Source organism: Pelecanus crispus, chromosome 12 (genome assembly GCF_030463565.1).
Source record: "Pelecanus crispus isolate bPelCri1 chromosome 12, bPelCri1.pri, whole genome shotgun sequence".
Taxonomy (NCBI): domain Eukaryota; kingdom Metazoa; phylum Chordata; class Aves; order Pelecaniformes; family Pelecanidae; genus Pelecanus; species Pelecanus crispus.
In genome coordinates this window covers 84092-145039 of record NC_134654.1, presented here as the reverse complement: position 1 = coordinate 145039, position 60948 = coordinate 84092, and the positions used below count along the sequence as shown (strand labels likewise).

Genomic DNA, 60948 nt, shown 5'->3' with positions numbered 1-60948 from the left:
AACACGTCTGCCTGAAAAATTGCTCTGGAAAGAAAGAGCTGTAGCAGCTTCTGGTTTTTCCAAAGGTTTGGTTTCCTCCCACCAAGTTAAACTCGGAGCTGACAGGTAGAGACACCCCCATAGCTAAGACTTGGCTTAGAGCCATGGGGAAGCCAACCCAGTAACACTGCAGGATACCTCTTGAGTCCCACCACTGGCTTATAAAAGTACTTTCTGTAAGTTCCCAATTACAGTTTAAACGATTTACGGTTTTAAAAAAAGTTCCACATGATGGTGTTTATGCCCCTTTGTATTCACACACTATGATATGGGTGAGTGTTGCTCAATAAATATCCCTTATTAATAGACACCTTTCTATGTATTACAGCCCTATATGCTGTTCTGCTTTCCTCTGCCCCTTGGCTTTATGTGTTTCAGATAGTTGCAGATGTGTTGTTAGGCCTCTAACTGGGAAAGTTTCAGGCTCTTCCCACTAGCAGGCTGCAGCTTGAGCTACCATATTTTAAGACTTGGCTTGCATCTTTGTCCAGACAGGCAAAATGGGGTCGTTCATCTAAAGACCTTCTAAATGACTGACAGTTCTGCATGAAACAAAGAGCTCTTGGGAGGGATGGGGGGAGATGGGGGTACCAAATACAAGAGGTGGAGTCAGGTGGTAATCAGATCCACATGCTCAGTTTCTAAGGGTTATCTTGAGAGCTGGGAGGTTGGCTTGGCATTTGGGAAGGGAAGGGGGGGGGAGAGGAGGCATCTCTAAGAACAGACATGGTGCTAATTGAACAGACAGTGTACACAGGCAGAAAGATAATGTGTGACAGAAGAACTGTAGGCCAAAAGGGAAGCAGCAGGCTGAAGCTGAACTGGGCAGTCAGCCTGTCCTTTCAAATTTGTTTATAAAATTAAAATGGAAATATCTGAACCTTTGTAGTTGTAAAGAGACTCTCAGGGATCTGCATGTTTTCGTCATCATCTTATGGTGTGTCTGTTGTTTCCATCCATTTCAACTTTGTTACCCAACAGAACAGCACATGCAAAGGAGGAAAGGTATATTACCTGGAAATTGGCATCACCTACTTTTGAGTTGCATCTTCTTGTAGTCCTGTCAGCCAGTAAGCCCTGATTTCAGGGTAGACCATAAGAAAATATCACTAGTTGTTTTTCCAGTTTCATCCCCAAGAGCTAAGGAGTGGTTTACCAAGTGACCATGATGAGACACATGCACTATAGAGGTGGGAAGTAAACACATTCCGAATTTTTGCCTCTCTGCAGAGGTACTAACAAAACACTAGCTTTCCATGCCCTTTGGCTGTCTGCAGAGCCAACGAATAGCCTGATCTGTAAAAGGCCTCATGAAAACAAGCACCTAACAGGCCAGTGGGATGTAGTTTGCCTTTCACAGCTGAAGTTTGCAATTCATAGTTGAAAAGCTAGAGGATGCATCACTTCCTTTCTTGGCTGTTTATTGCTCAGCCACTGGATCCACTTATCTGGTCAGTGAAAAGTGACGAGACATACAGTCTGCACCTGGCTTGTAGATTGTGGCCTGTATTTCTCATTTCCTAACGGGCTACCAAACAAGTCTGCTTTTCCTTTTCACTGACTTCACCTTAGCCCAAATGACTGGGCTCAAGTTGGCTTTGTTCACTGTTTGCCCTTGCATAAATTCAGTTGTCATGACATCACAAAGGTTACCTCTTTGCTCCATGGCAATGGCTGAACTTTGCAGAGGGAGGGGTCAGAGGCAGAGGAAACAAATCTTGAACTTTACAGGGAGACTATGAGAGCTGGAGGAGTGTGCAGGGAGCTGAATACTTATGCAGTCCAGCCTTGAGAGTGGAACTGGTAACTTCTTGCATTGTGGTTGTTTACTTACGTGTTTTACCACTACGTAGCTGGTCTCCCGACTTGCCAGGCTTCTCCCTGTCCCTTGGAGCACAATGACTGAACATCCTGCTTGAAGCGAGTGATGGACCAGCTTATATTGCCTATTACTCTCAACAGGGAGTGTACCTTAATCTATGGCAGGATACTACCTCAGATCATTGTCATGGAACAATAGCCCAGAAGGATAAGAAAAGTCATTTGGACTAGTTTTGCACCGACAGTACTGTTCAAATGTGTACAGCCCAAAGCACTGGATACTTTTAGACACTAGCCATCAGGCCACAAACGATTATCAGTTAGAGATGATGCTAACCAAAGGTTTCTAGAGGCTGTGGCTGCTTTATCAGCAGTTGATACCATTTCGCTGTTTAGCTAGACGGAAGGCCAAAAAGTTAAAAGATGGGTCCTGTGCTTGTTCTTCACTCATTGTTTTTTTCTTTTGATGTAGGTTAGACTACAGTTTAGACCCAAGAGCTTGTTTGACCCTGACAGCTTCAATACAGAGGCAAAGAAAGGATTCTTGGTTTTGAATGTGAAGAGGCAAAATTTCATCCCATTTGCTTGGAAGCCAATTCTGTTGGGAATGGCAAGAAATCTACCCACAGCTTTCTTCATGTAGATTTGGCTCAACACCCAGAAGATAAGTGAAAAACTATCTCCTCAATGGAAGATGATGACAGTGAACCTGAGCAGAGCTCCTGGGCTCATCTACCTGATGTCTGTCTGAGGCATGTCTTCCATTGGTTAGATGACAGGGACAGATCTCGGGCTGCCTTGGTCTGTAAAAAATGGAGTTGGACCATGTACTCGGGATCCCTCTGGAGAAGCAGAACCATCACATTCTATGGCCGACCATCAAGGGCACACACATTGGAGTTTCAAAGTGCGCTATGGTATGTCAAGAAATTTGGCAAGTATTTGCAGCACCTTGAGATCAAGTTATCGAGTCCTTACAATACTGCCTTTACCCAAAAATTTCAAGTGACTATGAGAGGTCTTCTTTCACACCTGGGTAGGTGTAACAGTCGCCTCGTCTCCCTGAGCATTAAGTACCTGGAATTAGACCGCCTGATCTGGAAAAATGTGGTCAGGGCTCAGTTTCTAAAGAACTTAGCTGCCTTCCTGAAAAGAATGAGCAAACAGCTTGATTATCTCAACTTAAAAGGAGCAAGAGTAACCTTGGAAGAAGGCTGTGAGCTTCTGAATTCTCTGAGCTGCTTGGCAAATAAAAGCTTTATATCTGAAATCAATATTGAGGATTTCTTCAGTCTCCACCTTCATGTCTACAGGAGCACCTTGTTCCACCAAACTATGTCCAAGTTCCACAGCCTGGTCATCCTGACTTTCAATTACAACTGCATCTCTGATGAACTGCTGGACATCCTGCGGGAGCACAGCGCTCATTCCCTGTGCACCTTGAATATCAAATGTCATATCCATGACCCTCATGGGCAAGTGGTCTGGGGAATGTCATGGGCAAACTTGGCCAAGAACGCCCCAAAACTGAACGTGAACTTCTTCTTTGAAAGAGTCATGAAGCATGATAGCCTAGCCAGGATCCTGCTAGTGGAGATCCCAGTCAGGAGCATCAGTCTTCGGAGCTGCTATTTCAGTGACCCAGAGTGGACAATGAGACCTACCCTCACCAACCTCCTCCCAGCCTACTGGCATGTTCTGCAGGTAAGGGAAACAATGGTGACATCTTACTGCAGCATCATAAAGCTAAGCGAAGTAATCATATAGGCCTTCTGCATTAACAGCAGTCATCAATAGGAATTCCTGACCACTTCCGTTTTATGTTCAGAGGGTAATTTTCCTAAGTGAGCCATTCCAGTGTTCCAGCTATATTCTAGTTCTGGTAATTATCTTTGTCCAGTTACAATCCTCATTATGCTAGTCTTTGCTGTCAGGCTGATGTGAGGATGCCCTCATAAAAAGCTAAAACACCCAAAATACAGGTGGTTGTAATGTCAGCTGTGAGCAAAAAGAACCTTTCAGGCAGGAAAACATTTTTGTTAAGAAAGTTTTAGGCTTATTCTGGGTAGACGCCCTCATGTTTAGTAACTGATAACTTTCTTATAATTTCAGATTTTTCTGAACCCCACCCTTTTGCAGGGAAATCTGCATATGAGGAAAATAGCCTGTACACCTTGTTTGCTTACAGAGCTGTAGCCTTGCATCAACCTACACTGATGGTTTAGCTCCATTTTAGCAATGCACAAATGTCTTACAGCACATGTAAATTAGCTGCTGCCCATGTCAAAGCACTTTGGTGTCACCAAGGATGTGTCACCAAAGGCGTGCAACATCTGACCCATGGAAATGAGCATCAGGTCTTTGCATGCCTGAGGGAAGTACATGGCCTTATACCTGACAGTTGCTGACAGCTTTCTGTAAGTTGTTTTGCATTGCAGAGTTTCCAGTAAACACCGGAGATCTGTAAAGCTTTCTAGAAATTGTCTTTGAATCTACTCTCGTATCTGGGATAACTTCCAATATGTCAAATAAGATCATGGCATGAGATGTGGTGATACTATCTTAGGATAGTATGTAATGCACAAGGGTTACACCCCCGATCTTAACGGGAGAGTGGAGATTACTGTAGCATATACTATTGTCATAATACAAAACTGATTCTCTGCTAATGTCAAGGTACAAAATTGATCTGCTGACAGTCGCTTCTGTTGGTAAAATTGGGAAACTCTTGTTTATTGAATTGTAGTTAGTGCGCTCACAAGTTTTGTTCAGTAGTGCTAACAGTGTTCATTTTTTTTCAAGAAATTAACACTTGAATTAAACAATGACCATGAGCTGCTGGATGATGAGCTGCTACAGCTCATCTTATCATGCAAGAGGTTGTTATTTCTGAAAGTCTGGGCATTTCTAAATGTCACCTTTATGGAGAGGCTGCTACAAAACCGTGCAGAAAGGAAATGCATTTTGACTACCATAAAGGTAAGACTTTGTGCTTCAAAACTCCCATTCCCTTCCTCTCTCTGGTACCCAGAGAAAGGTGGGTTCCCCATGCCCATAGAAAGGTCACTTACAGAAATGTTAACATAACTACCTTCCCTATATTATGTTTTAGCATTTTAAGGAGCCTGAGAACCACTCACAGGAATGGGGCTTTCCAGCCTATTTAGCCATGTACAGAATACTATAGAAGTTTAATAACAAGCCCCAACAGTTCCACAAGTCCTTCCTAGGCTGGGGTTCCCTCTGTCACCTCTAGTTCAAGCTAAGCATTCTCAGTCACCTCCCAGGCCCAGTGTTTATGTCTACACTTAAATTGAGGGATGTGTGTAGCCCTTTGCATGCTAGATTCTGAATTCCGTGGATCCTCCCAGATCTGTGCAGATCCCAGGGATGCATCAGTTCTGGGGGTAAAAGGAACCTTGCTCTGCCCAAAAATTCTTCGGCAGGAGGTGCTGTTTTCAGTCAGTTTGGAGTGAAAACAGAGTAAACGCTCAAGATTTTACTCAAAACCAAGGAATTTGGCTTCTCTAGATTCCTCATTAGTCACAGAGGCTTCTTGTCATGAGCTTTAATGGGCTGAGCCTTGTTCCATGTACCTGAGAGACATGACTGTCATTGACGCATACAGGTCAGGATTTACACAGCCCGACAAGAGACCAGTGAGGAGGATCAGCTGTTGCACGATATTTACAGGAAATTCAAATACCTGATTGACTCAGAGCTTAATTATTTTGTCATCACCTACCCAATGGTGTAAACCACAGGGAGAAAGAAGAACACACAGTGACACCTGCAAGCAATGAATGGATCCTGGAGGGCATTAGTAACAGATTTGAATCTTGACAGCAGTGCCTCTGAAAGGGAGATACCATTACAGCAAGAGAGAGGCAAGGGACAATTCTACTCTCCATGCATTAAAATGTTGGACTTGGGAACCGGCCTCCTGTGTCTGAAGCATCGTTTATTCTTGCCCTTGCTTTGTTTTTCCTCGCCAGAACCAAAGGAACCAGTGAGCCCTTTTCCACCCTTACAGGCATCTCTAGTAAAAATAAGACGCTCCTCTTTTTTCAGCATTTCTCATTGTAGAGCTTCAAACACCTTACCAGTGAAGCCCATCTCATTGTTTCCATTTTACAAATAAGGGAACTGAGATATGGGGAAGTGATTAGCCCAAAGTCAGCCTTGGCTGGATCTTGACTCAGATGCAGTCACATGCACTATCCAGTGTTTCACCAGTCCTTGCCTCCTGTTAAGTTTGATATACACCCTGTACCTAGTTCTTAACAGCAGATGTTGAGAATAAAACATACCATGGCTAGTCTGGAGAGTCACCCCTCCCACTTGCCCATCTTTCCAAGAAGTGACTTCGGAGGAGACTCCTGCTCTAGCTTCCACAGCTTCTAGACCTTTCAGTGGCAAAGGCTATCATTGATTGCACAGGAGGTAAATAACATGCGAGAAGGGACATTTCTTCTTATTCTGGGATTTTATTGCCAAGTGGGAGATTTCATCAGGCGTTCTAGAGCATAGACAGCTGTGAAACACATAGCTGTAAGTACCAGGTCTGTTTTAATTACCTTGCACAACTAGAACCAGGACAGCATTGAGCCAAACCAATAAATCTGGAGGTCTTTCAATAAAATTTCAGCAGGAACTGGCTCTTCGGAGCACACGTAATCTCCCAGTGCAATGGCTTCAGAAGTTGTTAATGGAAACAGACTCTCTCATTTGCATGCAGAGCACTTCATCAATGTACAATGTATTCTCCTTGACCTGGATCTCCTCCTCCAAGGAAAGCTGTCGGCGGCTTAGACCTTTCAGCTCTGTCTCAGCCTGTGCCAGTGTGTCCTTTAATCTAACAGAGAAAATACAGACAGGTGTTAATTGAAAACACATGGATAGAGTTTTTTTCATATGGGATAAGAATTCTGGGGGAAAAAAAAAAAAAAAGATGGGATTCACAGGCAGACAATATCCATGCAGCTTCCCTTAAAGTGTCCTGTCCTTAAGAGAAAACCAATTCCCAACCTTTCAGGGAGAATAGCTGGGACCCAATGTTACTTTGACTCATTAAATTAACCCAGTAATCTATACCACAGATTTTCCCCTCTTTCATCATTTCCACTTGCCTTTGAATATTTGTTGTAATCTCTTGAACTTCACTAATCAGCCTGTATTGCACTGCGTCGTTACACAATTCCACATTGGGGCGATGGTTTCTTGCTTCCAGGCGGGTTTGAGCCACTTTAACAGGTCCTTCTTTATCAGCGATTGCTTTCTTTAGGGCTGCAATGTTCTTCTCCTGTGAGGCAGTCTCATCCATCACCTTAATAAATCCAACAGAAGGAAGTGCTGCACACTGTCTTTCACAATGGGTGAAATCATCAACATCATCTTTAATAGTTACAGTAATAACAATCTCATTATGTTAAGATGTTATTTCATCAAAGGATATTTTACAGTTTGGCCAGGATTATGATTCCTTCATTGGAAAACAGGTGACACTGTTCTGAGTGAAACTGGAGATTTATGCTCAGCAATTAATATTTAACATTAACACTCAGTTTTCTTGTATCAGATTTCAAGCACATTGACCCCAATTTTATGAGTTATTAAGCTCTTATATCACAATCATGAAAATTCTAAAGGAGCCCATGTAACTAAAAATCGCAAGGGAAATCCTGACGTCTACAGCGACACTTACATTGAGCCAGTGATTCCAGAAATTCACCTCTGTAGCGGTGCACACAGAGCTGAGAAAATAAAATCTAAGATGACTTTTAGGGGGTGGGAGGAAGGAAAATGTGGCAGGGTTGCCAATATTGCAAAGGTAAAATTCTTAAAGCAAAGTAGCTCAAGCCATTGGATTGAGAAAACTGGTAGGTAACCCATGCCTGCTGTTTCCACTTTCTCACTGACTGTCTCCTACCACTTACCGTTGCAAGGAGTGTCTCTAGCTTGTGCTTAGCATCCTTGACTTCCTTCACCCTATTTCTAAATGCAGCATTCACCATCTCACATTGCTTGCGCATGTCATTCGCTGTCTGTGAGAGGATGCCATCAATCAGCACCCTCAGTGCCAAAGAACTGTTTCTCTGCTTGTCAGCCTTTTCAACATTTATGTTTGAGAAATCTATCCAGTCTTCAGGGCTAACAAAACTGAAAGAGATTGAAAATAAAAGGTCGTCAACTGGCAGCATCAGGCCCTCTCTGACTTTATAAATCTGTAATTATGCCACAAAACCGACAACAAAGCAGTACTATTAACTGCACATCCCAGTGAGTGCCGGTTGTGCTGGGAGTTCTACAGACACAAAATAAAGACCCTCTCTGTTGCAAACATTTCAGAATAAAGTAGAGAAGGGTAGGATGGAAATTAATTTGCTGAAGTCACAGAGCAACTTTGTTATAACTTTCCTTTCCCTGATAAAGGATTATGTTGTTGTGGGGGAAACATAGATAATAACCAATATTTCTTAGAACACCTTTCATTAATTAAGCTGTTATTACTAATATAATTCAGCTGTTACTATTAATAGCAGGTCACTATTCACAAAAAACATTCACTTATTCCCTCTCACAGTTCACCACCAATAAGACAGTCACATAGAGTACCTGGTTGGAGCAATAGTTGGGAAACCACCCCCCAACTCTATGCCCAGAATTCGAGGGCCATACTTGTGCACCAGTGGCTTGCAGGCAGGTGTCGGGAAGGTTCCTCGTTTCATTGGGTGGATATATAAAGCTGTAATTGCCATTTGCATATAGCAGCCAACACCGTTCTGGGGGTGGTCTGAGTTATACAACCTGCTGTTGATGCACACTAATGTGTTAGCACCAAGAGCTATCAGGCTCTTGCTGTTCCAAGTTCGTCAGTTCTCGCGGAATGAATAGCGTCCCCGGGAGACTGTCTCACGCTCACACTGCTTTCTCAGTATGGGTCCTCTTTTCAGCCTGTTTTTCTGTGGTAGCTATTTCTCCAGCTAAAGTATTCACACTAACTCACTCACGCAGAAGGGCCACATTTGACAGGTTAATGGCTGAGTCAGAAACTGACTCCACACCTTATGTGTCCCAGTCCAGCGTTCTCCCCACTAGGACACCCTGGGAGAGGAAGTTAGATTAGTAAATCTAGTCTGGGTTTAAGCAATGTGTGAATTTTTTCCTTAGCTAACTGTGAGCCTCAAAAACTTCTAGTACACTGCAGTTCACTGGGAACATGATCAGTGTGGCTTATTTCACAGACATATTACACACATATTAAACTGGTGGACAGAAGTACAAAAACCAACCTACAACAGACAGATGATGGACAGATAAGAGTCTGTTTTACACAAAATTACTTTAATCATGCTACTACTGGAACAGCTAATATTAGCTGTATAATTATCATATGTTCATTGAACTAAATAACCACTTACTTTCCTTCTATTTTCACTGCATTATCAGCATATCTGATATCAGGAGTGTTGTTTGTCAAGCTAGCACAGTAATCATCAATCGTCAAAGCTGTGAACTTGTCCTTCAGATCCATTTCCAGGTTGTATTTTGCTGAACGGTTTAGTCTAGGAGGAGAAACAACTGGACTCTAAGCCAAAGTGTAGGCACTCACAGCTGTCCCTAACATACATGCATTAGATAATACAAATGCTGCTACGGAATTCTTCATGTACGAACTGTTAGTTGTAAAGTCCCAAAATCTAGAGCATGAAGCTGCCTCCATATGAACTGACGGTACAATTCCTGTTGGAACTAAAGGCACAGGACTGGATCATGAGAAGACCAGCGATCATGTGAAGTACTTTGAGTTCTATCAAACAGAACTTCTCACCATTAATGATCGAATGGTATGAATTAGAACTGACCTCCTGATACTGTTTAGCACAGAAGGTAACTTTGGGCCTGTGCTTAGCCCAACCCTACAACTTCTCAGCTAATCAGTGTTAGTTACACTCTTTGCCTCTGCACCTGATTTGCTCATTGGTTTGTTCCAATGTACGTCCAAGCAAAGCAATAACCCCCTGGAGGACTTCAGCTTCCTTCACCAGTTCCTGTTCCACTTCATCATGCACCAAGTCAATCCCAGCTCGCCTCTGCCTAAACAAAGAGAGGAAAAGCCATCAGCCACATTGTTCAAATGCCTGCAGCTAACAGAAGATGATGAAGCCCGGCTTTCCAAATTGAAGGCTTTTCCTTGCCACACAGGAAGTTTTTCCTTTACAGTGTTGGTTCCCCAGTGTTACAACACCTAAATCAGACTGCGACTCCACTGCAAAGAGATGCAGGCCTTTTTTTGCAGCCTTTTTTTGTTATTTGTTAAAGGTTCATTACCTAGATTTCTTTTTTTTTTCTCTCCCTGAATGCTTTTCTTCTTAATCATCTCACCTGTTCAGGAGACACTTTTGGGCAATGATGAGTGGCTCTTTGCAGCTCTCCAAAGATTTCTCCAGCCTAGTCTTGAAAGTCAACAGTACCTCTGTCTCATGAACAATTTGTTCAAGTTTGTTATCTAATTCTTCCTTCCAGAATTTTATTTCTTCCCGTCTCTGTTCTGCAGAATGAAAATTGCAAACAGGTATTAACACAAGCTCATCATGCACTGTGGGTCAGATCGTAGATATGGCTAAAAATAGATTTATTCCATAGTGGAGTGCATGTAGTGCTCTAGGCTGATGTGTGGAGACACTTCTGCAACTAACTCTGTGTCAGGAGTTTTTGGTTGGAATAGCTTTCTGTGTGTTTTGGAGAAGTAATTTGTTTGTTATAAAATAAAGAATCTGCCTCAAAATATTTTTTTAAATATTTTGAATTTTTCCATGAGATCAGAGAGCATGACATTGACATACATTTCTATTCATGATCAACTAATTTTCTAAGTCCATCTTAACCATGCAGCTCAAATAACACATCTCGCCACTTGTAGAACACATGGACTTACCTATTTTCTTGTTGACATCACTTTGGGTTTTCTGAGTTGTCTTTTCTATTTCATCCAGCAGCCTCCGACTCTCAGCTATCATGCGCTCTGACCTGGATTTCTGAGACTCTGTACTGGCACACTGCATCTTGTTTGCAATGTCCCATTCTGAGGGACGAAACTTGGGTGGAACTTGCAGTAGTCTGGCCATTGTTTTTTGGAAAGTTTCTGGATAAAACACGGGTCAGTTCTTGGAATGTGGAACCTGAGAACAGGAATAGCATTATATTTGGCTGCGAAGCAAGAAGGGGAGAAGACAAGTCCATGAGGGTGAGAAATATTCTTGCCCCTTTTACCTGCAAAATGACACAGGTATGAAAAGAAAAGATGTCTTGCTCAAGGTTCCCCAGGACTTTGCTAAGGTGTGGGGGAGAGAGTTTGGAGTGGGAGAAATGATGAAACAGAAGAATTTGGGAATGGAAGCTAGGAGGAGAGAGAGCAAGAGGCTTGAAAATGGAACTGCAAGGAAAAGATGGGCTGTCTGCGATAGGAGGGAGAAGGGAAAGGAGACCTGTGAGGAGGGATGGAATTACTAAATGACAATCACAGAAAACTGAGAAAAAGGGAACAAATAAAAAAGATAAGTCTCCCACAGGTTGGAGAAGTAAACACCTTTTTAGAATATGGCTGGAGGGGCGGATGAACTCTAGGTTGTAAAAAAGAAATGTAATGGTCATTAGAAAAAAAAAAGGAGAAAACAGGCCCTGAAAAGCTGAAGGAGGAAATACAGCAGGTAAATGAGGGAATGGAAAAGCCTAGGAAGGGTTAAAGCAGAACGAAGCATACTGGGAACGCTGGTTTAATGTAGGGCGAAACCAATAGCCAACATATATGCAAAGTCACAGCAGTTTGATTATCAATTTTCCTGTTCGTGCACTGTGCTCATCCAGTGTTCCTGAGACAACGCCGCACGCCCAGTGCACACGGCTGCTCCGCAGCAACACCCAGCTTTGCCCGCGCTCCAGCACGGGCACCCTTAACCCGATCCCCCTTCTCCCTCACCTCGTGGCTGACGCTGCCCCTCGCCCGCTCCCGGGGCCAGCCCTGGCCAAGCGCCGCCGCCGCAGTTCCCTTCACGGGGAGGGGGTTGCTCCCAGCTGCCCTCCAGCCTCACTCCACCGCAGCAGCCATAGTTCCTTTTTAAAGGTGCGACCAAGGAGGGCAGGAGCTGGCTCGGAACAGCGCGGAAGGTAAACAAACCGGTTGCTATGGGAAGAGCCGCACTGCCTGCGGCAACCGCCTGCCGCTGCACCCGGGGCAGCAGCACGGAACAGCCAAGCCAGTGGTGCTGCCTTTCACCCAGTCCCGGTTCAGATCTGTCTGGAAATACACGCGTCTTTGTACATTCATTGAGAGAGTTCCCGCAGCTTTGGACAGTAATTTTTGATTGATTTATTGCAAAAATGCATAAAGATTGTGAAAGCAAACAAAAGGCGTGTTAAGTACCTAGCTATCTAAAATATCAGGCATAAAATATCCTTAGCAGTATGCTCCATCTTTGCAGCAACTATATTCTTCCCTGGGACAGAAGAGATTGGGAAGCAGACAGAAGAAATAGAGACAAAAGAGCATTACATCAGATGGTACAGTTATGCCCCCTCCGTATAGCCCTGATGTAGTTTAGATCAGAGCAGGGTTTCTCAAGAGTTCCCAACGAGGTTCAAAGAGATTGCAAAGTGGTAAAGAAGCAAATGGCATTGGTCGAAAGAGGTTGAGCTGGTCCAAAAGACAGAAAAGTGGGAAGCAACTGCAATTGTTGGCTGCAAATACAGTGTAGTGACAGCTAGAAAGCTGCTAATGATCTTTAATTTTAAACAGTAGCTAAATTCTCTCAGTGATCATTAAAACTGGTAACTACAGTGCCTCTCTTGCCAGCTGCTGTGTAAACAGAAATCCGCACATACCCCAGAGGAGCTAAAAATGGGGTTTCAGCTGAAGAAACACTGTCTTACAGAAAAATGCAGGTGTTTCAGAGTTAGCCAAAGAAAAATACAGGCTTCAGAAGACAGGGTTGACATTAGAACTGAAGCCATTAGCCTGAGAGAAGGACCTAGAGATTCAAGAAGCAGCAGAGAATGGGGTGCAAAGCAAGCAAGGAAAATGAACAATATATGCTAAGTGATGCAGTAGGATGGAAAGCTGCGGTCACACACTCAGAATGCTCCTGGTTCATGAGGCAAAGCAAAGCTATGACTACGCTCAACACTGATCAGGATCAGTTACATAGATGACTCATGGTACTGCACTGTACTACAGTCTGTAACTATTTGTACAAGAGAGCAATGCTGCTGTGGGCTGTCCCTTGTACATTCTGGCCCCGCTTGGTCTGGATATAGCAGGGGGGAGGTGTCTCCCTAATGAGTATTTTTTAACAGATTCTTAACATGCTAAAATGAGTTAGTTGAAAGCAGTAATTTTTGTCACATGGACAGCTGGAGCAGAAACTGGAGCCATTTCCATAATAACGGAAAGATTTTCAATGACTTAAGTAAATCTGAATGCAAAGCTAGTTTGAACAGAGGTTTACTTTGGCCAGCGTGAGTCACAGAATATGTATCAGGCACCGTATTAGTTGTCTTCCACAAAATTTTATTATCTGTCCTCTCATTCCAAGGCTTCTAGAAATATGAGCAAATTCAAGAGGGATGACAAAATGATTCATAATAAACTGAAATGCTGAGATAGCTGAACAGTGGTTGAGAACAATGAATGTCTTGTTTCTAAAAACATGCTCAGCCACTTTGAAAGCTGAGGAATCCCCAAGTGATGGTCCTCCAAGACATTATTGTGAAACCCATGGGACTTCATGCAGTTTTGTTCTGAAAACCCAGTATCTGATGCTGTTCTGATCCAACTTGTGAGTGACACCATCATAAAGTGATTAATTTGTAGTTACCAACCCTAAATCTATTCTTCATTGTTAGCGTACCATAAAAGATTTTTTCCTTTTAAATTGTTAATACAAAATTTACAACCGATTCTTTGATAGGAATTATACAACGTAAGAAAGTTTTCTTTTTACCTCAGATGGTTTTCAGGGGTTAAATCCTTGTAGACTTCGTGAGGATGACAACAGAGCACTGTTCCCCAAATAACAGAGGTAAAATCAACTCAGCAATTAGGACAATTTAGAAAGGAATGAAAATGAAAAGGCTTGTTCATTCCTGAAAACCTTTATGCTGCTGAAATGCTGTTCATATACCACGTCCCATACTAATGCCTTTATAAAGGATTTTACAAAGGAGCAGTTCCTCACCGTGGTGAAGTGCGTCTGAATGTAGAAACTGGGTTCATTATTTATGAAGAAGCGGCCAAAGTCCTCAGAGTATGGAATAAAATCTTACGTTTTCTGTGGAGGAGTCTAAATAATCAGCATTAATGAGACTAGATCTAAATTGAATGTGTTGCCATGTTCCTTATTAGATACATTAAAAATACCATAGATAGATAGTCTCATTCTTCAGAGGATTAAACTATCTGAACTGCTGTGACAGTGAGTTTAAGTGGAAGAAATCTCTAGGTTGACCTGATACTGCAGCATCATTAACTGCTTGCTTTCAATGCTGCTGAGATTGCAAAGTAGACTAACATAAAAGGTCTGAATTCTGGTGCTCCACTAGTGTCCGGAATAATCTCCTATGACGAAAGGCTGAGAGAGTTGGGGTTACTCAGCCTGGAGAAGAGAAGGCTGTGGGGAGACCTTACTGCAGCCTTTCAGTGCTTAAAGGGGGCTTGTAAGAAAGAAGGGGACAAACTCTTTAGCAGGGCCTGTAGCGATAGGACAAGGGGCAATGGTTTTAAACTAAAACAGGCTAGATGGAGACTAAATATAAGGAAGAAATTTTTTATGAGGCTGGTGAAGCACTGGAACAGGTTGCCCAGAGAGGTGGGAGATGCCTCATCCCTGGAAACATCCAAGGCCAGGTTGGACGGGGCTCTGAGCACCCTGGTCTGGTTAAAGCTGTCCCTGCTTGCTGCAGGGGTTGGGCTGGGTGGGCTCTGAAGGGCCCTTCAACCCAAACTGTTCTATGAGGCGATGTTAACTCCTCTGAGGCTTTATCTAGACATAGAGCTATTTTAGCATAACCAAAAGTGGCTTTTAAATGCACCTTACCTAAACCAATGCCAACTTTTATTTTGGACACTTCAAAACTATCTCTGTAAATTAATTAATGACACAGGTTGAACTATGTGGGCTAGTTTTATACCTAATTATACATATCCTAGAGTTTGCACTGGTTTGAGCATATGTTTAGATTGAACACTTCATTGGAAATGTCACACAAAGGGAGAAGTGATGAAAGGCATCCATCGAATCATTGTTCTTTCAACAAGGAGCACTTCCCTGCTGTGGGAAGCTATATGCACACATAATTTTTAAAAGCAGATGATGTCTCTGCTGAGATTATTTTTAAATCTTGCACAGAACAAATTGATTTAGCCTTTAAAAGTAGGATCAAGTTGTCAATAAACCACCTTAAATAGTACTGAATTTTAGCTACAGTGCAGAAACATTAGAAAAGCCAGGAAACGGTCCATCTGTGTAAAACATAGACTATGCCAACTTAATATATTGTTTGTTCTCTTTATCACTCATGCTAAACACATTTACTGTCATATACACACACACTCTCTCTGTTTTTTCAAACTAAAAATACTGAAAAATCCAGCAGGGGGCATACATTGCATACTTTAATTTCAATTTAATCATACAATCTAATAGTCCAGGTTATTCATATAGATCAGACTTCTTAATGCACAAAGATGTAGGTTTTTCTAAAATAATGTCATAGCACCATCTCCCTCATCTTCTTACACACGAACCACCAACAATTAAAATCCGCTTACAGCCTTCCACTCCCCAGCAATCACTTTGCTGGCAAGTACCAGGTATCTTCAGCATCACCTCTCTGATGTGGGAAGACTTTAGAAAACCTTTACAAATAGCTTCCGGGAAGCTGTGAAAACAAGCTAAATTATAGAAAGGACGTAAACTTCTCCCTGGTGAAGTGGCAATAATTTTACTGTCTAAAACTTCCTTTATATAACTATTTGCTAACTAGGCCTAAATTGGCCAAGCACTCACCTGTGTCTTTAGCACTCACATCGCACAGGAAAAATCATCCATAACCTGGGACTGTGAAGGAATGTGATGCATAAAGCCAGTATTGCCCCTCTTGTAGGTATGATGGAACTTGGCTCTGCTGGTCAATGAAAAGTATTCTGCTGTAAGAATGTAAACACGTGCATCGCATGTAGCAGTTGTGGACAGATTTCTCATCACGCTTACTCTAATCACTTCTCCAAAACACAAGTACGGTGTGTTTATCCTTACAGTGCATTTGGTGGAGCAACAGGTGCTCCAACTTAGTCCAAGGATCCTGCTAGTTTCAGATACTTACATTAAGATGTGCATTTAAAAGTCTTTCAAACTGTTTCCGTAGCCTCACCGCAACAGCCCAGCGACACTTCAAACAGAACTTGATGATCCAGACCTTCAGCAGTTAACTTAAACTTTACCTTTGTACACTTTGGCGTTTGGGTTTTTTGGGTTTTCTTCCTGAGACTGCTAACAAAGTGGTTGCTTCATTCATAGTTTCTTAAGAAAACTTCACTAGAAAGGGAGGCTGAACTAAAACCCTATTCCAAATGCCACTGAACTTTTTTACTTTTTTATTCAAAGCATGCAGCATCATGACTAGAATAAAAATCTTCTAAGCAAAAGCTCTGGATTCTTTTCACTGATTTTGTCACGTCATTCTAAAGAGAAGCAGTAAATCTGAAGAGCGTTTGACATATTTTATTATAAACGGTCATCAATACAGAACCAAAGTCATCTTTATAAATATCTACAAAGAGCACAAATGCAGGTTAAATAACATTCTCTAGCATGAGCACAGGGCTTGCGGCTTTCAGTGTTTACTCTCTATGAACCTGTTGTTAGGGAAGAAATAATTTTAAAAGGCTTCTTTTTTTTAAATGCTGCTTTTTTAGTGGTTTTGTTTTTATCATTCACTGTGAAAACAAAACTGTGTTCATTTATCAAAGAGAAAACCAGAAAGGGTGACACATGACCTTTTTGTCCGGTAAATCTGGAATAATCCCACTGTATTGTGGTTTTAATGCTAATTTAACCAAAAATGGAAAGAAACTAGCGCAAGGTATTTCAAAACTCCCACATCTTTCATATGGTTTTGGCATATTGCCGGTCTACCTCAGAGTCAGCATGAGGACTGAGCAAGTTGTGAAGACTTCATTCCTGTCCACACTGGCGAGCTGCCCTCCCCCGGAGTCCAGGTCAAAGCAAACTACAGTCTGTCTTCTATTACAACTGTTCCTTGCTAGCTCCCCCCCTTTCCTGTAATTCCAAATCATGCAAACACACAATCTCATACACCGAACAGCCCCAGCTGTTGCTATTCTTCATGAGCAAGAAATTAATCCAGGGCTGCCAGCGGAGGCTTTAGCAAGCCTCTAAGCAAATCACTTTAGATTTGACCATTACAGACAAACACTGTTGTGTAATTACTTGTAGTAGTTACTTGTCGCCCCAGTCAGCAGGTAAGAGGTGATGTTCTCTTTCTGCTTTAAGAGAACAAACAATGCCTGTCTGATGTGTGTGTGCGTGTGCACGCGCATGTATACTAGAGTGGCGGGGGGGTAGGGTTGGAGGAGAGGCAATTTTGCCCTAGTGGTTGAGTAGTCTAGGTTTTTGCTAAATGGAATTTTCCTTGTCCATCTGCTATTTCTTTTGTGCTGTGCTCAACAGAGAAATGGAATTGAAGGTGCTATCGTCTGGAGTTTTACCTGCATTTTAAGAGGGAACACCTTTGTAGCAGAGTTATCTGTCACTGCGTAAAACTGGGTACCCAGCCTAACAGAGATAGGAGCAGCAAATTAGCTTCCTGTGATCTTTAGACACAAGAATACTAAAAATCCAACCTACTACTAGCACCAAAATGACAGCATTTTCTTTTCCGTGTTTTTTTTGTCTTTTTCAAACATATTTCTGTATTACTGACATGCTGATGTGATCAACACTTTGGGGCGCTGCTCAGCAACACTTCAGTCAGCCAGCCACGCAGTTCCATGTAAGCAAAGGGACAGTAAAAAGCAAGAAATAACACTGTGTTCCATTTGCAAAATGTCACTCTTCCCATTAGCATACTGTACTTGACCCTTCTGGCTGCAGAGGTGTCGATGGTTTTATTCAAAGCATCGTAGATGATTGTACAGAGACTGGACATAGGTGAAGACACACATGGGATCTGGCTTGCGACCCATCACCATCATGTCATCCACTTCTATCAGACGATCACAGTGAGCCATTTTCCTGTAGTAGTAATAAAACAGATACAGCAAATCAAGAGTTAAATACTTCCAAGATTCATTTGCTGCTCTGATTTGAGCATCACTGAGGCATTTAAGAAATCCTGAGGTTTATCAGCAACATTTCATTTCACAATGAAATGGTCAGGCTCAGGTTGGAGGTTGTTATTTTTGTGACTGTGGAATATTCCTGTTCTTTCCCTCTCTTCCGGTGTACTGGGATCTGACCAAAAGCCCTGTAGGGTTTTTTTTTTTCCCCCCACTGACTGCCATTCACATCCCTGACATCTGTAGCATGTAGCCCAATCTCGCATTCCTCTGCCCAAGTCTTCGTCAGCAGGGTCATGCGAGTTTGCAAATCATGAGTTTTTCTGGTTATTACATAGGAAGCTCCAAAATAGTGGGAAAACATGAGAAGAGATGAGATGTGCCAATGAAGGCCCACGTGGCTGTGGATTGTTTGTTCTCCACCACCCCCATATCTTCAAGGTGTGCGTGACTTGGACAACAATCTCAGATGATCAGGTTGGAGAGCAGAAGCCTGACTGAGATCTGGACCAGCAGAAAGGAACAGATCTGCTGAGGCCTAGGATGAAAAATCACAAGGGCAGGAAGCAGAGCTCGTACTGGGGTGAACAGCAATAACTGAAAGAAAAGCCTTTTCTGGCACTAGAAGAGAACAGTTAGTTTAAAGGCAATCACAGCTATGAAGTCTTTTCTGTAGATAACTCTTACCTAACGCTTCCTACTGTTGTGTGCATACTGTTCTCCCCTATACTTACTGTCATACATAAACTGAGATAGAAAAACACTGCAACTTTCCTTTGAGAGTTGTAGATAGTTTTACTTTAAAGATCAGCCACCTAAAAGTGTCGTAGAATCTCTTTCAACTCACTGACAAGCAGCAAAATTTTTAATGTGTGTATATATATACACACACACGTGTGACCTTGTAATTCCCAAATGAATTCCTTTGCTAGGGGCTGTAATAAGGACAGCCAACATTATGCTAAGAATTTTCAAAGCTTTTCTCTGGAAGGGCAAATGGAAAATCCAGTTCTGTAAGTTATTGGTTTAATTAAAAAAAAAAAAAAAAGCCCTCTGAAAGAACCCCAGAGCTTCAGTGTGGTGGTATCAGTGTTTGAAGCTGTATCAGAAGCTGCAGGAAACTTTAGCCATGTATTCCCACATCCTGTTAGTATTCAGAAAGAGTGTACCAAACCCAGCTGCATACCTCATGGAGTATTCTCACTGTTACACAAGTCAAACAAAACAGCAAGAATCATGTTGATACTGGGCCAAAAGAGTTACTATTTCCAGCTGACAAGTTCACACTCAATGAGTTTAACAAGTTATCATTTAATGGCCTGGTATACTGCATCAAAAAGGATCAGGACAGCGTAACTGAGGGTATTAGCTCTGTCCATTTTACAAAAATGCAGTTACCAAGTTGAGATACGGAGAAGCTCTCAGCCTTGATCTAACACTACTTACAGAGAATTCAACCTTCATTCTTGTTCAATCAAAGCAACGTCCAGACAGCTCCCACAAAACTCAATTCCAAAAGTTAACCTACTTGCTACCTGCCATTCAGGGGTCACGGTTTTTCCAGAGAGGCTGCATGGATATATTAACATGCCTCAAATTCAAATCAGGTATCAAGCAGGTGGGATTGGCTAAGAAACTAAAAGTTTTATGTCCAGTTCCTATGGACTGTCAGTAAACATTGGATACCTTAATATGAACTCAAATGTCTTTTTTATGATTGATATCAGCAATTCATTAAGAATCATTCATTACTTCAAGAACAAAATAAGAAGTTAAAAAAAAAAAAACCAAAAAACAACACAGAAGTAGGGTTTTTTTAACTCTTCTGTCCAAGCATAAGTCATGAGGCTGATTTCTCAAGTTTAGTGTGTCAGTGCTAAGGCTGGTGAGAATCACAGAGGTGAGAAGGCAGAATTCAAGTACTGCCTGAAGACCTGAACACAGGACTCGAGTGAATTATCCTCTGCCTGGTAAAACCACCTCTGATTTTAGACTGCTGAGTCTCCTAGTCTATGCATTCTCTATGCAGAGCTTTATTATCTTTTCTGGCATGACACATGTAAGCAAATGGTACGGGATCTACAAGAATAATGATTAACCTCTTCACTGCTGCCCAGCCGCATTAGACTTGAACTGGAAGCACTTCACAGAGATCTAATGTGATACTCACTCAGCCGTGGTGAAGGCCAGCTCAAAGTTCTGCTTGCGATTAGCTGGGTCAAGCTTATTATAATCAAAAGCTTCAGGAAAGAAAGAATGCACAAGAGCACAGAATGCCATCCCATCATTCCAGCTTGAGGAGAAGTTCTGGAGATCAATGTGCTGTCATGATGAAAAAACCATGCATGTTAATGCAGCACAGGGGAACAGGGAAGAGCAGCTGCTTTTGCTCACTGCAGTTTTCTGTCCTTCTCTCCTACTAACCAAAGCAACAGAGCACAGGCTTTATGTTTTTGTTCCCCTCTTTGTATATCCATTACCTTATTTGTATTCTAAGAAAAAAAGGCACGCTCAGCAATGAAAGCCTTTTGCCTGAAACGCCCAGATGCAAAGCACACAGTCAAGGTCCCTGATCCAAAGCCCACTGAAAATACTGGGAAGAATCTTGTCAATGTCCGTGAGCTCTGGAGCAGGCCCAATGCACCAGCTCAGTATCTGCAGAAACTAAGGACACTGCTTATCCCTGTGAAATATTTATAATTGAAGAATGGTTCATTTAGTGGCTGTAACACTAGATAAAGACTATGCTTGCTTGCTTGGCTTTTCAGTAAGGCCCAATTCAATGCCCATTTACACACAGATAGGTAGAAATATAGGAATATAAGAAGAATTAAGCTTACTACAAAACATCATTCTTAGAACAAATGCTTCTTGTCACTTTCAGCTGCCACAGTGAAAAGAAACATAGCTGGGCTCTTGTCTCATGCTGCTTTCCCATCATATAAAATTGAAGCCCCAGCTTTTCTGGTAAGCAACTAACAGTAATTTTCACTAGTAGAGTTCATCAATAATAATGCACATTTTGCAATAACGTTGAAAAACATATTACACAAAAAAACCTAGAAAAATATTTTCTCTTTCGGCTAGAAATTGCTCTGGCAATTGCAGTTTAAGGCCAGGTAAAATTACTAAAATCTCAACTGCTGAATTCTTTTAGCTACACTGATGTTACCTCATAGAAATTAGCTCACTAACACTGTGCGATTCAACCTCAACCATTTACTACAAATTCACCTGTCCAATACCAGTAGAGAGTACTTTGGTCTGCTGTGTAGCAAAAGGGACATAGCCTCCACATACTGCCAAAATATTATTCAGATCTTGCCATATATAATGAGAATGCAAAAATAACAGCTGCAACTAAGAAAAAAATGTGTGAGCGTATACTGAAGTCTATACCCATAAGGACAAAAAGGTAGGCTTTCAGACAACCACTAATGCATTGCTTTGACAGACATACAGAATCTCACTCATGCAATCAGTGATTGTCTTGAAGTGCTGCCCATGCAAACTATGATGTGCGCATTACCCGCACAAAACTTGATGACCTTGAGGAAGTTAACTCATTGTCTAGCATGTTTTACATTCGCTTTATGAGAACACTTTTTTGGCAAATTCTCCTGAAAAAGAGAGAGATGAAAGTGCTAGCATGTCTTCACCTTGTATCCTATGGTTTTTGAGCGACACCAGTCTAACAGAATTTGTTTAATGCTGCTAGCGCTGGCAACCCCAAAACTCTGCGACCTCTTCAGCTTAGGTCTGGATTCTCCTTTTCCTCTGGAAAATTAACAGAGACCAGATTAAATTACATTCTAGAAAAACTTAAACCTACTTGTCAGCAACACCTATGCAACCTTGCCCAGGTCAGCCCCTGTCCAGGTGATATTTGAGAAACATGTTGCTGAAACTTCAACTTGTTGGTCCTCCAAGAAAAACTCATTTTCATTTCACTAAAGCCAGGATTCCAAGCCCTCTTCTATTTAAATCATACCCCCATCACGGTGCATGAAGAACAGTCCATGCTTTTGGTCCTTAATGAATGGCAACAGAAAGTCACTATATTCCCAGCCTTTTATAATGACAGACAAGGCAGCTTTCACAGCACTCTTTCCTGATAAAAGGCACCTGCTTCTTCAGCTGAACAACTCCAAAGCCAGAGGAATCTGTAGCTGGGCATTTCCAGGGGTCAGTCTGTGAAGTCAGCAAAGCTATACATGAGCTCATATTGTCCCTTAGCTCAGAATCCAACATTGAGAGAATCCTCCCACCCAGCTGTCCTCTGCTGGTAATAATTACGTGACAAATTAGTTTCCCATTAACAAACCCATTCTGGAGACAAGGGGTGTGACATACTTTCCACCATCATGTTCAAATTTCTCAAAAAGCGCTTTCCTGGCCTGTGTTCCTGTAATCCGTGGGAGCGTCTGAGACCGCACCAGTTCCCGCCTCCTTTCAACTTGGCGATGTACAGTGGGAGGAGAGGAGTGAGAGCTGGGGGTCACATCACAGTAACTGTCAGTGGCACTGGGGAAACACAACATGAAAAGTATGTGGTTAAACAAAAAAGTAACTCTCTGCAGTGCTATGAGTCAGCATAAAGGTCCAACTGTTGCCTACGCTAAACCTCCCAAACCAGCCATTTCAAGAGGACCTGCACGAGTCAAAAGCAATTTAAGTAAAAGTCAAAGTTTTATTGACAGACAGCAGCACCTCGCTGCAGAAGAGTCTAAGGGACTTTTACAAATGAGACATAGCTGGACAAGGCACAAATGCTTTACAGCACTGAGCAGAACAACAATTAAACACCGTTAAGAAAAAAGAAAAAAAGAAAAGGAAAAAAAAAAAAAAAAAGTTGTGGCCACACAGGAGCACTAAATCCCTTTAATTTCCAACTTTGGGGTTCCTGGAGGGTAAGTCACATTTTAAGAATGGAACCTGAAGCGTAAATCAGGAACTACTTTTGAAATTTTTATTTTTAGTACACAGAATCCTGAGTTCATGTCAGTCTTGCTTCATTGACCACAAGCTGGTAATCGAGAAATATAGGATTATATTCCAATTTGTGTTTATTTGAGCCATAAACCACTTCATCAGCATTACTGAAGAAAGACACACATTGCATTTGGACATGTTCCCCATGACACAGATGGGGAAACTGAGGCAAAGAGCAGCAGCATCAGCGTCACACATTCATTTCTGGTACAGATGGAGGTCAGATCTGACAGCAAGTTCTCTAGGGTGCTCAGTATATCATGACTCAAATATCGAAGTGCTGATGTTGGAACTAACTCAGAACAAATGTAATGCCAAATCTGGGATAATTTTCAAGGCAGATGCAAGCCCAATTTAAGAGATTTAAATTGGCTGCCCTCCCATTTTTCTTGATGGATATTTTGCATGCTGAGGATGCCTGGATATGCCAGTAGTAATTGTGATACTGTGTAATCCTATACTAAGCAACTGCGACTCCGAGTTAATCAAGAATGTGTAGTAGGCCTCAGTCCTCAGCAAGGCATTTATCTACAAACTAAACTCTAGGCTAGCCAAACTAAGGATGTTTGTTGGCAGTCATATGTTGGTTTCCAAAAATAAGCCCAAAGTACAAATTTCAACACAGCTGAGTATTTTTAAAAGTGTTTTCAAAGGGCCTGACAATTTGCTCCTCCTAACAAAAATCCACCACTGGCACCAAGCATTTTACTGACTAACACTGTAACAATGTTGAAATCCACAATTAGGTCTGCTTTAAACTGCTCTACAAAAGATTGTTATCCCTTCCCATCTCTGTTCCACTGTTTCCTCAGGAAAGCTCACAACCTTAAACAGGCTTAAAATACAGCATCTGGGACTCACCTGTTCTCCAAGCCAGCAGAAAACCTGTCCCTTGAGACCATACTGACCACAATGGCCTAACAAAATGTCAAGAAAAATGCGTACCGTTCACCAGTTTTGGCTCCACTACTCGTCCCATAGCTCACAGTTGAGACAGACTTAGTGACAGAAGTGGTATTCTCTGTATAAAAGCAGGAAAAAACAAGATGCATCAGGGCGGAAACTTCTTTTTGCTCTTTTCCTCATACATCTTCAAACCATTTCCTGATAGATAGCCATGCATTGATTCTTACTCACCATAGTGAAAAGCTGCACGCTTCTCTCTAACTTCCAGTATGAGCTAACAAGCTGGGGAGGGATTTTCCCCAGTGGTTCAATCCCTCTGCAAAATTGTTGCACTGCAGCAAGGATGGTGTAAACATACCAGAAAGGGCTGTGAGAGGATGCCTTTGATAAAACTGCATTGGGAAGGTTGGATCATTTCAGGCCCTTGTGCAAACCTCAGAGGAGGGCATATTGCCATGGGCATTTCAGTGAAAGGCAGAAATGGTGCTACAGCTCAGCTTGCAACAGTCATTCTGCAGAATAAGGAGTCCTGGGAAGTCTGCCATGATTGAGAGCATAATTTAAATTACCTAATTTCCACCAAGAAACATTTTAGTTTGTAAAGTAGAACAGACTCCGAAGGTTGTAAAGGTGGCTTAAAACCAACTTTGCATCTTCTTCCCCACACTCCTGAGGTTCTACCTTTTGTGCTTTGCCTCTTAGAGCCCAGCTCTGGACTCCAGCTATGCTCTGTAAATGCAGATCAAGAGAGTGGCTTGCCCAGTTTTAACACACTAAAGCCAAAACTTGTTGCATAAGCCAGCAACTCATTTATTGAAGGCTCCTTCTATACATGAAGAAGAACGACTGGCATCTTAGAAGCAATCCAACCTGTTAACTGTCCAAATCACACTCTGAAAATGCTGAACTCTCCCCACCGCTCACAGAGGGGAACCAGATCAACTAGACTTCTCACGTAAAACTCCCTCTTAAATGCCAGCATACAGATGTGACAAGTTTGGAACCGCAAGCAATTGCCAGATATTTGCACAAATCTCAGAGGTTTTAAGCTGTGGAGAAGTGTGATGCCTACTCTGGAGGAGCTACATCTTTGCTAAACTGACACTTGAGACCACTGTGAAATGCCAGTACACTGTGTAGACAGTAACAGCTCGATGACATCAATCAGAAGTACTTTTGGATAAAGCTCAGCTCATCTATTTCGACTGAAATTGAAAATCCTTAAGGCATTTTGTCCTTTGACACGTTCATATATGAAGGAGACTACTGACTGCTACTCTGCTCAAAGGAATTTGCTTCAACATCCCATAGGGTGGGCCCACCACTTTCTGACTGCTGTTACCTTGTGTTCAGTCACAGTTTTCACTTGGTCAGCTGAAATCTTCACTGCTCAAACCGTCTGTTTCGCCACGCTTTTCTGGCACCTATAGTTTCCACTGCAGAGATTGCCTAGCAGTACACATGTACACCACAGTGCAAGTAAGGATGAGTACCCTTTGCTTTGAACTGATTGAGAATCTGATGCAATGGAACAAGTTTCCATGACATCTGGGAAACTGAATCTGCATGCAGTCTTGTTAGCAATTTTAATATTACCATGCACCCACTAACTGGAACTACGCGCTCACATCTGAATCCCCCAGACATGGAGCATGGAATCCCTCTCAATTTGTGTTACATAAGGACACACTGATAGAACACTCACCTCCAGTGACAGATGAACCCGTTGTTTTCACCACACTTGAATTCCAGGCCTTCACTGAAACAGCAGAAAAAAAAGACAAAGGAAGGCTTTGCTACATTCTTAGCTTTAATAAGAAAAAGGTTGAAAGAATAATCTGCAAATAATTCCTATCTCTTGCTGGCAATTCCATCGGGTCTCTCTCTGTAATTTCTAACACATATATAGAGTCTGATCTGTAAGTGTCACTATCACTGATGTACATGAAATACAGCTCAAAGATTAATGACTTCACTATGAATGAAATTAGATTTCTTTTTTTTTTTTACACTCAATTTAGACATAAATAAGATCCTGCAATCACTCTGACTTGTGTATATGTGTCAGTCTGCTGTCGGTCATTCCTCCCTCCAAATGACTGTTGAACCCATTAGCCAAATATCTGCCTAATTTCTCAAGGGGCCTCAGGTCTCAAAGCACTAAAAACTCCTATGAATTTCATTAAAAGAGCTGGCCATGCTGAAGAGGTACTTATTCAGAAATGCTAGAAGATAGGCTGTAGTATGAACACATCTGTATTAGGCAGCAAAAATTCTCAGCAGATTATAGCTCCACCTAGGACCCACAATATTCTAAATCAGTGTCCCACCATGGGATATGTAGCCATAGAAGTGAGGTTTCATAATTATCACTAGGTCACAGGACAATCCCCGCAGCACCAGTTTCTTGAAGTAAAGAAACGGGACACAGCTTCAGCAAACAAATTATTTTTGTCTTTTACCTGACTGATTCGAAGTTTTCACTGCCATCGCATTTTTGCTCTTGCTCTGTCCCACCAGGCCAGCAGACGCATTAGTTGTTCCTGTTGAACAGATGGTCTCTCCTGAAAACTTCTCTGATATCCTGGTTACTGCAGTAACAGGAAGGTGGGGCATCTGCAAGGTGACTGCCGGGGCATGGGCTTCAGGGGAAGAGTCTGACATGTGAAAAGAGGTCAGTTCATGGGAGACTTTTGCCTGACCTAGTGAATAAAAAGAAAAGGAGAGAGGAAGTAAATTTATTTACAGATTTGTTACAAAGTTACAAACCAATTTCCATGCAACAACTTTATTTTGCAAGTCAATGGAATTATTCCACCTAGTTCTCCCTGTGGGACATTATACCATTTACAGCTGTGCTGCAGAAACAACCCTAGAGGAAGTGATCCTTGCAGTGATCGTATCTTGTCCTACATGAATCTCAGCAAGAACAACTTCTTCAGATCATAAAACCACTAGCATCTGCATTTGGTAAGCTCCTCCTCTCCCTCTGTGCAGCCCCCGCCCTTTAATCTCCTGCCATGGGTTAGGAGTCAGCAGTCTTACTCTTTTCACGGTTTTATGAAAAGCTGTGTGCCTCCGTTTTCTCTAAAATGGAGATAAGAAGTCCTTCCTCCACTGAATAAGGATTATGGAAGCGAACAGATAATTTGCAAAATATGTTGGGATGCCAGGCTACAATGGCACCCAGAATAGCTGGCCACTAGTGCCTCAAGATAATGGGACGGTAATAGTCTCTAATTTATGAAATACCATAGTGCATGCTTAACAATACAGTTAAAGTTTAAAAGTTAAACTTCTAATCAGGAAATAAAGTTAAACTGTATCAGTGCCACAGTACAATATCCATGCTGAAACCACAGCACATTCTAATGCTTCCAGCATGTGAGAGCTGCTCCGAGACTGCCAGGATCAGGTATTTGACAAGTAGTGCTACTTCATTTCATGCCCTGTTCCTACCTGATGAAGACTGATGCCCATTTTCAATGATGGAAGAACTAAAAACTCTTCTAAACTCAGGTTTGTGGTGGTCAGCCAGGTCTACGCTCTGTCAGAACAGACAACAGACACAACAGCTAAATTTCAAACAGCAGCAAAAGTTAGAATATCCAGAAACACCTGCCAAGAACAGGTCTTCCTTGGGCTAGCGACCACAATACAAGAAGGGAACAATTACCTAGCCCCAAGAGCTAAACCTGCAAACTGAGCACTGGCAGCGCATGACTTGTGTCAGTCTTCACATATGTGTCCATACAGACCCCATGCACCTAGGAGGGGTCTTCCACTTTTATTAGATAAAGGTATCACCACCCACTGTGAAGGTGATAAACAGAAGACTCCACACAACAGTGAAGAGATTGATTGAGATTGCATAAAATGCTTAATGCTCTGCAATTTATTTTCTGTTTGCTGCAGAAAAAATGGCATTCTGATAACATATTGCAAAAGCATTACATAAAGTAAGTATGATCCTAGAACTTTACAGCTGCATTATAATCTGCAACTTCTGTAAGGATAGTTTTTTTCTGGGGAAAGCGCCAGTTTTTCCCATAATGTTTGCCAATATAATTCCAGAAAAATCAGCCAAGAGCTTTTTTTTTGGTGGTTTGCTTTTTTGGTTGGGGGGGTGGTGGTGGTGCAAAAAGTCACGAGGAACTATGTTGATTTTTGGCTGCAGGAACTAAAGAAAGAAGAAACTGCTTCACAGGCATGATTACCTCAATTAAAAAAATGTAGCTTCCAAGAAGCAGCATATACAAGCAGTAGAGTGAAATTCCCCCACACAAAGTCCATGAAAAAGTTTTAATTGATTCTAGACAGATATCTTACTACCAGATTGGCCAAAAATGTTACGAATAAATAAAAAAAAAATCTGTAATGTGCCCTTATGAACATAATCCAGAATTCTTATAAACTCAATCCAAACAAGTTTTATATTTTTTTTTAGAGACAGACAGAAAGACTGAAGATAAGATACTGAAGAAGATTTTATACTGCAGGTAAGTATAAAAACAACAGAACATAACAGAAAAGGAAAGAGGCAGGGTGTATACATGTAATAACTTGTCTCTGCTTTTTGTACAGAGGAAATACGAGCAAACTGGTGGTTTGATTTTACTTATTTATTCCATAGCTTTATCACAAATTATTAGACTAATTTATTTATAGGGTAGAAAAATATATCTCATGTAAAATACAGAAACCATATGATCAATTCAGGATAAATCAACAAAAATAGTTTCTTGGAGCTTGTCTGCTGTTTACCATGCATCTGAGAACACCACACAACAATGTTAACGCACCTTGGAGATTTTTTAAAAGCGTTTAATCTTGTAAGATGCAGCAGAGTGCACAGACTGTTTTAATATCCATTACTTGAGATACTAGAACTTTCATTACCTCAAGGACAAATCCCAGTCAACTCCTGATAACTGTGGTCTGAGATCTCGCTAAGAATTTGTTAACTAGTATTAGATTACAGTAAGGCAGCCTAAACATAATTTTGTCATAAGAGTATACAGTTGAGGGCTTAGATTCTGATCCTCCTGGATATTTCAGTGTCAACCTCCAACTGATTTCAATAGAACACAGGTGTACGTAACAGGATTTAAGCTACATGCCTACACTACTAAAGTTGAGGAAAATCCTTCTCTTGACTTTAAGGTTGGACCCTACATTCTCTGGTCACAATCGGTATCCAGGCTTTTCAAGACTACAGCATAATGAGGAGAAACCATTAAAGTGTGGTAAAACTCCATTAACCTGACTTCAAGATGAGGACCTACTGCCTTGTAAGCAAGTGTCTTACAAAGATTTATTACAATAAAACACAGAAAGGAATGGCAGCGAGAAATTGAGATACTGTGAACTGTCTTTAAGGCTCACCTGGGATAGTGTATTTTATTATTTTGTGTTGTACGCTATTTTTTAACCTAGGGTCAAATTCTCACATCAATTCTTTCTACGCTAGGTGAGGAAAAGAGATAGAATCACCTGGATATGATTTTCAAACAAAACAATACACAGTTCAGAAGAGGACTGGCGACTTTCTAAGTCAATTATCTTCCTGGGGTTATATATGCACTTAGGTGCTCTGCTAGATAAGAACACAGAGGTCACATGATGAGCCAAGACATTTCTTAGTCTGTTTACCACTAAAATGTATGAGAGGCTGCTTTTTTTTTTTTTTTTTTTTTTAAATTGTCACTCAAACAAACACTCACACACAACGCCATGTTTTAGCACAATGTTGCTTATGGCCTCATTAACAAGACTGACAGATTTCCACTGATGCCCAATGAAGGCTTCAGGTGCACCTAAGATAGCTGGGAGTTAGAATGTCCATTCCACAACTATTCCAAACAATCAATCTGAACAAGGAGAACTTTTGCTTCGTTTTAATTTTCCTCTACCTTTCTTACTTAAAAAGAAACTAGATTGAAGTTGGAACATTCAGAACTTCTGTCTCCCAGCATCTAAAACTTTCTTACAAGCAAAAGCACCACAATTCAGTTATCTAGGCTCCACTGATCTTTGTGGGATCTCTCCCATTTCGTCGCTTCATTACGGACAGGTTTTCAGAAGAGCTCACATCCAACAAAGCTGCAGTCTTTAGAAAGTTACTCAGCTTACGCCCAAAAGGAGTGATGAGTTCTTTTGCAAAGCTAGTCTGCAAACTTTTTTCACAACACATCACCAGAAGAACAACTTCTTTAAAATAACATTTGTCTCTCCTGATAATCAAAAATATTTTTCATTTTGATACCATTTGCCATCCCCACAGAGAAAGCTCCCATACGCACACACAGTCTGACTTACTGCTGCTAAACTGGATCTGCGTCATTGTATCCACATCTTTTAACTTGTGAAAATAAAATTGTTTTGAAACTTTTATATTTGTCAAGAAGAAGGTACTATGCATGAGTCAATTCAGTTATCACTAGCTGCCAGGATTAACTTGAGAAAAGTACACCAAATATTAATTGTACAAACCACGCAGAATCAGGGGTTCAGAACTTCTATTGCTGTATTTAGTGTAACTGAGATCCTAGTCAACGATTATTGCCCGTATCCACAACTGAAATGTAAAGCACAGCTAACGCAGCCCCCTAGAATGTGCCTGTGGCATATAGTTAGAACTGTTTAGCCATTCGTGTCAGTCATTATGACCTGAATGTGTCGAATGCCTGTGTAGACTGTAAACATGAATCTACTTTATAAGCCAGGCAGGTGGGGATGAACAAAACAGTCAAATCATGTGGTCATTACAAAGATCATGTAGCATCCTACACACTGAACTGGCTTCTTAATGCAGTGACAGGCACTGCATTAATTTATTTTATGCAAACCTGATTACCACATTTTGGCTAACAGCACTGGGGAAGAAACTGCTACCAGGCTGGAGGACGGGGAAGGCTGATGTGCTGATAAAACACTGGGAAGATCTGGGATCAGATTCTACCATGCATTTAGTAGTGTCAGGCTAAAGTACTTTAAAATCGTGAAAAAACCCCAAACACTTTAAAAAACCCTTTGTTGGGAGATGCCAAGCTTCTGACAAACCATGTGTGTAACAATACTTGCTCTGTCAATGCTGGCTACATAGATTGTAAATAGCAGAGGGACAAGTACCTGTATCTGTGCTTAATAACGAGAAGTACTCAATCGTACAGCTCATGTAACAACAACACGATGAGGAACTGGTGAAGTTGAACAAAAGAAAGTTAACACTAATATTTTCAATGTTTACTCAGGCTTGCTCTTAGAAGTCTCCATGTAATGTGGGGAGATAATACTTTCCATAGCTGTAGCGCTGCTGGAATTCCTCCTTCACTGCAAAGAAGTTGGACCTTGGAGATCCATAACTGGAAGCTGCGATAAAACAGGCATATCATAGAATCACAGAATCATTTAGGATAAAAAAGACCTTTAAGATCATCAAGTCTAACTGTTAACCTAACACTGCTAAGTCCACCACTAAACCATATCCCTAAGCACCACATCTACACGTCTTTTAAATACCTCCAGGGTTGGTGACTCAACCACTTCCCTGGGCAACCTGTTCCAGTGTTTGACAACCCTTTCAGTGAAGAAATTTTTCCTAATATCCAATCTAAACTTCCCCTGGCACAACTTGAGGCCATTTACTCTTGTCCTATCTTGTTACTTGGGAGAAGAGACTGACACCAACCTCACCACAACCTCTTTTCAGGTAGTTGTAGAGGGCGATAAGGTCTCTCCCCTGAGACTCCTTCTCTCCAGGCTAAACAACCCCAGTTCCCTCAGCCGCACCTCATAGGACTTGTGCTCTAGACCCTTCACCAGCTTCGTTGCCTTTCTCTGCACCTGTTCCAGCACCTCAGTGTCTTTCTTGTAGTGACGGGCTGCGCTAGTTTTGGCGGGGATAGAGTTAATTTTCTTCACGGTAGCTAGTATGGGGCTATGTTTTGGATTTTGTGCTGAAAACAATGTTGATAATATAGAGATGTTTTCATTATTGCTGAGCAGTGGTTACACAGAGTCAAGGCCTTTTCTGCTTCTCACGCCACCAGCGAGTAGGCTGGGGGTGCGCAAGAAGTTGGGAGGGGACACAGCTGGGACAGCTGACCCCAGCTGACCAAAAGGATATTCCATACCATATGATGTCATGCTCAACTTATAAAGCTGGGGGAGGAAGGAAGGGGAGACATTCGGAGTGATGGCATTTGTCTTCCCGACTAACTCTTATGCGTGATGGTGCCCTGCCTTCCTGGAGATGGCTGAACACATGCCTGCCAATGGGAAGTCGTGAATGAATTCCTTGTTTTGCTTTGCTTGCGTGGCTTTTGCTTTACCTATTAAACTGTCTTTATCTCAACCCGTGAGTTTTCACACAGTATTTGAGGTGCGGCCTCACCAGTGCCAAGTACCAGGGGACAATCACTTCCCTAGTCCTGCTGGCCACAGAATTCCTGGTACAAGCCAGGATGCTCTCAGCCTTCTTGGCCACCTGGCTCATGTTCAGCCGGCTGTCGACCAACACCCCCAGGTCCTTTTCCCCCAGGCAGCTTTCCAGTCACCCTTCCCCAAGCCTGTAGCGTTGCATGGGGTTGTTGTGACCCAAGTGCAGGACCCAGCACTTGGCCTTGTTGAACCTCATACAGTTGGCCTCGGCCCATCAATCCAGCCTGTTCAGATCCCTCTGTAAAGCCTTCCTACCCTCAAGCAAATCAACACTCCCACCCAACGTAGTGTCATCTGCAAACTTACTGAGGGTGCATTCTATCCCCTCATCCAGATCACTGATAAAGATATTAAATAGAATTGGCCCCAATACTGAGCCTTGGGGAACACCACTTGTGACCAGCCACCAACTGGATTTAACCCCATTCACCACAACTCTTCGGGCCCGCCCATCCAGCCAGTTTTTTCACCCAGTGAAGAGTACACCTGTCCAAGCCACGAGCAGCCAGTAACCCAGTAGTGAAAATCCCATGCATTCAGAAAAAGTAGGCACCAGATCATGAAATTAGAAAGAAAAGAGAAACAATTTTTATTTCCTCTCTGAGCCTCTACGCATATGTTATGTTTTCAAGCTTTTGCCTGCAACAAGGTCAAATTGTAGAAGAATGACAGCCAAATGAGATTCCCCTCTCTCAAATGAGAAATCTCAGTCATCCAAAGTCTTTCATAAAAGCACCAATTATCAAATAGGTCATGATAGAAATCACTGGATCTAGAAATGCTGTTTATCTGTGAGAGGTACCTCCCTCTCTTGTTACCCATACTGGATGAAACTGATGCTTCACTTTGGTGAATAGCAAAACCACCACTGACTTCCACAAGGCAAGATTTGACACTCTGTTCCTTGCATATAAAGAGACCATTGATACATCAAAAATGGGGAATGATGAAATGTGTGAGGAAATGCAAACAAGGCTGCTAGATGCCAGCAAGAACTGCACCACGTTTACCCCTTAATTCTTCTACTAGAAAGCCACTGTCCGTCAGATAACCCAAGTATTCTCTATCTGTAACTGACCCTGCAGCTTGAAGAAAAAGCCTTGAATGCCGTGAGCATATTAGGAAAGCTTTTGCACATGGAATAATCACTAAAGAAAAACAGTAGAAGCACTTTCCACAGAACCTTTTTTGAAGCAAGGCTGAATGAAAATGGACAGCAGGGAACAATTCTACCTTGGCAGCTTCAGCAGGTGCCCACGGCTATGTCACAGTGAATTAAAACCAAACAAACCAAACAACAACAACAACAACAACAATCTAGATAAGGATCAAGGCAACCTCGGAATGCCACCATTCCAAAAGGACACTTGCAGGAAGTCTAAGAGAATAGTAAGAAGGAAATGGAACTACCAGACTTCCTTTATCAAATATAGGAGTTGAGATGGTTTAGAATCACAGTATGTAATGCCAGGTGACTGCTGGATCACTTAATCTCCCTGCCTGTATACCCCAGGTCATTATATCTCATGCAGTTACTCCCAGGCTGACTAACTGTTGGGTGCCATCAGGTCACCACACAGAGATACCAGTGGGTAATATTTGGTTAGATATTCCCAGGTGGTCATAGCCAGCTATTCGTGTCTCTGCTACTTTGACTACTGCAGGCAGATTCTCTGCAGCAGTCTGTCCACATTGTGCAGAAACTCTTCTGACAGTATAAAAACAGAACACCCTTTCGTTTAGTCCTCCCTGTTCACAAAGGCATCATGCTCAACCACAAAAACTATGGAAAGCTCCTAAGTGACAAAGCTCCTGCCAAAATGTAAGATCTGATCAAGAAAAAGGGTCAAAACTGCTCCTTCCTAACAATCACAGGCAGGTAGGAGAGACCTCCGTGACTGCAATGGATGACGAACAGCCACAAACTGCTCAGTGAGTGATAAATCCTCAGTAGTGCAGCTATGGCTCCAGGATTCTACTTTAAAATTAATTCTTCAAACATACCCCATTTTCCACCTTTGCAAAAGCAGCTCTCAGATTCTGGCCTGGTTAGAAAGCCAAATTAAAGTTTGGCATCAAAATACCAGAAAGACTCACCTCCAAATCACAGTGGCTAATAGCTGCTTAAAAGTCCACGTAAATCAGCGCTTAGACTGTTGTATACCAGATTTCAAGTACAGCATAGCAGAGATTGCCTGAAGATTAGAATTAAAAGGAGATTTGTGTCCTTACTTCTGAACGATGCTTGGAACTCCCTGGCTTCACCTTTTACCTTGGAAATCTAATCTAGCAATATTAGAATACAATGGTTCAGACACTGACCATGCTCAGAATATCCAGTATCCAATCTGCAAAAGATAGTCTTGTCTTAACTCTTATCCCAAGTGTTTGCTAGAAATGCTGAAGGCAACAGAACCCAGCCTTTTGTTGGGATAAATGCTACATGGACCACCCAGTAAAAGGGAATTCAACCAATGAATCTTTTCAGGAGAAAAAGAGCACATCTTGATTTGCTACTATTTCCATGTCAGTATTATTTGCTCCTTGTATCTCATACTATAGAAGTATTTACAAAGGCTAGAAGTGTCACCAATTTTATCACAGGTACTCGTTTATCTGAAAACATAGAGACTATCATTTATGGTACTTTGTTTTAAGTACTTTGGTCATATAACCAGAAATTGCAAGCAACCAAAGGAACATTTTCTTCATTACAGAGAATCTGGATGACCAGCACAGCGACCGAGGCTTGCTCTTTAGCCATTTGAGCACAGCCACATCAGAGCCTTACCCACAAAACTGTGTTCTCACTGCATGCATTTGGTGTGTGTAGCTCTAGCTGCATCTCCTGCGGTTCTCGGTACTGAAATTCCATTTCGGTCAGCTATGCGAACTCGGGAAGTTGTCCAGCCTTCCGGGAAAAATTGCTGGGAGGGCACTGAAGAACTATCAGTACTTCAGCAATCTCTGAGCCCTCAAAGCAAAGCAGGAAGGTTCCAATCCAAACAAAAGCTCATTCTGTGCCTTAACACAGACCGATACCTAAAGCTGGATATTGCCATAACCTCAATGCAAGACTTTTCACAGGGCGTAAAGTACACACTACAATGTAAGCAGTGGTGATGGGGCAGGTGAGATGGTGTAAGGGACCACACCCCTTTGTCCCTTCCATGTTGCTCAGCTCACCTCTGTTCCTTGCAATACAAACAAGCGTGGATGGCTCCATGGAACAAAAAGGAACGGATCTGAAAGTTGCGCGTATGCTGCTTACCTTTGTCACGTGGGGGAAAAGGCAGCAGTTGCCATGACTATGTTGGAACAATGCATCAAGCAGCAGCTTTACCTTTTGACTTGCGCACCTATGGGAAGCCCTATGCCCCCATTCTTGAGTCAGCAGGAATGAAAAGGGCTGGAATGCAACACAGACTCTCTGCTCACTCCCACCAATTTAACTTTGAGTGAATTTCATTTCTGAGTTTTTATTTTCCATCCCCAAAGCCTGGATAGACCACAGACCACCTTTTCATGCTCTGACAGTCTTAAAGAGCCCTTAAGACATGGCTTAATCAAGATTACACAAAATAGGCTGTCATCTGTGAAAGCCAAGTCTCTAGAATTGCATAGTTTTATGTGACTGAATCACAGTATACCGTCTGGCTGCCACGTCCTGGTGTCAAGGATTGTACAGGAGCTCTTGACTCTTTCCATAGAGCCGGACACATAGAAAAAGTATTACACAAAACGTCTCAGTGTCAGATGAGCTTCCCACTAACTGGGGTTTCCACGCACCAAGTTACAAGGCTCCACTACACTGCAGAAAGAGTTTTATCACTGGGAGAAACGTGTGCGTTTGCGCTAGTTTAGGTCACGGAGACCATGACAGCTTGCATGAGGCCCACCTCTCAGGCATGGGCTGCAGCAGCGTGGGACTGTGGCTGTGCAGCTAAATTGTCGCACTGCAAGATGCTAAGTCACCATCTTAGGAAAACAGGTTACTGCCTGCTATATGCTGAGCTGTTCTCCTTTCTGAGCTTGCCAACTGGCAAACAGCATTGCTGGCACACAAATCCCCCTGAATCGAGTCCAGAAGGGATACACAGATATTCATGTACATATGTATACTGATAGCTGAGACTGCCGCAGCTTCTCTTCTTACTTCTAACCACACTGAACTGACAGGTTGCTTCCACTCTAACCAAGACCCCAGTCTGACAAAGCAGTGCCATGATCAGGAACACCTCCAGGCAGTGTTGGGACCAAGACCATTTCTCAGAGCACCTCCCAAAAGCCCATTGACCCTGCACTGCAAAAGAGGAGCCCCGTGTCCCTAAATGCTCCCCCATGCCAGCACAGAGCCTGGAAACACCTGTGAAGCACCCCCTCATGCACCCTCTCGGCCCTCCCTCCCACCACCTCCCTGGCCGCAGCCAGCACTTACTTGGCTCCGGCCAGCGACCGCTAGCTTGGCATGGCTGGAGAACCTGCCACCGGCCGAACCCTGCCCTGGAGAGCCGGGCCCCGCGGCCGAGGGGCTCCCCGCCGCCTCGTCTGCCCACTCCTGCGGCAGCCCTGCCGACCGGCCGAGGGCCTCCACCTGCCGAGACAGGCGCTCCAGCTGCGCCCGCAGGTGCCGGTTCTCCTGTTGCAGCTCAGAGACGCTGTGTGCCAGGGGGCTGGTGAGGCGCAGCACCTCTTCCACCTGCCGGCCTACCCCTTGCTTGAACACCTGGATGTCCACGTGGATCTCGCGGACGGCGTCCCGCAGCATGTCCTCGTAGCGGCCCAGGGCCTCGCAGACGGTCTGCGCCTCCCGGCTGTTCAGATCCTCGATCTCGCTGGCCATGCTGCCGGCGGACGGCAGCCGCCCGGCCGTCTCCCCCTCCTCGGAGGGCGCCCTGTGCCTGCCGACGGCCCTAAGCCCGGTGCCCGCGCCGGCCGTCCCCCGTTGCCGCCGGGCCGCGGCCCGCTCTCATGGTGCGAAGGAAGCGGCTCGGCGGAGCCCGCGCCGCGCCCGGCGGGGGGCGCCTGGGGGGGGCGCGGAGGGGGCGCGCGGGAGCGGGGCGGCTGCCCGGGCTGCCCGCTCAGCGTATGCTCCTTCGGCGGGGGAGATGTAATTTCAGCAGGCAGCTGTGGAAGAGGGAGGGAGAAGGGGCGGGGGCACCGGCTCGTTCACAGCTGCCCAGGGCTGTGAAGGCCCGAGAGGGCCGGGCGTGGTGGGCTGCGGGCGGGGCCGCGGCAGCAAGAGGGCCCGAGGCAGCGAGAGGGCCCGAAGCGGGGCGCGGCGGGGAAGGGAGGGGAGAGAGTGGGAGATGGGGGTCGGGGACGAATGGGGGAGAGACGGAGCGAGGAGAGGAGGGGTGACTCTCTGGTCTTTCCCGGGCCGCCTGGAAGGTGATGCCAAAGTAAGCACGACTTATCTCTTCCGGGGGAAGCACTGAGGCGAAGGGAGAGGAGAATTGTCTCTGGGAGCGCAGAGACAGAGGTGCGCACGCATGCACCTTTAGACATGCCTGCTGAAGGCTCACATGTCCCTTCATGCACACAAACTTGTACACGCACCCACTGTACTCGCCCTCATGCTCAAGAGCTTCCCACTGTGGGCTGGGATTCGGTGGGCACTAATCCTGAACTGCCAAATCATCCAGCAGATCCAGGGTGTGTGCACGCGGGATGAGACGCGCATTTCTGTCAAACTAGCCAGAGCCACGACGGGGAATGCTCTTGGGTTTATTCTTTATTGCCTACTACAGCACAAGACAATACCTCATGCGTAAAGCCTCAGAGGAAAAGTTAATCTGGGAGATATTTTAAGCAAATTTACACCATCAGAGTTAGCCTATATGTGTTGAGCACTTTATGCCAGGTAGCTACAACTTTTTCGGTACCATACGAGATTTACCATATTACTGAATCATTGCCTCTTTCTCTCAGGAACACTGCATTCACATGCAAAACTAATTCACTTACACACACACACACTCGCGAGCATGCCCAGACTCCCAGATGTCTGCAGAACGCTACCGAGCTAATCCCCGCAGGTCTGTGTCAGAACCCTCCAGGAGTGAAGCGGGACAAAGATGCACACTGTAATTTAAAGCTTTTTGCATGTGATAATTTTTGTATGTACAAACTTACGCTCCTCTGTGGACATGTGTTATGTAGTATTTACCCATTTGTCTAAGCTACTGATAACTTCAACTATCAACTTATCTTTTCCTTTTTTCTGCTACCGCTGTATGCATTCCTTTTCCCTGCCCTCCCCTTCTCTTACCCCAAGCTCTTTTGTGGGACCTATTTTACAGCACTGAAACACTGCTGTAGAAAAATGCCAACGTCTTACAAGATGACTGCTTCTGTAAAAACAGAAAGGAGTCATCGTTTAACAGTTGTCAACAGTTGTTCTCTTAACATGCAGCAGCAAATAGCTGAGCCTGTAAATCTAGAATGAGAGCAGGGAAAGTCGGAGAAATTCTGCCTCGACTTTTAACCCTACCTCCAAGTTGCCAAGGGTTTAAGTCAGTATGTGTAGAACCCTAGAGCAGTAATAACAGAATTCAATTGCCACTTGCTCATAGATAATTTCTTAACATATACAGCCTTATCTAACAATAATATATGTGTGTATGTGTGAATATTAAAGTTGACAGCTCACAGCTATCAGCTATTAGCTAATGGTATTAATACCGTAGTTCTCTGGAAAATATTCCTCCCTCCATGGTAAAGATTTCAATTTTTACAATATTTTTTAATTACTAAGGAAAGTTTATACTTTTTCACAGAATATTAATCTAGTTGAAATTCAGTTTTCTGACAAAAGGCGTTTTGAAAGAAAATTTTCAACCCACTCTCAGTAGGGTGTAGCAGAGCCATGAAAATAAAGTTGTTTCCAGACTCAGCAACCATAGTAAAATCATAAAAACCTAGTATTTTTAAAACTGCCTCTCATTCATGCCTTTAGAACAATTTACAGTACAGGTTAGGATACCAACAATTCAGACACTTCCTAATCTCACAGCAAATTTAGGTACAACTTTCACTCTGTTTGTCTCTCTGCCCTGCCACAAATGACAAATTGGCTTCATACTTCAAAGTCTAAAACCACACCCACCTTTCTGTTCCCGTTTGAAATCTCCTCCTTTTGAGCTCTTGCAGCTGGACACAGCACGGCAACGTATTACTCTCCAAAAGCCTCTCAAAACAGACAGTATTGTAAGCCCAAACCAAACTATATGATGCAAAGATGGAACGATGACACTCAGATTCTCAGAGCTTATATTTACCTAAGAGATTTTGATGCCCAACTCACACTAGGAATTTGATGTTCAGTTCTCCTTCCCTCTCTCTGTCTCAGTATCTGATGCTCTTTTTCAATAAAATCCTATCAGGAAATAAGATTTCTTTTGAAGTACAAGCAATTAAGGACCTCTTTTCAGGTCTGAGCCACAGCCCAAAGACCAAGATCAATGGGTGCTTTTCTGTTCATGGGATCTCAATAGTTCCCTGAGTGCTCATGTTTACCACTTTTTAGAATCAATCTGGAGTACTAGAAAGAAAGAAAAACTGTCCTAGAACAGCAGCAGCATGCCATTTCATGAAAACCAACTGTGTTTGCTTTCCTCCATTTCTCCAAACAAGAAGCTTCTTGACGTTTGTCTACTATGATGAAATAAATTCCCTTCTGCCAGCAAGAAAGAGTTACCATGTCTTCAGACATGATTTATAACGTTGAAGAACATACAGTTCCAGCTAAATTAACTGGTAACACGGCTTGGCTGGACGTCATGGGGAAGATGAACAAATAATATTAAAAATGTGCTGTGGTTACATCCAGGATTTCTAAAGGAAGTATAGCCTGACTGAAGATACTTGGCAGCAGGAAACCTAGACAAGGACTCTAAAATCCTCAAAATCTCATTTGGCAAAATCTCCCGGCAGGAGAAGAGGAAACACCCTAGAAAACCTGACTTGTGATAACCCTGTCAATATTCTGTTAGCAATGGTCCAAATACTACAGCCTACAGTAATACAACAGTTTGAACAATTTCTGTAGCAGTATCACATGGTTTTTGTAAGGGCCTTATGGCATTTCTAGAGTATCTAATCTACCCTGCAAGCAAATCACCATCCATGGAACATATTACATTCCACAGCCCATCTCAAATAGCCAGTTTAGCTGTCTTAAGATAAGGTTCTGCTAGGAAAACTGTCATTGAAAAATGGTACGGCCAGGCACCAAACTAAGGAAAAAACAAAAATGTTTCAGTCCGGAACAAAATATGCTCAATTTACATATAGAGGAGTTTACAGTTCGTCTTTAAATAAATGCCAGTCCAACATGCTCACCGTGGGCTTTGATAAAGAAGTTTGAGTTCTTTCCATCTGGTACCACACCAGGGGTGATAATGTACAACAGGCTACAAGATGCCTATTTTGTCTTCTGTGTAAATCCACTGCCTTCAGTGGTCCTGCTCAAGAACTACGGACTAGAGCAGTATGAGTCACTGATTCTCGTGCAAGTATGAATAATCCTTTTGAAAGCTGATCTGAGCCCAGTAGAACAGCTAGCGTATGCAACAGTTGCACGATCATGTTCCCAGCATTGCCCAGGGAAGTTCATCATATTTGCATTTCTAAGCAGAGAATAGAAACACTTTCACAAGTCTATTAAGATTCCTGCAAAGATGGGAAAGGGGAAAGGGAAGAAAGAACAGAAAGAAGTCTGTCTCATTTGACTGGGGGGCAGGAAATAACACTGTATTACATAATCTATTAAATGTTCCAAGCTTTATTTCACATTAAAGCTCAATGCCAATGGTTTTATGTGTGTGTGTTTTTGTAAAAACCTGTGTAGCTGTTCTGGCAGATCTGCACTGATCCATTGCCATAATTTTTTTTTCCCAGTGGTTCAAATCTCTGACATCAACACAGTGCTCTAGTACAACAATACTCGACTAAAATAGTTCAATTTGCAGTGCTAAGCTCTAAATTGTTTTCCCTGTGGCTTGGGAGCGAAGATTTGGCACATCAAACAGGCCACAAGAGCATCCAAATTAAACTTCATCCAAACAATTGAACCCATTCCTGTAAACACAGTAAGCAAATTTATATCCAAGCATTTGGATTTACATCATCTTGGATTATCTGCTAGCATATATAGAACATGATAAAACAGGTGATTACTCAATCACTAGCATAAAATGGACCTAAATTAAATGTAAGTCAATATTGGTTGGCAAGTTCTGTGTGATCCAGAGTTCCCTTTAACGTGTACATCCGAGCTTCAGATTTGTGAAAGAAAAAGTTGTTTTCTTTTAGTCTTGGGCATTCACAGATTACTTCCACTGCATAGTAAAGTGCTTTTCATAATATTCTAATAGCACTGTGGTGTTACAAATACATATTTAACTATAGTATCATTTTGCCAGAAGGCATTTAAGGAGTATGCTGAAATAAGTATTTCAATGGCAAATGGTGACAAGAATATAATGGCCATCACATTGGGGGTGCTTTCTTTGGAGATTTAATGGGTCACTTCATAAATATGCATGAAGCAGTAAAGCTCCAGTAGTAAAGCTCCACTGAATTCAGTGGAAGGAGGATGAGCTACTTTGGATGAAGGTCTCAGTACATCTCTATAAATCACTGAGGGAATTTTTTAACACTTTGGATCTGATCTAGACATTCACTTGGTGTAAACAGCTGGAAGATACTTCTGTTTTATGTTGGTGTGAGCAGATTATCCAGCCATCTCTTTCAAGGTTTTTGAAAGTTTTAAGGCTTTTAAAATCTGACATCCTTCCCATCTTGTTAGCCTCCATCTCCTGCCCACCTCTCTGTCACAGTTTTCAGGAACCGGGAAGCTCAATGGGATGGGGTGGAACTTCCTTTCAGTTCTCCCCTGCGAGGCACAGGGCCGGGAACGGAATAAAAGCTCAGACTCAGCAGCTGCTGCCTTTGTTTTCATTGTGAGCAGAGCAGGATGATGAAGAGTTCAAATTGAGGCTTTCAGCTCATCACAGATCTTCTCAGGCCGTGGGTCTGTTTTCTCTCACAAGATTTACATCGGTGTGAGCACTGACATCATATTACTTATCTCCCTTGGAACAGGCTAGGGTTCCACACGGAGCCTTCCTCCACTCCTTGCTTTTAACCTCCAGAATCAGCATTCGCTGAAGTCCTTCCCAGTTCTGTTCTGTGGCACCCTCAGTGGCTGTCAGTGTAAGCCACAGTCTTTAATCCGCACTTTGCAGACAATGTCTGCCTTATGAGATTACTCCTTCCACACGACATTCTACAGTTAAAGCCCAGGCCAGCTGAGGACAGAAGAGCAGTGGCCTGCAGTGAGTTACACGCTCTGCATCATTGCCCGAAGGCCAGCATAGTTGAAGGGACACAGGCGTAACTGCATCTGTGCTGAGCAGTAGCCAGAGAGAGCAAGCCTTTTAATCAGGTCTTTAATTCGAAGGAGCCCAACTGAAATGCATCCTGTCTCTGGGTGCAGCCATTGCCTGTTCCCTGCTGCAAGACGTTGGCATACATACTCATGGTCCTGTTGCACAATCTGATGCATGGCATCTCATAGGATAGGACCCAGAAATGCTTGAGCTGTCTGCCTTTTCTCCAAGGGGCTCTGTGCACACAGATGCTACCATACCTCCATGGAGCTCTCCCTAAGAAGTCTTGTGGCAATACTGCACACAGCAACCACCTGTAATTTTCTCTTGGTTCTCCCCTCTAGTGCAGATTTGCACAAAGCTAGTTTGTTCTTCCAGCATGGGCCATGTTCTCTGTGCAGGTGCACCACTGTGATTACAACTGGAGTAACTCCAATGACTCCCATTTACTCAGGTTACTGCAAGCTGGCCCTGAGATGAAGCATGGCTCTTGCTACCTCCTGCTCCTAACATAATCTTTAAGGATGTAAATTACAACTGTGTCCACTGCGACTACGGAACTAGAGGGTAATCAGGTTTAGCACAGTAATAAGGATGATTTAGTCATGGGTTCTTACACCTGCTATCTAGTCTAGTTCTAAAGGTCTGACCCAGGTTCTGTTTACCTCTGGTGTAAATCTAGACTAATTCTATATGCTCACTGGAATTAAGGTTGTATAAAGCTGAATGAGAAGGGAATCAGCATGTAGGTATCAAAGGCGGTGGACAGATGGTCCCCTTCAGGATTCTGCTATTTCACTGGTAGTGGATATCACCTGCAGCTTTTCATCAATCATCTGCAACAATCTGGCAAACTCGAGTACTGAAAAAGAAGTCTTCCTGCTACCTAGGAGAGATATTCTGCCATTATACTTCAACCCTATGTGAAGAAGGGAGGTCTGTTCATAGCTTGTAAATAGGACTTGGAGGCAGAACTAGTCCTCTCTGGCACATTTTCTTTGCATGGCTTTGAGGAAATCATTTTACCTCGTGCTTCATTTTCCCCTTCTGTTAACTTAGATTATTGACACCATTTCGGCATCTATTGATACTTGCGAGTGTTCCTTAATTAATGGGGCAAATGAGGAATCGTAAAATCACAGAATCGTTTAGGTTGGAAAAGACCTTTAAGATCATCAAGTCCAACCATTAACCCAACACTGCCAAGTCCACCACTAAACCATGTCCCTAAGCACCACATCTACATGTCTTTAAAATACCTCCAGGGTTGGTGACTCAACCACTTCCCTGGGCAACCTGTTCCAGTGCTTGACAACCCTTTCAGTGAAGAAATTTTTCCTAATATCCAATCTAAACCTCCACTGGCACAACTTGAGGCCATTTCCTCTTGTCCTATCACTTGTTACGTGGGAGAAGTGACTGACACCCACCTCTCTACAACCTCCTTTCAGGAAATATCTATTTACACCAGCAGATTAACCAGTGGCATATACAGAGTTAATATGTTTTTGTGCATTTTGCCATGTATTACACCACAGCGAGGATTTATTCCACTCTGTAGATAATTAATTCTCTTTGACATAGGCTCCATAACTTAATTCTGTAGCACAGTAAAGATAATGGCTTATTCTGCAATTGGTTTACACAGAGACACTTCTGATAGTCGTCAGTGTCTTACAAAAACCCTGATGCAATAAACTGTAACACAAGGCAGCTACTCAGTAAAATTCAAGCCAAATACAGTTTCTACCTTTCTGAAATATTGAGTGAAAGGAAAGAAGCAGAGGGCTGTCATAGTAAGAGCCTCTACCTTCCACGTTTTTATAAAACCTGTGGGTCACTGCAGTTGTTTTTCACCTAGACAGCTGCATCTGAAGGCCTGTAAGACTTGAGAGATTAAATGCATTGCAAGTATAAGAGCGGAAAGACACCTAAAGACAGCATAACCTGGATTCCATCTTTCAGTTCTTTCTTTCAGAAAACCCTGAATTTTGGTTATGACATTACATATTCTAAGTTAGAAGTATCATTTTCCTAAACTGAAATATTTACGCAACACCTAGCGTTAATGTAGTTGTACCACCACTCGTGTTACTTATAGGGGTAGAGCTTATTCCTTTTACCAAATACCATTTAAAAGCCCTTCTGTTTTGCACTAAAACCCAAGACAGCCAATTCAACTGCTCTCACAACTCCAGCAACAGAAGCCGTGCCTGGATTTACCTCTGCTGACGTGGTCGCCATGAACACGTGATACCCTAACTACAGCAGGCTGCCACATACATAGAAAGTTTAAAGTTAGCCTGTCCTGCCAGCAAAATTCTACAACATCCCTACAGCAAACTGCTCCCTTCATGGAATTTTTACAGAAATCCCTACTATACTTCCCTTAATCAGAAAATGCTTGGCAGCCTCCTGAAATCTCTAGTCCTGTAGAATATATAAATACATGATTTAGATGCTTTAGCCCAGCAGTCAATGCTTCTTATCTCCCCTCCCAAAGGCAAAAAAAACCACCCCAAAAAACCCCACACAACAGACACCAAAACATGCAAGGCCAAATCCCGCAAGGTGCTCAGCACAGCCTGAAACATGCTGGAATATCCAGCCTGCTCTACTCAAGAAAACACATTTGTCCCCTCCACTTTTTAATATTACTATTTACTTGTTTGTATAATGATAGCACAAGGGAAACTCAGTCACGGGCCAGAACTCCACTTGTGTTAGTGCTAAACAAACAGCAAACAACAGGCTATTCCCTGTACAATATAAGCATATGACAACAGCCAAATGGCGATGCAGAGAAATAGCACTGGACCGTGACCTCAACACTGCCAAATTTTGTCTCAAAAAATGCTATCATACACAATGTGAAGAGCAGAGTCATTCATCCAGATGCTAAGCATGGTCTGCATAGGGCCAGTAAAAGGTGTCCACCGCTGTCACAGATATGCAAGATCACATGAATTCTACGCTGGGCACCACCATTGCAGCTAAGATGCTTCTCTGCCTTTCACTTTTCCGAGCAACTTGGCACAGCGGCGTCGGTTTCCACTGGCTTTGGTAGGGCCCACCAATAAATGACAGTAGCAGTTGCTAGGAGGCTCAGCTCACTCTGAAGTTCAAGATAACCGAGCAGAGTGTCTTGTCCAGCACATTTAACATTCTTTCCAGGCCAGCTCAGTTCATAGGAGGTAGCATCCTACAAACTACCACAGTATCCTTATGCTTAGTACTTTCACTTATTTCCAGTACTGAAAAGGCCACTTCCTCCTTGACCAGATGATGGAAAGTTCTGCATTCCTGCACGCTGAGCAGGTAAATACCTGCTTGCATGGTACCTTCTGGGTTTCTGATAAGTGTCTAGTTTGCAAATAGCATAGCCTGTTTCAGAAGTGCCACTGGCACACGAGGTCCTGATGCTGCCTTCAAAAGAACAGTCCCCAGAGTAAGTCATTGTGCCAGTCTGGGTCAACTGGATCCTGCAGTGAGACCCAAAAGGGCAAAAGCACATGCTGCTGCTTTTCCATATTAATCTTTATTTTTTCAAAGCAATCCTCTGAACTTCAGAGATAATCAAGCCAGTCTGGTACTCACAGGAAAGAATTTATTCCTTGCTTATTCAGTTAAGCAGGGAACAGAAATGTGACGTCTTGCATGCTTTTTAATCAGAGAAAGTTTGAAATGGAAGAACGCCCTCACTGGCTTTTTTGACTTTATGTTTTTTACTCGTGCAATATGCTCCTTCTCCCAGAACTGCTTTATGCTTTGGAGTGAAGTATAACAATGTAATATGTTTCTGTTGCTTTGAGTTCAAATAGCACCCCCAGAGTACCATATACCACTACACGTAAAATGGTGTAATTTTTTAAGGCAGGAAAGCCACAGCCTGCCAGCTTCGAAGCTACACTGTTCATGTTATAGCTGGTATGTGGATAGAAGACCCACGTGTCTTGAAGCTGGTAACTAGACACCTTTCCCCATCCTCAAATTCACAACAAAGCTTTAAAAAAACCCTGGCGAGACAAGATGAATCTTAGTTTCTACTATCTTTGATCTACTTGTCCCCATCTTTCCTGTAGGCCCCCTTTAAGCACTGAAAGGCCGTAATAAGGTCTCCCCACAGTCTTCTCTTCTCCAGGCTGAACAACCCCAACTCTCTCAGCCTTTCTTCACAGGGGAGGTGTTCCATCCCTCTGGTCATTTTTGTGGCCCTCCTCAGGGCCCGCTCCAACAGCTCCATGTCCTTCTTGTGCTGAGGGCCCCAGAGCTGGATGCAGAGCTCCAGGTGAGGTCTCACCAGAGCAGAGCAGAGGGGCAGAATCCCCTCCCTCGACCCGCTGGCCACGCTTCTTTTGATGCGGCCCGCGATACAGTTGGCCTTCTGGGCTGAGCGCACATTGTTGGCTTATGTCCCGCTTTTCAACCCCCAAGTCCTTCTCCGCAGCGCTGCTCTCAACCTCTTCATCCCCGAGCCTGTACTGATCCTGGGGGTTGCCCCGACCCAGGTGCAGGACCTTGCACTTGGCCTTGCTGAACCTCACAAGGTTCACACAGGTCCACTTCTCCAGCTTGTCCAGGTCCCTGTGGATGACATCCCATCCCTCAGGCATGCCAACTACACCACTCAGCTTGGTGTCATCCGCAAATGTGCTCAGGGTGCACTCGATCCCACTGTCTCTGTCATTGATGAAGATACTAAACATTACTGGTCCCAGTACAGTCCCCTGAGGGACACCACTTGTCACCAGTCTCCATCTGGGCATTAAGCCATTGACCACTACCCTCTAGATGTGACCATCCAACCAATGTGTCATCCATCGAACAGTCCACCCATCAAATCCATATCTCTTCAATTCAGAGAGAAGGATGTTGTGGGGGACTGTGTCAAAGGCCTTACAGAAGTCCAGACAACATCTGTAGCTCTTCCCTAGTCCACTGATGTAGCCACTCCATCATAGAAGGCCATTAGGTTGATCAAGCAGGACTTGCCCTTGGTGAAGCCATGTTGGCAGTCTCGAACCACCTCCCTGTCCTCCACGTGCATAGCTTCTAGGAAGATCTGTTCCATAAGCTTCCCAGGCACAGACATGAGGCTGACATGTCAGTAGTTCCCAGGGTCCTCCCTTCAACCATTTTTAAAATTGGGTGCAATGTTTCCCTTTTTCCAGTCACCACAGACTTCACCTGACTGCCATGACTTTTCAAATATCATGGAGAGTGGCTTGGTAACTACATCAGCCAATTCCCTCAGGACTCTAGGATGCATCTTGTCAGATCCCACAGACTTACGTATGAGTACCGAAAATGACTGTTGAACCATTCATTTCCCCCCACATATTTGCCAGAGGACACTAAATTGGAATTACTACCCCGATATCAGGTTATTTTTTTGAATCCATCCAAACCTTCCTGGGTTTGATGTGATTTGACCCAAATAAGAGACAGGCTCAAGAAGAAAGCCAGACATGCAAAATTGTGTGGCTGTTCTTGCTTGCTCTGATAAATATCATGGCTGGAGCTAGGGTAGCTTCTCTGAAAAGATGACTGCATTTATCATGCTATCAGATATTTATTAACGAGAAATATGCTCTTATTCAATGGTGGTGTAATAAAGCATGTAAATTAACACAGTGTTTTGGAACTATGCAGGTTTGTATCAGCCAAACATTTGGCCTGCGGCCCAGGTAACAAGCAGACATAGAGCAAAGCTGTGCATTGTAAGTAAACTCATGGGATCAACACCTCCCTTTCCCAACACACATTCTATTTTTACCTTTCCATTTTGGCTTCCTTCCCAATTGGAAAAGCAAAATTGAGACAGTAATGAAAACAATGAGACACGATGTATTGATTCAAGGATTCCAAGTGCTCCTGGCCCATATGCATCTTCCATGTCCTTTTTGGTCATCAAAATGCCTTTTAAATAAGGAGGAGCTTAGAGCAATGCTCTCAGGAGTGAGGGAAGAGACCATGTGAGATATGTGAAATGGAAAGATGGGTCTGCAAGACAGGGACACTTGGAAAGCCATACTGTAAGAGTGTAAAATCTCTTTCCTCAGTGAGAAGATACATTTCCTCATCAGTTACTTCCATCGCACACAAGGCAACACAGTTCCACTCATTTCTCCAGTTCCAGTGTAAAACCGGCCAGTTTTTTTTCCTTTGCTTTCAGGGCTCAGACTTGCAAAGTACACGTTAAGGTTAGAGGCTTTGACAAACTCTGAAGCAACTGGAAAATTCTCCCAGGTTATAGTATCATTTACTGATACAGCTTTATCTCTGCTAGTGACCCTATTACTGTACATGAAGTCAAGCTCCTGTGCTTACAGGTTTGTTAAGAGCAGTCTTCTAAAGGACACACTCCCTTGGCCTTTAGGGACCAGCATAAAACTCACATACAGTTTCCCATGTTTTCAGGAGTCTAAGACTCTGGGTGGTTGCCAACACAGGTGAGATAAGGATAGATGGATCTTATTCCTCTGGAGAAGAGACACAATATAGCAGCCTTTCTCCTCCATCCCCTTTGAAGTACATGAAAATGAAGAGGAGACAATGACAGAGACAGAAATTTGATGTGAACACACCTAGGGGTAATCAAGAAAAGATCCTCCTTTGCAATCTGAACAGAAAAGCACACCCTTCTCAAAGGAAGGAACTCCCATCTAAAAGGAAATTCATTCAGAGTGAGGGACGTCACGGATGTGCAGCGTACGGCTTATTCTACACCTATTCCTTAAACAGACACTCATGGGGTTAAGAGAGATGATAGCTGATCTGATCTAATGGTAGTACACTGCGGCTGAGATGGACAGCCTAGTCCCCTGTTACCATCCTCACTCCCACTGTTTGTGTCATGCCAGCTCCAGGTTCATCAGAACACTTGATGAGCCAATTCAATCACTCAACCCAGCAGAAAACCAGTCCAAGTAAAAAAGAAACGGATTTGCTCTCTTCTGGGCTAGTAAGCTGAGTCATCCCAGAATAGAGTCTGAAGAGTCCAGGAACCAATGGAAGGAGAAGGAAAGAACCGGGCAGCACTCAGAGCAGCCACCGGGAAAGGAAGAAGACCACTTCTGCTGGGCAGCAGTGAGCGGCTAGCCTGGTTCGTAGCATGCAGTAAGACTGTCCTTGAATGGAATCAGTTCCTCGGTCTCACTCTGCACAAAGCACGCTGATTAATTAGTGCACAGCAAATTTGTATCATACCTCATTGCCCAGTAATGTCCAACGGCAGACACAGCTCTCACCATGCTGGCAAAGCTTCACAAACCAATAGGGTGGCAGGGATCTATGCCAGCAAGGAAACTGTCCCTACCTTAAAAAAAAAAAAAATAGTCAAAAAAGAGATGCTTTCCTTCCAGAAAGGCAGTGGGACGCAACTGCTGTATTCTGACAGCTACCCACTGGGGTGAAAAATGTTTTCTCTGTGGGAACGCTGCTTTTGGCAAGGTGTCAGAGAACAATGCTGTCACCAGCCCCGGCCACACTCATGTTTTCCATGTCTCTTTCTATCTTTTGTTCCCACATAGTTACTTGCACCCTTTATCTGGCTGGAGCAGGAGCCATTTATCTCCTGTGGTATGTTGCTTCCCAGGACGAGTCTGCCTCTCCCTCCCCCCTTCTCCTCTCCTCAACAGCCTGAAAACCATACCTTAAATTCTGTAAAGTAACTGAAGGCCTTGTTCTCTGCCATCAAAAGAGTCTAAAGGGCTTGCTGTGACAGATGTTAGACAGTCCTGGTACTGGAAACCTCCGTACTGCTGCCAGCCAAAATTCTGCTCGTGAAGAGACTAAGACTGTATCTCTCCACCACTGCTCTCCGCTGCCAGCACCAAAAGAGCAGTGAGAATAAAACAGGATCCTCAGGGTCTCGGTACTGAAAGCAACAAAGGATTAAAGAAGTGAGAACAGAAGCTAAAATGAAGCACTGGAGAGCAGGCAGTAGGATGAGGAATGGATGTGTGTGATGTGTAGCATTGTATTAGCACCTGGAGTTTCGGTACACATGGGTCTATCCCATCTATGCTCCACTTACTCTTAAGTTGGGCTGTGAGAACAAATTTAGTGTTGCCCACAGATGCCTAACCACTTCTCATACTGTGCCTTTTCTGCTTGGCAGGGAAACGCTATCTCTAGCTAAAAGCTGAAGGTAAAGCTATTTTGGGTTTGTTTTGTGTTTTGTTTTTTTTTTTTTAAGTCAGTCTGTGTTGCCTCCCTCTGGTGAGAAAACTCCTCAGAGTATTTTTGAATCATTGTCTTCCTGCCATTGCTGGGGCAGAGCAGAAGCACAGTGGCTGACCTCAAAGAGGTCAGTTTAGGGCTCCCACTTCTGCAACATTAATGACTGAGTTTTGCAGATATGGACATTTCACCTTAGCAAACATGGCCTGACAAGGACTGGCAAATGGAGAAGCTCAGAGAGGAGCCAGCATGTACCCAGTTTCCATAGAATCTGCTGTCTTCCTGCAAACAGATGACCTTCAAACACAGCCAGGTGGCAAGCACACAGGAACACTTGAAAGTTTCAGAGGAAAATCATGCCGGGCTTTTTATCCCAGCAGGCATCTGCTCATCCTCCTGCTGAGTCTCCATTGCCCAGTGACCTGCAAAATGCCTTCTTTTGGAGAAGGCTCCCATAGAAGGGCTTACTGCATGAGTGTTTATTGTTTAAGAGTTTAAGTCCTGAGAAAGTATGTCACAAATTCTGTCCCTTCTGGCAACTGGCCTTTAGCAAAAGGTTTCTCTAATGTTTAAACGAAGCGTATGCATGGGTGTGCACTTCAAACTGACGAGTAAGAGGTTAGTGCTGGGTGAGGACAGTTTGCTCATGAGCCAGCCAATTTTGCAGCAAGTCTGCATTGGATCTGCAATGGAAGAACATTATAGTTTATATTCTGACAAAGTAAACAGACACTCTTCAAAATATGCCAGTCCTTCCTCAGCTTATCCTAGTCCTGACTACAACTTACATGCCAAAACCATTGCTATTCCTCTCCCTGGCATTCCAGCTGGGAGTGCTCTGGGAAGGTACAGAATCGATTTTCCCTGCAAGAAGTAGGTCATGTGGCAGTATCTTCACTTTTGCCCATTTGTTCTTTGCCAAGCCCCATTCTAACATCCCCTTGTCCTCTGCTGATTCTGATGGGGTTGGCCTTTTTCCACTCTGTACTGGGAAACTGGCTAAAAAAAGAAAACAATCAACCAGCTTCCGCTCATTGCCAGATGCTGTGCTTTGTAAAGATGGCTCAGATGAGATCCTGCTGACCAAGTCAGTAGATTTGCCAGTGAGGTATGAGTGCTATGTCAGGCTTTTCCTGCAAGAAGCAGTCTTGGCATTTACTAGAGAGAGCACCCTTTCATACTAACAACAACCAACACCATGATTTGGTTGCAAAGGAGTCCAAAATGTGCTGTACAGACTGCACGTAGAGGTGCAATGGAGTAAGGATGGGAAATGTTTCCTTCTTATTCATTTTCAAGACAGCAGTCTTCTTACTTTTCATGCCAGGCCAGATGCTTCTAAAACTGCAGGCATAACCGCTTAATGCAGTAGCCTGAGTCACTTCAACCACTCTGTCAGAGACATCCTCCCTGCGCTAGTCGTCTTCATCCCTCCTCTACCTCAGCTCCCCTATATGCAAAATACAGCTAATAACTTCCCCTCAGGTAAAGCACCTTCTGTTGACTGTCTTGCCAAACGTGGCAGTCAGCTGTTTTGGTCACAGACTATTTTTTTACCCCGTGAATTACCAGTCAGCATCTGGCATAACTGAGAGCTCTCAGTATTCCTATAACAGAAGAAGTACTTGTAACACTGGCACCATTCATAAGGCAGCATGCCATCCTAACCACCAGCTTAACCCATCAGCTCTCGGCATATTCACGGGTTAAGGCTTGGAATCTTGATGACTATGACCGACCGCCAGAATACATGTCCAGCTGTTAGGACATGACATTTTGCCAGCCTGCACTGCTTCTTTCCCCTTCCTCGGGCAGGTTCCAGGCTACCAGAGTTTAAGCAGCAACCTGCAAGACAGCTCAAGCCTTCCACAGGAAGACCGTTCCCTATGCCAGCAAGTGGTGCCTGGCATCCTCCACAGCTCACTCCTGCTTGCTGTCATTTGTATTCCAAAATTAATCCTCTAACCAATGAGGAGATGAAGTTAGAGAACAAGATTCAAAGTTCTAGGTTGCTGCCAACAAGACAGCTTGAATTAATCAGCATCCGTGTTTAAAACATACTATAATGACTAGCAGTGTCAAAGCACAGCTGAAAAACACCATTTGTAAAAGCACTGGATTAAGTGAGCAGGTTCACAGCATCAGGCAAAGAGGGAATAACCACATCACTGAAATGCATACATGTCCACTTGACCTCTGACTGAGATGCGTATGCCTGTGTCCAAATTTGCATCTGATTGGCCTTGTTCTTAAAGACAGATACTCCTGGGTGTTTGCTGTACTTCAGTGTGACACAAGAGACATAGATGCGAGTGCCAAGGCAAGCGCAAACCACATCAACGCACATGCAAGAGACCAGAGGCTTTGCACTTACTGTGTGAAACGTGATTATTACCAGAAAGCAAGTGCACACGCAAAAGGATTGCTGGTACCCTCGATGTGATTTGCCAGTGTGTCACGTGACGATCACCACAGCATACTGCAGTCATAATTCCAGAGCCCTTAAAATCAATTGTGCACTACAGCTGCATATGATAAGTGCTTCACTGTCAGATTTCCTTACTTCAGGTTTGTTTCCCCTTCAGATGTTATTTGTAAGTTTGTTTTATTTTATGAACTGTTTTAGTTCCTTGAGCCTCTTTTCATTCACATCAGCAGACCAGTCAGAGCATGGGCTAGCAGCTGGGCTCCAGTCTTCCCTCTGCCGCTGACCTTCCAGCAATCACTGGGCAAGCTATTGAATCTCTGGGACTACTGAGGCTAAAAGGCCTTTTACACTCTTCTGCCAAATCTGGGGTGACAGGAAGTGGATGTGTCTCCAGTTTGCTGTAAGGCTTCTTTAAAAAGCCAGGATCATATAAAGAAAGAAGTAGGCTCCTAGTCCACAGTAGCTCAGCTATGTTACTGGATTCTGCAAACTGATCTTCCTGGGCAGCACTGTTGATGACTTTTTCATTTGGAATACAATTAAGCATTGCAGAAAACAAGCCGACACATCAGAGGACTTTCCACATTCCACCCTTTGGAAGTTACTCCTCTGCAGGGAAGCCTGGGATCATGCCTATCGTCTCCCACTAGCCAGCATCTGAACATAGATGCCTGTCTGTTTACTCCCGTCGGCCAGAGGAGGTATCCCTCCAAAGCTGGTGGGGCTGTACCTGGATGAAACTGGTGTAAGAAGAGTAGGGGAGCACAGCCCACTGATTGTGGAGTCATTCTGCCCAGCTGAGGAAGGGGATAGGCTCCCTTTCTTCTCACAATGATCTGGCACCTCAGTAAGTTTCAACTGACCTTTCCGTTCTTTGTTAAGTGTCACCATCCTTCCTCCCCACAAGAGACACTAAGAAAGTGAAATACCATTTTTCCTTGCTTTTTTCAATAGCTTCTCTCTTCTCTCCCCTTCTTTCACCTATAGCTTTTCTCAATCCTTTCCACGCCTTTTTCTCTGTTACCTCATAAACTCTTTCTCTTGCCTCACTAGTCATCACTTTTCCCATTGCAGTCTTGTCATTTGGGACAACAGGAGGACTGCCTTTCATGCACCTTCTTCCACTAGTACTTTAACATCAAGTTCCCAGGCAGAGGATCTGCGGGAGTGAGAAGGTGGGAGAGCTTGGAAGGTAGGAAAAGAAACCTAAATTACATCATATGAGTGTGATGGAATAAACAGAACTATATGACAAATTTGGTCAACATTCACTACATCTTACAGACTGACAGAAGCGTGCATGTGTCTGTGTGACCGGTACCGTTTGGCCATATAACACGCATACGTGTGCCCATGTGCATTTGTGAGCTGAAATACAAGCTGGGGAATCCGCACCCGAAAATAAGTTCTTTCTAGATTTAAGTCATACTCATTTCAAACCTTGAGAAAACACAACCTACTAAAATGGACTAATCTAAAAGCAAAGTAATCCACCAGAATTTATGCAGCAAGGATTTAAAGAGGTGCCTTAGGCACAGAAAGACTTTGGATAGTTTAAATAACAGAAGCCGATTCTAAAATGAGGTAAGTTGAGCGCACATGAACAATCACCGCTCAGATGAGGTTTCACAGTCTGATGGCATGTGAAATTACAGGATTTTAGCAACTAAAGGAGCATAAACATTCTAAATATTAAAAATCAGTTGTGTCCTTAGTGACTTATATTGGTCATTAGTTCTATTCTGCAAAGCTTATTTGAAAACAGCTGAAGATAACAATCACTTCGTGTGGGCTAATAGCCAAGAGTCCTCAGTTGTTTAACGTAACTGACAGCAACTTTTCTGTGTGATCCTTGCTTGGCACTGGGAATTATCACAACACTGAAATGACAGTGGTAGGAAGTAACAGAGCACACGCACAAGGCATGTGCCTGCAGATATTTATGTGCGATCACATACATCCACAGGCAGCAAAAGGAGCAGCCATGCCCTGATTTGTGCAAGGTCTTTCAGCTCCTTCGGCCCCGTTCACTCACCACAAGGAGTACTAACGGTCTCTGTTACGCTCCAGGGTGCCAAGGCCTGTAAAGGGTAACATTTAAGAGACAGCAGTTGCTGCCATGGCTGCAAACTTTGTTTTCTCAATACCGATCTCGGATAACACTGAGGCCCAGTCACCCTCTCCTCAGCAAATCGCTATCCGATCGTGTGTCTGACAGCGTTCCACGGGCAGTTCCAATTCTTTCCAGATCAGAGTTCTAGCTTTTCATGGCAGAAGGCAACCCGATACTCTGGCCTAGCTCCAGCTTACATAGGACTGCCAGCCAAGGGGAAGGCCTCAGCAATGGGACATTTTTTGTCAGCACCTGTCTCGAAGCGCTCTGTTACAGAAGTGGTGGAAAAAATCTACAGTCACTTCACCAAAATCAGTTCCTTAATCACATCTCCTCCTTAGCACCTGCTTCATCATGCACAGCATCTTACAATGTCGCTTATTATTAGCCATTATTTTCCACAGCACTCAGCTTACCCAGCCTGGGGGCCAAAGGTGACACCACTGGAAATTCCAAGACTGTGGCAGAGGTGGGCAAAAGGGAGCAATAACCGCGAGTCTTACGGGGCTGTCGTGCGCTGTGAGAGTGACCAAGGCTGAGGGTCTAACAAACAAACCCCTGGGAAGGAGGATGAAAACTTGCTACTGTAGTAATTGATCTTTGGATTTTGCATTTGAAAGGAGCAGCGTAGCCCAACACTACGGGAAGGGACAGCTCCATGGTTATCCCAACATCCCGTCAGGCTGGGACACCACTGCATGTTTCCATGGCTGGGGAGCTCCTCCGTGGAGTTGCCAAAAGACATGCAAAACTCCGGCTAAACCAGCCAGCGCTTTGTTCCCAAATAAGCTAATTGCAGTTTGCTTTTGTCTTCATTCTAAGAAACACCTTTGCCAAGCATCTGGAGAGTTTCAGGCATGTCAAGAGACCAGTAGCATGCTGTTCTTGCTCATGCTTCCTGTGTAATCTACTGCTGCGTACCCCACTATCTCACTCTGCATTCCCCAAACACTTCATAAACTACTCCAGCTTCTATTACAGAATTCTTCAGGGCTCTCTGACCATTTATCAGGCCAGGGCTTGATAGTGGCTTTCCTGTCTGATAATGCCGGTTGATGAGCTCCTCAAGCATCCTTCACAAACCCTCCAACACATTCCTGCGTACCACATAAAATTCCCACCGTTTGGATAGTGGCCTTACCAGTATGTTGGCTTGTCTCTTTTCCTGACTGGGGTTTCCTTTTTCCTGAATGCTCTGCTCTTCTGGCTTGCTACGATCTGTCCCTCTCCTCCTTGTTCTACGGTGAACCGATTTCATTACATCTCCTTTTGGAGGGAGACCACGAGTGTTAAAACATGCTTGCAGCCTATGGCAAGCCTGTGCGAATTCAATACAGTCCCAAAGAGAGAGCGATCAGCTCTCTTCCTTCAACAGCAGAATTTTAGCCCTTGGCTGCTGTGGTGTTTTGGCCTGTGTGACACAGGTGACGTGGTTAATGTTCATTAAATCACTGACTGTACCAGCAATTAGCAATAGAGTCAGACATTTACCAAGGGCAGCCATGTAGTATTTGCAATACAATTTCTGAAAGGTTGGGAAAGACTTCTACCAAAGACAGAACCCAGACCTTGCAGGTTTGCATTAAACATAATGGAAGGCATGATCTGAAGCTCCTAATCAAGGTAAATATGCATATGCTATGCTGGTAATTTAAAAGGTAACAGGGCAAATGCCAGTCTCAGCTATAATACTAGCATAAATGTGGAGTTATTCTATCAATTCCTGCAGAGTTACTTGAGATTTACAGTTATGTCTCTAAAATCGGAATGCAGGCCTGGGTCTTGATTTTCAAGATTGCGCACACTAAGCATTGGATTTATTAGGATGTTTTCCCAGCCAACTTCTGCTGACAGCAATGGCAGTGAGGTGTCTTTTGATTTGGGAGGTTTTTTTGTTCGGGAGGTTTTGTTTTTTTAATAGCTGACCATAAGTTAAACCAGAGCCCCAACACTCTGTCATGAGAAAGGACAGGGAAACTGAGTGGGTGAGGAGAATATTGGGAGGGGCATGCTATAAGTACCTAAGAAGGAATGTTAACAGGGAAACTAAAAATAAATGGGGACTACAGATGAATCCTGATGTAACTGCTTTGACCTCAATGGAGTCACATTTTGTTTCCACCAAGCCATCACCTCCAACTCTGGCTTCATATGTGATCCTTCATAAATAGCTAAACATGTTCTAATTCACTAGCTCTGTTCTCCCTTTATTGCTCTTCAGGGACTTCTGAGCTAAAAAGGAAGCTATCTCGGCTGCTTATAAATTTGCAGTCACAGAACTAGTGGGGACCATGCCAGGAGACTATGTTTCAGCTATAGCAAGCCACTATAATAACAAGGATACCAGAGCATCATTTGGACATATAAACTTTGGCACTGAAAACATGTAAAACCTTATGGCAGATATTAAACTTAAAGGCCACTTCAGTGTATTCCCAGAAACCAGCTGTTCAAACAATAAAAGGGAGGCAGTGGTGAGATACAATCTCAAGGTGATCACCCTCTCTTAAATTCTTAAACTGTATTACCAGTGAAGTAAAACAATGCTAAAAGACCTCTTCTGATGATACAACTCTGTTTAATGCAAACCCATTATAAGAACAAGACAGACTTTCCTGTTACTTACGGCAATACAAATGCACTGATATTACACTAGCATCCCTTGTGTCACCTCTCACGTGCAACAATTATGTCCAGACCCTCGCCAAAGTTCTGCTGTTCCAACACAGAACTCTATTCCTCTGCTTAACTGCATTGTTTAAATGCAGACAAAATAAAGGACTGACTCCCATTGATGACAGTGGTATTTGGATGAATCGAAAGACCTTGACTTTATTCAAGCATACGTAAAATGGGAGCTAATCTCTAGCCAGCACCAACTGTTCAAGACTGTCTGAAGTTACTAAAACTAAAAATACTTATATTCAGTGCAGAGTCGCTCCCCCAGGCACCTGTAGTATAACAGGATACAGCACGCTGATGATATAAGGACATAGGTAACTCTGGGAGACCTTCCACATCAGTGCTTTGGTCACAGTACCATAAATACTGGACACTTCACAGACTGTGATCTGGAACATGGAGAGGCAATCGGTGTCCAGATGGCCTTTATCCAGCTACTGGGAATGCTGGCTGGTTAACCAACAGACCAAACTAAGCAGGAAGTTATTTTGCAGGGCAGTGGAAGGAGGCATTTGTATAGACAGAAGGAGAACATGCCACAGCCACCACATACCCATCACTATGCCTTGAGTTACCTGGCCAGGCACATACATAGTTTGGTCCTCCATGATATCTGGCATTCAAAAGCCAAGGCTTGCGTGACACTGGATGCTGATTTACCCAGGAGTGCACAGAATTCAACATTGAAAATGGAAGCAACTAGAAACCATCTCCCTTTTCCTCAGGTGACTATTTGAATAACAGTTCCCATGCTTTCACCAACTATTTGAACCGCTTACCTGAGCATTTCACACTAGCAAGTAACCATGTTTTACCTAAGCATAATGGTTCCCCCCATAGGCCATCAAGGTGGTGTAAACTCATGACCTTCAGCACTGTCATGAGCCTTGCACAGGAGTGGGGCAAAAAAACCCCAAACAATTCTATAAAAGAGGATTGTTATTCTCTCGTACAGGCCAATAAATGAGCAAGGCAGGCAGGTGTTCTTTACCTAGGCTTACAAGAACATTCACAAAAAGAGGTAGAGAAACACATTCTCTCCTCATTTGTGTTTCGCTTCATCAAAAACCTTTGATCCCACCTGTTGCTAAGCATTTTTTAGGTACTACCAAGTGCTAGCGCAAGCAACTGAAAGGCACTAGTCTAGAAGCACTGGACAGGCTAGTTGGGCCCTGGTGAGGCATTAACATCAGAGCAACGAACACAGAGATGTGGAGACCGGCAGCATGCTTGCCAATGACCTTGCTTCAACTCATTTTATAGAGAACCAAACTAATCCCCAATTCCTTAGATACATACACCTCTTCCTGTGAGTAGACCACCAAGTCCTTTAAGAAAGTCGATTTTTATCCTCATTTTACAGACAGAACAGAAACGGTGGCATTTTCTGAAGCTATCTTTCTACAGCACCAGTGGTTAAGCTGCTGAACGAGAGCTCAGTTCCCATTTAGCCCTCTAGCATCAGGCCTGAGCTTTGCCTGCGTGCTGCTTCAGCAGGTGCCCTGACAGCTGTGAAAGGAGGAAGCTAAGGGAGCACACCTATCCATCTGTCTCTTTCTCGCTGCCCTAAGGTATGCCCCTCAGCAAGGAAATATTTAAGACTTCCCCGATGGAATTAAACTAATACGACTTCCTCATCCTTCACCCTAAAATGAGAGAAAATATGGGGACCTTCATATGCTTCTGGTTTTAAACTTTCCTATGAACATCAACATCAAGTCTTTCCAGAAATTCCTCCCCCTGAATCCCCCATGATGTATTTAGAGAGGTAGGGTTTTCTTCCATAATTTGTAGGATTGTGGAACTGGCACTTCCTTTACCTATATCCGGTATGGCTTGGTACAGCTTGGGAACTTTGCTCCAAATTAGCATTGCAAGTAATACCCAAATACGCCTTTTTTCCAGCCCTGCTACTGTATTCCTAATGAACTCCTTACAGCGTAGCCCAGCACTGGGCTGCCTACACCAACAGTAGGCAGTCTATGTGCTGGTCAGCCGTATGCCTTCTACGTGGCAGCTCGCAAGCAGAGGTGAGCTCACTCTTCTGTTACAAGCAAACCAGAAGCTACATGAATGTGATTAACCAGTAGTACTTAGTACCAGTATTCAGGGCCTGAAGCTTACCCTTCCTCAGAGTATATGCAGAGTAAACTAGGCTCTCCTTTGAAATACCTGGAGCTATCTTCACAGATGCACAAAGATTGAGAAAGCTTGCAGGCAGATAACGAGTCTGGCTCGCACCACTAAGAAACACGCAACTTTGTTCTGAAGGTTTTTAGCAGTCAACAGAAATAGCGCTTGGGAAAGGTCAGCAACTCATCTTTCTGGACCCAGTAACAAGGCCAGCAAGGTTGTTCTGTGATGACACCCACAGTGAATTATGACCTGCAGGGCTGTGTGACAGCAGGAGCAAATAAAATGCAGTAACGTGAGTCACAGCTTGGACATTGCGCTCTTTACGGCAAAGGGATGTTATTTTCTCCAAATACAAACACACAAACAGCCAAGGAGGAGGAGGGAGGCAAGGGAGCAGGAAATGGACGGACGATGCTATTACCGGCACGATGATTCTGCATCTTTACAAAGCAGCGAG

At 43.4% G+C, this 60948-nt stretch overlaps 3 protein-coding genes across 3 annotated transcripts; 1 reads left to right on the top strand and 2 right to left on the bottom strand.

Moving 5' to 3' along the window:
- Positions 1-2547: 2547 nt before the first annotated feature.
- On the top strand, positions 2548-5617 carry FBXO39 (F-box protein 39). Its single transcript, XM_009487592.1, has 3 exons — positions 2548-3564; positions 4663-4839; positions 5489-5617. The coding sequence occupies exons 1-3, from the start codon at positions 2548-2550 to the stop codon at positions 5615-5617; spliced, it is 1323 nt and encodes a 440-aa protein (XP_009485867.1).
- A 938-nt stretch (positions 5618-6555) lies between these two features.
- TEKT1 (tektin 1) lies at positions 6556-10988 on the bottom strand. Its single transcript, XM_009487593.2, has 7 exons — positions 10799-10988; positions 10246-10411; positions 9829-9957; positions 9282-9425; positions 7797-8019; positions 6990-7186; positions 6556-6715 (listed from the first exon to the last, which is right to left on the bottom strand). The coding sequence occupies exons 1-7, from the start codon at positions 10986-10988 to the stop codon at positions 6556-6558; spliced, it is 1209 nt and encodes a 402-aa protein (XP_009485868.1).
- A 5634-nt stretch (positions 10989-16622) lies between these two features.
- SMTNL2 (smoothelin like 2) lies at positions 16623-37397 on the bottom strand. Its single transcript, XM_075719796.1, has 9 exons — positions 36993-37397; positions 27572-27659; positions 26575-26814; positions 25818-25871; positions 24152-24227; positions 22568-22738; positions 21874-21991; positions 20385-20536; positions 16623-18170 (listed from the first exon to the last, which is right to left on the bottom strand). The coding sequence occupies exons 1-9, from the start codon at positions 37395-37397 to the stop codon at positions 18044-18046; spliced, it is 1431 nt and encodes a 476-aa protein (XP_075575911.1). The 3' UTR covers positions 16623-18043.
- Between the last annotated feature and the right edge of the window lie 23551 nt (positions 37398-60948).

Coding starts and splice junctions, on each gene's coding strand:
- FBXO39 (XM_009487592.1), top strand. CDS start 2,548: ATGGAAGATGATGACAGTGAACCTGAGCAGAGCTCCTGGGCTCATCTA. Junction 3,565..4,662: donor CCTACTGGCATGTTCTGCAG/GTAAGGGAAACA, acceptor TTTTTTTTCAAG/AAATTAACACTTGAATTAAA. Junction 4,840..5,488: donor GCATTTTGACTACCATAAAG/GTAAGACTTTGT, acceptor TGACGCATACAG/GTCAGGATTTACACAGCCCG.
- TEKT1 (XM_009487593.2), bottom strand. CDS start 10,988: ATGGCCAGACTACTGCAAGTTCCACCCAAGTTTCGTCCCTCAGAATGG. Junction 9,958..10,245: donor CAAAAGTGTCTCCTGAACAG/GTGAGATGATTA, acceptor CTCTTTGTTTAG/GCAGAGGCGAGCTGGGATTG. Junction 6,716..6,989: donor ATTACAACAAATATTCAAAG/GCAAGTGGAAAT, acceptor TTTCTCTGTTAG/ATTAAAGGACACACTGGCAC.
- SMTNL2 (XM_075719796.1), bottom strand. CDS start 37,397: ATGGCCAGCGAGATCGAGGATCTGAACAGCCGGGAGGCGCAGACCGTC. Junction 20,537..21,873: donor CAAAAACCATAGGATACAAG/GTGAAGACATGC, acceptor TCATCATGACAG/CACATTGATCTCCAGAACTT. Junction 18,171..20,384: donor CTGGCCTTCACCACGGCTGA/GTGAGTATCACA, acceptor TTACTACTACAG/GAAAATGGCTCACTGTGATC.